At 43.7% G+C, this 71,442-nt stretch overlaps 3 protein-coding genes and 1 long non-coding RNA gene across 6 annotated transcripts; 1 reads left to right on the forward strand and 3 right to left on the reverse strand.

Moving 5' to 3' along the window:
• Nucleotides 1-2,302: 2,302 nt before the first annotated feature.
• CDK5RAP3 (CDK5 regulatory subunit associated protein 3) lies at nt 2,303-23,780 on the reverse strand. The gene is made up of 11 exons (XM_061588949.1): nt 23,655-23,780; nt 23,184-23,284; nt 21,380-21,428; nt 20,095-20,273; nt 16,745-16,881; nt 15,148-15,292; nt 11,790-11,871; nt 9,210-9,298; nt 6,132-6,337; nt 4,735-4,906; nt 2,303-2,611 (listed from the first exon to the last, which is right to left on the reverse strand). Exons 1-11 carry the CDS (start codon nt 23,695-23,697, stop codon nt 2,546-2,548), a joined length of 1,269 nt encoding a protein of 422 aa, XP_061444933.1. The 5' UTR covers nt 23,698-23,780; the 3' UTR covers nt 2,303-2,545.
• A 1,676-nt stretch (nt 23,781-25,456) lies between these two features.
• LOC133366163 (uncharacterized) lies at nt 25,457-47,155 on the reverse strand. Its single transcript, XR_009758361.1, has 3 exons — nt 46,952-47,155; nt 27,695-27,781; nt 25,457-25,647 (listed from the first exon to the last, which is right to left on the reverse strand). It is a non-coding gene; the product is annotated as an uncharacterized LOC133366163 (long non-coding RNA).
• On the forward strand, nt 37,257-52,890 carry PRR15L (proline rich 15 like). 2 transcript variants are annotated; one of them, XM_061588951.1, is made up of 2 exons: nt 37,257-37,312; nt 48,941-52,890. In XM_061588951.1, exon 2 carries the CDS (start codon nt 48,967-48,969, stop codon nt 49,285-49,287), a length of 321 nt encoding a protein of 106 aa, XP_061444935.1. In that variant the 5' UTR covers nt 37,257-37,312; nt 48,941-48,966; the 3' UTR covers nt 49,288-52,890. The 2 variants fall into 2 exon arrangements, with proteins under 2 accessions (XP_061444935.1, XP_061444934.1); XM_061588950.1 differs by having other exon boundaries at nt 37,266-37,513.
• Nucleotides 52,891-61,491: 8,601 nt separating this feature from the next.
• On the reverse strand, nt 61,492-70,305 carry PNPO (pyridoxamine 5'-phosphate oxidase). Of its 2 annotated transcripts, none has more exons than XM_061589841.1 (7): nt 70,091-70,305; nt 68,632-68,756; nt 68,404-68,503; nt 67,783-67,836; nt 66,049-66,177; nt 64,553-64,623; nt 61,492-63,911 (listed from the first exon to the last, which is right to left on the reverse strand). In XM_061589841.1, the coding sequence occupies exons 1-7, from the start codon at nt 70,223-70,225 to the stop codon at nt 63,893-63,895; spliced, it is 633 nt and encodes a 210-aa protein (XP_061445825.1). In that variant the 5' UTR covers nt 70,226-70,305; the 3' UTR covers nt 61,492-63,892. The 2 variants fall into 2 exon arrangements, with proteins under 2 accessions (XP_061445825.1, XP_061445824.1); XM_061589840.1 differs by having other exon boundaries at nt 61,492-64,002; nt 70,091-70,304.
• Between the last annotated feature and the right edge of the window lie 1,137 nt (nt 70,306-71,442).

Consider the following 71,442-nt stretch of genomic DNA (forward strand, 5'->3'; position numbering starts at 1 on the left):
AGTGAAACTTGCCTAGATTCTATACTTGCCCAGGTTCTAAAGTTAAGTCTGTACCATAATCTGGTTGCAAAGTCATGTCCTCTTTCTCAGAGAACCCTAATAATTGTTGTTTTATGATAGCAGAGCTAGGGATCTCTTCAGAGATCATACTTAGCCCTTTCACCAGATAAAATTCACAGGATGAGTGGGTGAGAATGCCCTAAGAGATTATAACTAAGCTAATAAACCTGGTGGAGAATCATGAAGGATTCCAGTAGGCATTTAAGGGATGAGATATTGCAGTAAGTGGCCCATGGATTTAGAGGGTGTGCGTGTCAATCAAGAGAGTGGATTTGGGAGAGGGGTGGAGAAAGAAACACTCCCTTTTGGCTGCTGGTGGCAGCAGTAATTCCATTGTAAGGTTTGGCTCAAAACCTCTCCCAACCCAGAAGCCACTTGGCTTTGATGGAAGAAGCCAGGATCTTGCAAAGATTTAAACGAATGGTCCAAGGGAGTAAAGCCCATTTGCTCTTTCTCTCCCTGCACACCCTCCCCCCAAGATGTCCACCTCTGCAACCACAAGAGGGTGAAAGCAAGGAAAGGAGGGGCAGGGGAGTCCCGCTTGACGTTAATTGATTGGAGCTCCTGTTGGTGCCTTATCTCTCTCCCCTTCTCTGCTGGGTAGCGTGTGTCCGCCAGAGTCCACGGGGTCGGTGATTAATAGGGCCCATCACTCACTGTCCAGGACGGCTGAAAGGCGGCGTGGGGGGGAGGGGCGGCCCTTCCCCCACCGCTGAGATAACAAGCAGCAGGAATAATGAACGCTGTCATTCCACTTTTCATTTTGATGGAAAGTCATTACGAGAGTCAACACCACCGACAAAGAGCAATGAATCAACTACTCTCCTATGAAATTAAAATCGAATCACCTCCCCCCATCCCAAACTGATCACCCTCTCTTTGCTCCCCCCCCAATAAGAGGAAAAGAAGGGGTGATATAGGCTCCTATGGTATCTTCTGCCAGGACAAGAGACAATGGGTGCAGATCCAAGGCCAGACAAGAAGCCACTCATTGGCCCCATTGCCCTCCTTGTCTTTCAGCCATCCCTTAGGGATGACTTGATTCAGTCACATGCTGGATGCCAGCTGTGGGTAGGTGGGTGGGAGGGAGGGAGGGAGGGAGGCAGGCAGGCAGGCACGGGTTTACTACATATCTGACTATGTTACTGTACCCTTGCGTTCAAACATTTGCTGGTGGGACCAAATGGAAATGGGATGTTTCAAAGACAAGCATTTGTCCTACTCCCCGTCTGGAAGAAAGTGATGTGAGTACTTCAGAGAAACATGCAGGGACAGAAGGAAGCTCCACAGGGATCTCTTGCCTCAAGGGCAAGAGCACACTCTGAATTCCAAAAACACACAGCATCTATTCGCACATTATGTATTTAGGTGTGCACCGAAGAATGTAAACTTTGTAGTGTGCAACAAACTCAGCACCCCAGAGAGTGAGTTGGGAACAGAGACAATACCTTGGCAGGGATGTGGTAATCTCTTTATCACAACTGGGGCTAGAGCCACACTACCACAGACCTAAAATGTGTGGTGGAAAATGGCCACCTGGAGGCAAATAGCCTGTATCATAGGAGTCTTTTCCCCAAGAAAGTTGGGGAATGAGTACATATCCTAAAGCAGGGGTGGGGAACCTTAGGCCCAGGGGACAAATGAAGCCCTCTATCTGGCCCTTGGGACTCTCCCCCTGCCACATTCCCTGCTGCCCCTGGTTTTGCATCCTCCTTGGGTGCTTTTGCCAGGTTAGAATGTACCCCTGAACACTGATACTACCTTTTGCTGCCCTGGGTAGAGAGGGGTGTCTAAGCGTGTATAGAAACAAGGCTACTGCGCAAAAGTAAAATTTACATTAATTGCTCCACTCACTCTTGTCTCTGGCTCCACCCACCATTGTCATGTGGCCCCTGGAAGGCTGCCCAGAAAGGAATGCGGCCCTCAAGCTGAAAAAGATTCCCAACCCCTATCTGAGAGAGAGGGGAGGCTTGTATCCCAGTGGTGCTGTTTCAGGGACAGAATGTGTAACCCAACAGCAGCAAGATTTCTGTTCTAATTGGAACATCTACCCCAAGGCCCACCAAAGAACCAAGACCTCAGTGTCACTCACAGAGGTCTCTATTATCAGATTAGTGAGAGCAGTGAGCTTCCTTGGGAGACACAAAAAGATTTCAGATGGGGCTTATACCCCAGAGAGACACCAAGGAGGAGCCATTTTGTACTTCCCTTGGCCAAAGACGATGGAAGATTAACACAGGAGTTAGGGTGGAGGCTTTTATTCAAACACCAAGTATCTGTTAATGAGAGTCAAAGCCCCATGCAGGATGGGGGCCAGGAAACCTTTCCACTAGCAACCCCACACTCCTGGTGCTTGGCCAGTTAGCATTCCTTCTCCTTGGTTCTTCTCCCTGACATCCCTTCTCTTTGGTTTTGGATGTGATTGATGCCTTGCCACTCCAATGCCACAAAGGATGTCCAAGGTGTACATGCATGCAGGGAGAAGTCAGAGGGAGGCACCCATCAGGTTCACAGGTCGGCCATTGTACCGTTTAGAGATGTCTGCTTCAATCTGAAAGACAGAATGCCCACAGTCAGGTGTCCCCTGAAGCCAAGCTGCAGACACCTCTACTTCAAGGAAACTGAGCTTTTGTAAGCTTTGACCGTCCCTTATGGGGAATGCCTTGTGGTTTTCTGGAGGCCCCTATAAAAGCTGCTTATCCTAATGGTGTATTTGCACACAGGGCCAACCAATGAGTTTAGTGCTTAAGGTGGAAAATCCAAATAGTATCCCAACTTCACTAAACAGCTTAGAACAATTCACAATGCCGCAGGAAGCTCTCCTATGGAAGCCACATTGCAATGTGCAGAAGCTGTTCAAGCGTTCCCTCCCCACAGCCTCCCTACTCCCACTCCTGCTGTCAGCTTTCACCATGGTTAGAGGTTATGTCTGGAGACCAGATCTGGAGGCTGGGTTCAAATCCTCGTTAAGCAAAAGAACAGGAAGAAGGGAGAACATGGGTTGGGGAGAGGGAGGGAAAGTGCAATACCCCAGATGGTTCTCAATCCTTGAATCGTGATTAAGGGGCAGACCAGGTTTCAAACTATACCAGACCCAGAAAAAAATCTGACCTATATAAAGTCAGGCCATTGGCCTACCTAGTTCCTACTACTGTGATTTACAATGTCTCCCAAAAGGCAGAGATCTTTGTGAGTCCTACCGTTTGAGGTCCTTTAACTGGCAATGCCAGGTACTGAACTTTGATCCTCTATATGAAAAACATATAGTCTACCACTGAGCTAAAAGTACCATATCATTGTTGTCATCATCATTATGCTCAGTGAACAACCAATGTTGATTGACTGTTGACGGGAGAAACCAGAAAACTCAAGAGCCAGGGAATGGAGTAGAGTGGCTAGAAACTTGAATGGGAGCACTCCGGTCTGCAAGATTTTGCTGCAGATAGCACAATAACACAGTTATGATCTGTATTAATTATGCAGTTAAATTAATTTTTAAAACTTTTTAAAATAATGGTGGACAATTTATTCTCCTACTAAACATGAGGAAAGGCAAAGCCTTGATTATTAGAAATCTTACTCAGTGCCCCAAGCACACTATACCCCAATTTTTCATTAACACTGAAAAATTGTAATAAGTTACTGATGGGCACAGGGGGTGGGATCAGCTTGTGAGATGTCACCAGATATTGGCCATATAGTTTCATATAGTTACATTCACAGTCACAACCCTGTGGCATCAGCACACTGGAAAAAACAGAAGCTGTCATTTGTGTATATCTTCAAACCTGCCAGCCCATCCTGCTTTGCTAAATATAAACATCTTTGGTATGTGCAGTGTGCTTATTTAACCAGTCTGGGAGTTACTGGTTTACATCTGTATTAGTCCATTTTCTACAAAACACATGCTTGTTGTCAGATGGAAGTTCTGGAACCAGAAGTCCTTAAAAATGAGCAACAATGTGGACTGTCCTTCAGCTGAAATTAGCTCCCAGGTTTTGACTGTACTATAACTAGACTATGTCATCCCATGGAACAATTAATGCAAAGAATATTTTTCCACTTTTAAAAAACATCAGGAGGTTAACACGTTAAGAAGCCGTAACCTCAAAGTTTTCTGATTCAAAGCAAAACAACAGTTTCCTAAGAAAAAGAAAAGGATCCTAGAATTACAGATTTTAGACATGTAGAATCACAGAGTTGGAGGGGGCCTTGCAGACCACTGTGTCCAACTCAATGCAGGAAATCCAGAGCTAGAGCAACCCTGACAACAGTTCCACCTTGAGCAACTCACCTCTCAGATGAAGACTGTTGAAATCGTTTATCTGCCTCTTAGCTCCATACTGACTGGATCACTAGTCCAACCTATCAGCCAGTTTACCTGTCTCCCAAGCTTCACCTCCTCCAGGCTTGACAGAAGCCTATTTGCAGATGTTTGCTGCAAACGTCAGGTGACATTTGCTCATGCTTCCCCCCCCCCAATGTGTTCCACTGTAGGTGTTACCCACCGGGAAGAAATATAATTGATGACAGCATTGGATCATACCATGACACCAAGTTCATTGTGTGTTGGAGCACATCTGAAAAATGAAACTGGTCTACAGACCTAGCCACAGCTGAACTTAGAGATGGAGATGGGACTCCCCCATCTCAGTGCCCTCCAACTGCACTTACCAGTTTCTGTAAATCTCTAGTTTTCTCCACAAGTATGTCAAGTTTTGGCTCCAGATTGGCCTGTTCTTCCAATGCCTCCTGCCGCTTCTGAACCATCAGCTCCTTCTTCAGGAGTAGCAGGTCAGCCTGTTTCAACCTCTGGCGGAGGAGCTCGGTCACACGGTCCACATACCTGAACCACAAGAGAATCCATGGAACACCTGTAAGCAAACTCTTGTCTGCTACAATCCTAAATGACTACACATACTGATCCCACTCAGAGATCCTAGCATCATAGGATTAGAAATGACCATCTGGTTCAACCTCCAACACCAAGCAAGCCCATCCATTACCCCCCATTAAAGCATTCAGTTTTATTTGTGGATGTTGTGTTTTCTTTTTGCAGAAGTAGACTTTTTTTGGGTAGGGGAGGGAAACTTCCATATGGCAGCTCAAGAAAAGGTCAGGAATGGTGTTAGAGGGGTCACATTCTGCAACTGTCTCTGTGGAGAAAGAAACAGATTTAAAAGCAAAGAAGAGCGGTAGGAGGCGCATGCAAGGTGGCATACTATCCCCAAGTTTAAGCAATTGATCAGTGTGACTCAGTTGACGAACAGGCTGATCTTAAAAAAAGTTTACACAAAAGTTTAGTCCCACTCAGCTGAATGGAACTTATTCCATTAAAGTATGTTTTCACCTTCAAAAAGTTGCCAGCCCTAATTATGGCATTTCTAGTTGGTGCTTTAGCCGATAACCAAAATTATAAGCATTTCAAGGATGTGCAAGAATTCTCACATAAACACAACATTTTCTGTTGTCTACAGCACAGCACACAGCAATAGAAATGGATTAAGAAAGACTGCTTGCGAATGCTGTTATGTATCTTGGATGCACTGAATTAGGACACTGATACTCACCCCCACAACAACACCACAACTTCTCAATGAAGGACTTTAAAAGACCATGAGAGTGGAGCATGTAGTTGTGCAGGACACAGAAACTAGAGTTATAGAACACTGGACTCTTCTTAGGATTCTTGTATGTTGTCTAAACAATGTCTAATTCCAGCTTGCAATGGTACTAGAAACTTGTGCCTTCCCTAAAGCAAATCCTAAGATCATCCAGAAATCTATATGCCAAATTCCAGATGCTACACAGCCTCCATACCACTGAAATTCCTGTTCCATGTTATCACTTCTTTCAATATTTTTCTCATCTCCCCTCTACTTCAACCCAATGATGATCAATCTTGGGCCCTGCACTATTAACAGGCATAATTACTATCAGGATTGGAGACAAGAAGAACTATGTCTGCTATATAGCCCACAAGGGGTAAGAAAAAGTAACTCGCATGTGCCCCCAAAGAGAGGATCTTACCCCAAAGGGCAGAGTTAGATATGAAGGAGACATCCACTAACCTCGGGGAAGCAAGGATCATGAAAAGATGTTGCATTCTCAAGCTGGTCAGCTGGCCAATAAGATCCTGGATGGCTGCTACCATGGCATCCAATTTCTCTTTGTTCTGGTCTTGCAGAATGGGCGGAGCTAGTTGGAACTGGCTCACTGATAGGATGTCTGCCTCTTCACTTGTCTCAGCAATGCGCTGGGAAAGGAAGATCTCCAGCTTTGGCGGGGGGGCAGGGGAGACACAAGAGAAGTAGGAAGTCAGAAAGCATAACCACCTGCCTTCCAATGAACTGTCTAACCTCAGGTTCAACGAAGAGGAAGGCAGTGAAGAAGTCACTGGATGGAAGGTCAGTGGATGGAAGTTCTCAGGGATTAATTTGAACCAGATCTTACTAGGCCTCAGCCCAAGACGCTCTTTTCAGTGCCAAGGCTCAGCTCTGGAACATGCACAGCAATAAAAGAAGGAAACAGAACTTTTGTACATATGCAGAAAATTACCATCCTCTTTAAAGGCTTGCTAGCCTCCATTCATTTTCCAGTTCCTAGGTTAAATGGCACGACACAAGTTTGAGCTCCAGAACTTCTCATTTTAGAAATAAGCCATTGGTGTTCTGAGAAACTTGGGTCTCGTTCCCCACTGTACCAGATAAGTCAGAGCTAAATGCAGGAGTACTGAGATACAGAAGATATGGCATGTTTTCAAAATCAAATGCGATCAGGTGTAGCTGTCTGGTACTGACCATAGGCCACAACAGATGCCTGAGAGTTATTTGGCAGATAAGAGTCAGGACCATGAGTAACTCCAAGCAAACAAATTACTGGACCAAACTATCGCTCCCAAGCTTTGCCCTCTTCCTGCAGAATGGAGAGCCTTGAAGGGGTGGTCCTGTAGCCTGCAGCCTAGCACTCCATCTCCTCTCTTCCAGTTCTGCCTTGCATATTGCCTGTGCTGGTGAGCAGGCTTTGGAGACGGTAAGGTCCCTGGTGTAAAAGTGGACAATTCTCCAGAAGGATCTGTCTCTGGGCATCCCAGTTCAAGGGACTTTGAACCAAGTGGCTCCTGGCTGACAAGCTTTGGCTCTGCATTGGGGTCTACATCTGGGTTCAGCAACTCTGTACTGGGCTTCCTGATACAGCAGTTTTCTTCTTTGTGACAAGAGTGCTGGCTACTGTTCAGGATCAGGATCATGACACCAACAGAGTGGCTCAGAGTATCAACTACAAGCCCAGGAAGTCAAATCTCGCTTCAGTCATGAATTCAATAAGTATCCTTAGCCTAGCCACTATCTCAGCCATGCCTGCCATCTGTGGGAGAAGGATAATAGGGACCTACTTTAACAGGACTCTTATAATGATTAGTGAGGTAATATACATGAAGCACTTTGAATACTTGAAACAAGCTATATAAATATAATTATCATCATCTTTTAATGTGGTTGAGTTATCTCTTAATGATTCCACCCTTTCATACCCCCAGTCAGGATGATTAAAGTTTCAGTTGTAACAGGGAGGATATATTTCCCCACCCCCAGTGTTTTCAGGGCAGCCTCACAAATTAGAATAATCTATATTTTTCCAAGTATGAAACTGGAAGCAACATTCACAAAAAATGGACTAAACTTCGTATTAACTGCTGAAGAGTGGTGGAGAAGACAGGCCTTTGAACTGACATTCCATACTATGTCTATGCACCTAGTGGCCATACTAGTAATAAGTATCAGTGAGATCCGATTTGTTTCCCTAGATTAATTAATTTGGACTTTAAGAGCCATGTTTTTGTGCATGTTCTCTTAAGGTCCAGTTTTTACCAATGCTGTGTCTGAGCCACACCACTTCAAACTGCTGGTGAAGGCTCAGACGACTGAATGCTCCTCTCTGTACAAAAATCCCCTCTACACAGAAAATTAGCTGTCAAGGGAAGCTTAGCCAAAACACAGGCTTTCCACATTAGTGGGAACTAGGCCTGCTTTCACCTCAAAGAAAATGTTTTTTTCAGAGACTGAAGCACAAAGAATTGAGCAAGAGGATTGTGATGTTCCTATATTAATGTATATATGGTAAGTGTTGTTGTTTTAGAAGATACATGGTAAGTGGAGTGAAAGAGGAGGGGGAGTGAATGGGCAGTAGAATGCGAGATGATTGGCTGAGTGTTTAAAATGGCTGAATGTATAAAAGGAAGAGTGAGAGTGGAATCGGGGGGGGGGAGAAGAGAACTGAGTGGGTTGCTTGGTGGGGTTTAGAGAGTTGTTTGCCAGGAGGGAGGTGGAGTTCGGATTAGTATTGAGTAAAACCATATGCTTATGTGCCTTAAGAAGAAATCTTGTTAATCTTGTTAGCTTTGTTATCTGTAATAAATACTTAATTTGGTTTACCAAAGGCCTGATCCTTGGCTGGGGTTTCACAGACCAGAAGGGAGGGTAAGGTAATGACCAAGGCTGAAGGGGAACTGTAACAAATGGTGGCAGCGGTGAAGAGAATAACAATACCAGTATTCAGAGTCTCTGGGAATACTAGTATTGGGACGTTACTGGTGGTTGCCTAGCAGGGGGATCTGTTGAGATCTGTGCTACAGCGGGGAGAGAAACCATAAGAGAGAGCGGTCCGGACTGGTGGAGTCCCTGATGGTGCCTAGAGACAGGCAGTAACCACGAGCAGGTAGGAACCTGACAGGGAGAGCCAGGGAAGGACGCATCACAAGGATCCCCCCCAGTTTTCCCCAAAACTCTGAAAGTGAAGTCCAAATGGGAATCAGCATCTTCATATCACATCCTTTATCCTGAAGAGAAGTGAGGCTTAACAAGTTGGAACTGGGGGCTCCCCAGATCCATGTCAATGGCACAGAGGCATATAGGCTGCTTCTTTTTTTTAAGGAGAGGAAAGGATCAGTGTAGAAAAAAAGGATTAACTGTGGTTTAAATCAGGAATGGGAAACCTATGGCCCTCCAGATGCTGTTAGACTACAGTTCCCATATGCCTGACTACTAGAGATGCTAGCTAGGACTGACAGGAGTTGGAGTCTAACAATATCTTCAAGGCCACATGTTCTCCTTCCCTGGTTTAAAACTAGCACTGCATACACTCCTGTTTACCTCCATAAGCTCATCAATGAATTGATTCCTGGTCTCTGGGGTCTCCAAAAGGGTGAGAGCATCAGGTCCTCGTGCGACTCCCTCTGCAGCTGGGTGCAGAGAACAGAGGGGGAATTAAAATAGATTTCATTTTAAAATAAATACTAAACGTACTGAAGTAACAACTCAGCCTGTCCTTCATCTTTCTACTCCCATCCTACAGAAAAGGAGTGGAAAGATCCCACTCAAAGGTTCTTGGCAATATTACAGTTTAATACCTCTTCACACCCTTAACAGGACTTGCAAATGGGAAATCTTGTTGAAGGATGGGATGTAGTAGTGGACCCAGAATTCTCAATTCTGAGAATTGCAGCTTTCATTTCAAAACAAAAAACAAGTTTCTAGCCCTTATAGCTACAAAAGCCAACTGGAAATTTGCGAAATGTCTGGTGTTATCTCAGAAACCATAACACACATGAGATGGGCTGGACTCAGATCACAGAGCTCTTTCAACAGCTAGGAAAAATAGGAAATTATGCAAACATTATACGCAGATCTGCTTAATTCTGCATCATTTATACAGGTCATAATTTATACAGATTCTCTTGGCACAAAAACTAGATTAAAATGCAAAATGTTGATTTATTGGTTCTTTTAAAAGAGGCAGTCCCCAGTTGTCATAGAGAAACTGACCCAGGAAGTGGTCCAATTCTTACATACCAATGTGGCAGCATATTACAGTAGGGCCCCGCTTTACAGCACTTCGCTAATGCAGCGGTCTCAATTAGGCGCAATTAGACTAAAGCCGCACTCATACGGCGCTTGTTCCGCTTTTACGGCAGTTTGGGGGCATTGCGCGCCATTCTATTCAATGAGTTCCGCTTTTTGGCGGTTTTCACTTTTCAGTGGGAGTCTGGAACGTAACCCGCCGTATGAGTGGGGCCCTACTGTATACAGGTGGAAGGATTTTTCTGTGTCTTAGAACAAGGCAACATACAAGCTAGTAGTTCTCAGTTCTTAGCCGTGACAACTCCCATGAGCTTGTAGGCACAGATCGCACACACACACAAAAACACACTGTAGCTCACAAAGTTGGTCACAGATGGTACCAACAAGTTATTGGTGGTCTCTTCCAACCTAAATAGCTCTCACTTCTGTGTTGCACATGTCAGGGGTGCAAATGAGAAATTCTGGGCCTGGAAGCACAGAATATGGAGATTTGTATCAGTCACCCAGGACCTACTAGAAGAGCTGGTGCAGTCTTTACCCTGATCCAGAGTAGTGACCTTGGGTCAAGCTCAACTTCCACACTTTGCTCTGGAGAAGTCAGTACCTTATCAAAAATTATTAACTTTCTGGCAATGTCCTTTATGATGACTGTCTAGATACTGCAGGAATCACTCTCCCCTCCCCCCCCTTCAACTTTCCCAACAACGACAGGCCGGACTGTTAAATCACAAGATAACTTCCTCTCTAGGCTACCGTTTCATGATGCAGACTGGCACACAGAATAAATCTACTTGTGAGGGGCATCTAGCCTTCTCCTACTATAGGATATCCCCCATTATGAGGGATTGCCTCAGATAAAACAGAAATCAAGACTGAATCCAGCAGCCTCCAACCATTTCCGTTTTTCAGAAATGTCAATTTCATGCTTGCAAAGGAAAATCGACTTATGAAAAGGGAAGCTGCTACAGATAGTTGTTTGAAGCCAGAAGTGTGAAGACAGCTTGCCTGGGAGTATGCTGGAACATGCACTTATCACTACTAATGTCCACAGTCAGAAACTACCAGGACAACGTTGGACAACTGGAAAAATAAATCAAACAAATACAGTGAGGAAGGAGTGTTGAGGGGAACACAGGCTGGTCTGTGGATGAGGATCCATTACAGGAGCAGAAAACACATATCCAACAGCACCCTCTTGTGTATGCTTCTTTCCCCAGTTCAGGCATCAGTTAGGCTGACTCAGAGAAACATGTTATATTTGCTGAGGTAACACCCCTGTTTAAGGGTAGAGGGAGCATTAGTGTGGGAAAACTGAAGGGAGGAATACTTAACCCCTCCCACAACTGCCAATTCTCACCTACAAACACCCCCACCAGCACCATTTCCCCCTCAGTCAGGCTTGCTTTCAGTTTCAGACACTAGTTGGGGAGAAAACACACAATTCACCATACATTTAAAGAACATTTAAACCCAGTGGCTTCCCCCAAAGGATCCTGGAAATGGTAGTTTGTTAAGAATGCTGGCAACTGTAGCTCTATGTGGAGCAAACTACAGTTTCCAGGATTCTTTGAGGGAAGCCATAGGCTTTAAATATATGGTGTCTATGCAGTCTTAATATGGGCTAGAGGGTATATCTAGATAAGAAATCGGTGGGTGGGAAAAAAGAGTTGAAAACTCTACCCACCTGCTGATTCTCACCTGCAAGTACTAATCCCAGCTCTGCATTTGACTCTACAAGAAAAATATGGGTTTGGGAGCTCTGCATTTTCTTCACAGTGTATTGTTCTGTCCTTGGCTCTATGCTTCACCCCTACTCTTTACCATATGTACATATTCACCTCCTGCCAGAATTAAGGAGCTAGAGGTGCTTACCTTCACTGCCAGCTTCCATCACCATGATCTGAGCTGTATCATCACTCCCATCTCCCCAGTCTATACCTGCAGCACTGCACTCCTGTAGAAAGGGAGAGTCATGCTACTTCAGTGAGTAATATCAGCAAAGATGCCTAAAGCCAGGACAGCTGTGATCACATCATATGACTAGATGTCAAACTAGCAGGCCCTGGAACCTTAGACTTGATATATTTATATATAGTTTCTTGTCCGTACATTTGCAAAAGAAAATCTTTAAAATATTATAACTGTGGGGTGGTGCTTGGGCCACAGCCTAAAGATTTGGTGTAAATAAAAGTGTTTCTACAATGCCCTGGGCACACAGAATTGAAGTTCACATTAGTGATGTCAGAATATAGGTGCAGACAGATATGGAAGACACCTACTTCAGCATCTGACTCCAGAGAAATCCCCCAGTCTATCTCCTCACTTGCTCCTTCAACTGAGATCCCATAATCAGCTGCTTCAGGGGCAGATGCTGATTCTCCTCCGTCTCCAAAGTCACCCCAGTCAATCTGCAACCGGAACAGCAAGCATGTCCTCAGTAAACAAGGTTTCATTGGATGATTTTGAAGGCATCACCTCTGCATCTACCCTGACTCAAGGTAATATTATGGGGTTTTTTCTCGAAAGTAGCAGTCGCTATAAGGTTTTTAATTCCTGTAATCCAGGGGTGGCTAACCTGTGGTCATCCAGATGTTGCTGGAATACAACCCCCATAATCTCTGGCCTCTGGCCATGTTGCCTGGGGCTGACGGGAGTTGGAGTCCAACAGGGCTGTAGTTCAGTAGTGGAGCACATGCTTTGCATGCAAAATGTCCCAGGCTCAGACCCTGGCATCTCCAGGTAGGGCTGGGAAAGACCTCTGTGGGAAACCCTGAAGAGGTGTTGCCAGTCTGTGTTGACAATACTGAACTACATGGGCCAACAGTATGACTCTGTATAAGACAGCTTCCTATGTTCCTAACAAAATCTTGAAGGTCACATGTTTGCCACCTCTGCTGCAACTTTTCAGACTGAACATTAGGAAGGACTTCCTGATGGTAGCCAGTGTTGCAGCCATGTTAATTTAGATCCTGAACTAAATGATCTTATACCCCCCGCCCTTAGACAATTGTGTGTATTATTTCAGCTGTGAAGCACACAATTAACATTTCTCTTCTCTCCCATCCCCAAACACCATTCAATCTTTTGCAACTGCTTCTACATACCTGATATGTTAGACTCAAAGAAAAATCAGTTTGCTAACCCAAATTTAAAAAATAATAATACATGGAGCATGTGCAGCTTCACATTTTAAAACTCACTTAAATCAGAGCACCATCATGACGACAGAAATAAAATTGAGTTTGCCTCTGCTGCCTTGATGCAAAATGCAGTTTGGTACAGAAAAGGATTTTTTTTTTTAAGGTAAAAATAATTTAAAAATGAGCATCTCTAATCATATACATATCTGACTGGCCGTCCTGACTGTAAAATATTTTTTTTTAATGGAAGGACGCTGCAGGAACCAGGGTCAGCCCCAGGTGGCCCCCAGCATGCCCATGCTGAGCCATATGCTGCTGCCTTCTTCATCTACCACTCTCTGGGTGGTCACTTGACTTTGACTTCAGCCCTGATGGTATGAACTATTGCAACAGTGGAACAGACTGCCTCAGAAGGTGATGAGACACTCCTTTGTCAGTGGATTTTAAGCAGAGACTGGATGGACACCTATCTGCGATGCTGAAGTGGTGGATTTCCTGAATCGTCAGGATGTTGGACTAGATGACCTCTGAGGTACCTTCCAACTGTTTGATTCTGTTTTTGTCTTCATGATCACACAGTGACACACAATCATGGATTCAGTCCCTTTTATGTGGTTATTTTTAGATAACAAATATACAAAATGTATTGTTGCTTTCATGTCTACCCTAGTAGCAACTAGAGACAAGGGGAGAGATGAGACTGCAGGGCCTCTCCATCAGTGCCGCTGAAAGGCTAGCAACTTTGGCTCCTCCTCCAAAGCTTTCCATTCCTATTGGTCACTACAAGAACTTTGTAATTAAGGATTAGTGCCTGAGCTTGGTCTTTTCCTATTCCCTCCCAGTCCCTTTTATTTGTGTGTTGTCTCTCTTATTAGATTGTGAACCTTCTCACTGGTATCTGGAAGCCTTTCTTAGCTGAAGAGCAGGATAAAAATGCTAATAATAATGCTTACTAATAAAAATAACCTAGTCATGTAGGCCCTTAATATTCTCATTTTGCAGATGGTGAAGGTGGGGGGAATGGAGACCAAGAGACAGCAACATTCCAAATACCATCGAGTGAGTTCACAGCTCAGATGGGATTGGAACTCAGGTGTCCCTGATATAATTCCAATCAACTGGTCCACAATGAGTTTGAACATTCAGTGATCTCAATTTGTCTCTCCACACATCAACCGACCAATATATTGAACTGAACCTAGCAGAATATAAATCTGTGCTCACAATTCTTGCGGTAGGCAAAACTAGCATAATTTTAAATAAGTGACCCTACAAAAACACATAGGCTTGGATTCTGAGGATTCTTCCGTTCTTGGAAAGGTCTCTGATCTGATGGAAGCTCCTATAAGTGGAGGTAGGGGGGAGGGGCCAATTTTGATCACTTCTTTCTGAGACCCTCAGGGCCATCACCCAAGCTGTTCTGGAGGGTTCTCATAGGAACACATAAGAATATAGGAATTTGCCTTATACCAGGTCAGACCATTAGTCATTCTAGCCCAGTATCACCTATGCTGAATAGTAGCAACTCTCCAGGATTTCAGACTGGAGTCCTTCCCAGCTCTACCTGGAGATGACAAGGATTGAACCTTGGTCCTTCTGCATGCAAAGCATGTGCTCCACCACTAAACTAAGGTCCTTTCTTTTCTGTGTGTGCCCATCCTCCACACACTTGAATTGTGTACCAAAGGTTGATGCATGTGCCTTATAGCAGGTAAGACCACTGGCCCATCTAGCTCAATATAGTCTACATTTGACTGGAAGTGGCTCTCCGGAGTTTCAGAAAGGGGTCTTTCTCAGACCTACCTAGAGATGCCAAGGATTGAACCTTCTGCATGCAAAGCATGTGATCAACTGGTTGCTGTTGAAAACAGAATGCTTATTTAAGTGAGATTTTGTCTGATCCAGCAAAGCAATTCTTATGTTCTTATGCTTAATCCCAAATGTACAGAATGCATCTTACAAACGCATACTAGTACTATATGTTTGTCATTGCTTGCATGAGACCTATGTTATTATTTTTTACCCATTAGCGTATATATACAATTCATTTACATTTCACTGCGCCCACTTTGACCACCAAATGGACATACCGCCTCCTCGTCTACCACTTCCTTCACTTCCTCCATCTTTGGCCGTTCTACTGCAGTTGGTTTCACCCCTCGCCTCCACTCGTAGATGGTGGTGTTGCCCTGGGCCTGCATGTGCCTCAGTAATGGGACCACCTGTTCTGTGGAGCTAGAATGCAAGGCAGGAAAACTGAGATTAGGGAGAAAATGCAGGGTATCAAAAAGACCATCCCTTGCTCAAACCCACTTTACTGACGGTACCTTGCTATGGTTGGTAAACCAGAGATAATCTGCTGTCTCTTGGGAATACAGCTATACTTAGAAACTGAAAGCACTTGTAAATAAAGCTGGCATGTTTTTTTTCACCAGTTTTACCCCAGGGTCTTTAGCAGTGTCTTCACATACATAGATCTAGCAGGGGAAGCTTTCTCTACCAGTTATCTCCTGCCAGAAAAAAAAGCTTCCCTTTCTCAATTTTTACAATTTTTAGGTTTATTTACAATACGTATTTTGGCATAATAATCATTCCGATTCCCCAGTGGGAGATGTAGTCCTATGAGGGGGCCAAGAGCATCCTCATCTCACTACTATACCCAGGATTCTCAGTGGAAAGCCATAATCATACAACTTGCATAAAACACATACATTTGAATTTTAGATATATTCTGCATGCCAGACTATTGTTGAAGACATAGAAGAGCAGAGCAAACAAAACAGGTGACAACCATACACAGGAAACACTTTTCATCTTAAACTGGTTAAAATGTACAGCCAACACATCAGGGATGGAGAATCCAGATGTTGTTGGACTCCAATTCCCATCAGCCCCAGGGCAGCATAGCCAATGGTCAGGAACGATGGGAATTGTAGACTCCTTTGGGTAAGACGTCTTACATATTTCTCAGCTCCTCAGAGCAGCCTTTCATATATCTGAAGGCTTTAATCAACTAACAGGTGGTCTAACTGTGGAGAGAGCAAAAGGATTGTGGCCTCTCTGCCACACAGTAAGCCAGACCACAATGTAGTCAGGGCTGGTTCATATGTGCAGGTGCATCACTTGGCTTTGAGGGCTGGCAGCTGAAAGCATAAACTGATTCTACTGAAAAAATTGCACGTGAGATGATGCGCCAGTGTTCTATTTGTGGTTCTAGTTCTATTTGTGGTTTAAATCCATGATGGCCTGATCATGAGATGATGTAGTTATTAGGGAAGGATCAAAACTCACTGTCAGGGCACAGGCTTTTCATACAGGTTCCCAGTTCAATCCCTGGCATTTCTAGCTGGCTGCTAGATAGACCTTAGCCTGAAACTCTGGAGAGCTGCTGCCAGTCAGTATAGACCAAGGATGGAGAAACTGTGGCCCTCCAGATGCTGATCATCCCTCATCACTGGACATGCTGTCTAGGACTTGTAGTCCAATAAGATGGAGAGGGCCCCAAGTTCTCCATCCCTGATACAGCTCCTGGGGACTGCACCCCCAGGATGTTTGGCATGCAAAGCCTGTGCTGTACTATTGAGATATGACCCCTGCCCCGTGGCATCAGCAGATCTTAAAGAAAGAGGAGGAACATGTGCAGGGGGAAAAAAGGGTTCTAGACCCATCTCAGTTACTAGCACCTACCTGTCACACACAAACTGCACACAAGCCTGGTATAGGTTGATGGCTTCCAACAGCCCCTTGGCTCCAGTCCCAATTTCATCAAGCTGTGATGGCAGGTCTTTCACCAAGGCCAGAAGCTCCTGGCGCACATCTACCCCCTGAAAAAATAGAGACGGGGGTTCATAAGAATAGTCAGTCACTGTTCAAGATGACTGTGCTATGACCAATTACTGCTGCTGTAAAGGACCTTCTGTATAATTTAAGCTCTAACTGAACTGTCACACATTATACTTTTGCATTCCACTGCTATTTACAGTGCCTTGTAAAAGTAATCAGACTCCTGACCAATGCTCTTATATTACTGAATTACAAATGGTGCATTTTAATGTTGTTCTGTATAATATTTTAGTCTTAAACACTGAAACTCAAAATCAATTATTGTAAGGTGACATTGGTTTTATGTTGGGAAATTGTTTGTAAGAAACATAAAGCACTGAAACGTGTTGCTTGCATAAGTATTCAACCCCCCACATTAATATTTGGTAGAGCCACCTTTTGCTGCAATAACAGCTTTAAGTCTTTTGGGGTAGGTATGTACCAGCTTTGCACACAGTGTTAGAGGAGTTTTGGCCCATTCTTCTTGGCAGATTCCCTCCATGTTGCTCAAGTTGGTTGGATGTTGCTTGTGGACCATAATTTTCAAAGAGCATCACATATTCTCAATGTAATTGAGATCAGGACTTTGACTGGGCCACTGTAGGACATTCATCTTTTTGTTCTTGAGCCACTTCAATGTTGCTTTGGCCTGGTGCTTGGGATCATTGTCCTGTTGAAAAGGGAATTTCCTCCCAAGCTTCAGTTTTTAGTGGACTGAAGCAGGTTTTCTACTTCCCTGTATATTGCTCCATCCATTCTTCCTTCAATTTTAACAAGATGCCCAGTCCCTGCTGATGAAAAGCATCCCCACATGATGCTGCCACTACCATACTTCACTGTAGGGATGGTGTGTCTTGAGGCAAGGGCAGTGTTAGGTTTGCACGACACATAGTGCTCTGAGATTTGGCCAAAAAGCTCTATCTTGGTCTCATCTGACCACAAAACCTTTTCCCACATCACAGCTGGGGCACTCTCCTTCTTTCTGGCAAACTCCAGACGTGCTTTCAAATGGTACCTTTTGAGTACCGGCTTCTTTCTTGACACCCTCCCATATAGGCCAGTGTTATGCAGAGCTCTTTATAGGTTGACTAGTGCACCATTACTCCACTCCCAGTCAGTGAACTCTGTAGCTCCTTCAAAGTGATTGTTGGCCTCTCTGTGGCTTCTCTCACAAGTCTCCTCCTTGTTCGAATGCTGTTCGAATGTTCGAATTTTGAGGGATGGCCTTTTCTTGGCAGTGCCTGGGTGGTGTGATGCACTTTCCACTTCTTCATTATTGATCCAACTGTGCCCACTGGGATATCCAAACACTTGGATATTATTTTGTACCCTTTTCCTAAACTATGCATTTGTATTACATTCTCTCGCTTCTGTAGAATGCTCTTTGGTCTTCATTTTCCTTCAGATCCACAGCCTGACCAATGATCCTTCAACAGTGGGGGTTTTATCCTGACAGTGTGACAGCAACTTTAATGGTTCAGAGGTGGAGGCCAATGGTAAGGTAATTGTGTCCTCAATAGGGCATTTTCTTTCATCTGTGTAAACTGGGAGCTTCCACAGCACAGGGGTTGAATACTTATGTAAGCAACATGTTTCAGTTTTTTATGTTGCTTACAAAAATTTCCCAACATAAAACCAATGTACAATAATTGATTTTGACTTTCAGTGTTTCAAAATAAAATATCATACAGAATGAAATTACAATGTACTGTACTGTTTGTAATTCAGTATTATGAGAGCATTAGTCAGGGGTCTGAGTACTTTTGCAAGGCACTGTAACTCCAATATTTGCATTCCTCCCCCGTCCCACTTTACACCCATTTGTATCTATATTTGACAACAGAGGAGCACACTCCATGCATGTGATGTAGTGAAATCTAGTCCACAAAAGCTTATACTTTCTTAGGCTGCAATCCAATACACACTTACCTGGGAGTAAGTCCCATTGAACCCAATGGAGCTGAGTAGACATGTACTGGATTGCAGCCCTAGTCTCTAAGGTGCCACAAGATTCTTTATTGTCCAAGATAAGATCTGCCCAAGCCCTCTGTAGATTTTGGAGCTTTCTCCTGAATCTGCCTCCACATTTCCAGATTTTTCTCCAAAACTTCTAGAAACATGCTTTTAAAAACAACATCTGGAAGTTCAGTCTCAATAATATGGATCAAGATTACATTGACAACCAACAGACTAAACAGTTAGGTGTAGAGAAGAGAATATGTTAGATATATTGAGCACAGTAATCTTGGGAGAAATTGAAGAACAGGACTATTAATCATCTGAGAGTCTGCACAAGCATATTTTTGCAAAACATAATTCTGTTTGGTGTGTTTTCCTAATTTTTTTTAACAGATTCATGAAACTTTTTTAAAAAACAAATTCCTAGCCCTCATGGTGACAAAATATTTGAAAACAGGCAATGTCTATAAGATGCTTCAGAAGTGGAGGGCTAAGTTTATATTCCTAGATATTACCTATGAATTCCCTCTCCTATGTCACTGCCCCACATGTACCGCCCCGTTCTAAGTGATTAATTGCTAAAAAAAATAGAGATAATCAGAAGTTCCTGTAAGTCATGCTCTGTAGCTTGAACGTTGTTCCCCTTAAACCTAGATGTGCAGGTGTCTAGCTATGGCCACCAAGTGGTCAGACAAAGGCACAGTCTTCTTTATAACCTTCCATTCTCTGCAAGGGCTCAGAATATACACTGAGATAAGGCCTGGTTCAGATTAAGCCCTGCCTTTCTCCTTCCATGAGATCTTTTCTAACACCTCTAGTTAAAACAGTTCAGTCACAATTGAATCTGAATAAATAAGGCAAACTGAGGAAAATATCCCAGATTCCCAGAACTATCATACCAGTACTGATTTCATTCAAATTATTCATTTTCAATGCAGTATTTGATGCTTCAACACACAGAATGAGAGTGGGGATATTCTGGCAGAATGCATGAACAGTGCTGGCTATCAGCAAGGCCAATTTAACCACAAACCACTGAGACTGCTGCCCAGGAAACTGCTTGGGACCACATGTCTGCAGTAGGTCCTCTGCTGAGCTGTGCACCTTGGCAAGGTATTCATCCATATTGGCCCCTGATGCTAGTCCTGATAACTACAGTCCAGGTTGCACGTTTGGGGCCCTAACCAGGACTGGCATTCGGTCATCAGCCTCAAAAGCGATTAGGCATGGGGGTGGAGTAGAGGAGCCCTCTGTACCGTAATTCCATACTGCTTGCAGGAGCTGTAGAAGCGCTCCCTTGTCTCGGTGGCTGTCAGCTGGCACTCCTCCTCCTTGCGGCTGTATTCCTGCTGCAGTTGCTGGCACTTACTGATCTGTTTTTTGAGGGAAGGGATCTCATAGTTGACATTCCGTACCAGGAGACTGGCCAGCTCCACTGAAGGAGAAAAGACGATAGGAATTGAATGTTCTGTGTACATTTCAGCTCACCTGGCTTACTCACATCCTATAGATGGCTACTAGTACATTGTAACGGACAAGCCATTTCTACAACATCAGGCTGTAACACAGCGAGTGAAGAGAAGCAGGGCCACCTTCAGCTCTGTTGAAAAGAAGCTCTGTAGGGCTCTTCCCTCCCTCAAATGTCACCTGACAGCAATCATTATATCAGGCTGTAGCAGAGGGGGGGGAAAGAAGGAAAGCAGGGCCACTCCATCGTCTGAGCTGAAGGACTGCAAGTTTGAATGCTCCCCCATATCAAATACCCCTTTGACTGTTGAGAGAGAAGGCTAGGGAAAATCCCTTTTCTCTGACAGGTCTGCCAGCTACAGGCAGGGAATTTCTCATGTCAGTAATGTAATCCTCTACCAGCATTCTGAAATAGTATAGTCTAGGGATCAATTAACATAACTAGTGTATGGAATTTCTTTTGCAAGGATGTGATCACTACTAGAATAGATGGAATGGACAAATTCACAGAGGCTAGGCTACCTACCAAAGCAGATAAAAACAGGACCGCCTATTCAGAGGCACTTCAACTCTGATGAGCAATTGCTGGGGGCAAACAAAAAGGAATTACTCTCTTCATTGTATTTGACTTGTGAGTTTCCACAGACAACTAGCTGGGACACTGTGGAAGACAGAGTGCTAGACTAAATGGATCCTTGGTCTGTTCCAAGCAAGCAGTTCTTATAAAACAGAGCAGGAGCAAATGTGGCCCTTCAGAGGTTGCTACACTACAACTTCCATCATCCCTGACTATTGGCCCTTATGGCTGAGGCTGATGGGACATGGAATTCAATAACATCTGGAGGGCACAGGTTTCCCATCCCTATTGTAAGGGGAAATGGCTACTAGTACTGGCTACTTTCCAGGCAGAGAGACTAAAATGGTTGCAACAATTTTAGGATATTTAGTGGTATGAAAGGTGCAAGTACAGAATTTATAGGGCCCTGGTTACGGAAAACTGCCCAGAGAAATGAGTCATCTCTATTGCACTACTATACCTATGGGTCTCTATGCCACACATAGGGGTTGTCTTACCCAAGTAAGTGTTATCCTTTTCATACTGCGATATAATTTCTTGCCAGTCCTGGGAAAGGGAGACAAAAGCAAAAGTGGATGAGAACACCAGAAAGACAAACAGTCTGCAGTTCAAAGTACAGGTATGTAGGCTGCGAGGGTCAGAATGAGCAAGTCACCCATTTTTCCTATGTACTCTAGTACAGATGTAAGGAACATTTGGCCCTCCAGTTGTTGCTGAACTCCCAACAGCCCCAGCAAACAAGGCCAAAGGCAAAGGATGATTGGAGTTGCAGTTCAGCAACATCTGGAGGGCAAAAGGTTCCCATACCTGCTCTAGTAGCTCATTGGTTTATCAGCTTATTTTGCTCTAAGTGGGCTGGAACTCAAAAGAAACTGGTTTCTTTCCTGCACAGTGTCCAAGTGACAGTCAAAAGTTTTAAGCTTGCCTAATTTGTGTGTTGGGAGAGCACAGTACACCAATCATCCCAATAGATATTTTTTCTGATATAACAGTTCCCTGTTCTATATTCTGAGAGCCAGAGTTACAAGGAATATCTGAACAGCCAGGTGTGTGATATTGCATCAGGCTGGAGTAGCCAACCGGGTGCCCACCAGATGTTGTTGGACTCCCAACTCTCTTCAGAACCCAGCAGCATGACCACAGTAGAGATGATGGGAGTTGTAGTCCAACAACATTTGGAGGGTACCACTAACCCTGGATCTAGGGTTGCCGTCATCTGTCTCACCAGAGATTCCCAGACTGGACAGACATGAAAGTATGTGGATTCTCTGCAAGCTGGCTCCGCAGAGATGGATTGCTGTTGGACCTGGCAGCAAAGGTATGTTAGAGGGGAAGAGAGAAGGAAGTCTCCACTGTGGAGATTCGAGAATGAGCAGAATTACAGTACTGAATGCAGGATCCCTTATCTATCAAGTGAATTTTATGGCTTGCAGAATGAGCTGCTGATAAGATGCGTATGAGGGAAAGCAGGCAAATTTCTGCAGATCAGGGGTGGGCAACCTCTTTCAGCCCAAGGGCTATATTCCCTCATGGGCAACCTTCTGGGGTGGCAGGCCAGTAGTGATAAGAGTCACAATCGAAAGACGTGACACTTGCCTTTGTACAATAGGCTACATTCCAGCCACACAAAAACCAGAGGTTTCCACACACAGCCATCTCCCCAATCCTTCATCCAGGCAAGCAAATGGCATTACCACAGTTTGATGGCACATTCCAGTCAGGCAAAAGCATTCAAGAGAGCTAAGCAGGACTGGGGAGGGTTGTGCCTTGGGTAGAGTTGTGAGGGCCAAACAGAGAGGCCTGCAAGGCTGTATTTGGAGCCCAGGCCTAAGGATCCCTGTGCTTGCTATGGATCTTCATTTGTGGTGTCCACTTCTAACACCAGGATTTTCAATCTCTCCCTAATTTGTGCTCTACTTCAAGATGATAATTTAACAAAACCCTGCACCCCACAAAATATGTTTCCACTTTACTGCCATAACTTTTAGCACAAGCCACAATGCTACAGGAAAAGGCACAACACTCTCCAGGGGTATTTACCAGTATAACCTGGGGAAACGTTCCTTGTTGACCTCCAAATATGGTGATCATGGGGACTTTGGCTATGGACCATACAAAAATAAAATAAACATCTCTATCTGCTGAGCTATTCCAAGGGCAATGTTATGGGGCACAATCCACACTGTACCACATCTTAGTGTGGTAGACCTTGGAAGAATGGTCCTTGGAAGAAAGGCTTGGACCATGCCCAGTGTGGAATTCACCTTACGTAGAATACTCTTCCTCTTCATGCTCACTCACCTTCATACGCTGAGAAGAGTAACGGCCAAAGATGTTTTTAGTGGAGGCTTCTGTCCTCTTAAGGATCTCCACAATCCGCAGGCAGTGAAAATAGTGAATATCTGGAATCAGGGGGAGGAGGACTTTAATTCTCTTATCAGTTATGTCTCTTTCTATGAATCTCATCTTCTTTTCTCCAAAAAGACTGGGAAAATCCCAGGCACTTGATGTGCTCAGTATCAAGACATCTGAATGGAGAAGGACCATAGCACAGTAATAGAGCATTTGCTTTACATCTAGAAAGTCCCAAATTCAATCCCTGGCATCTCCAGTTAGGGCTGGGAGTGTCCCTGTCTGAAACTCTGGAGAGCCACTGCCAGTCAGTGTAGACAATACTGAGCTAGAAGAATCAATGGTCTTACTCAGAATATGGAAGTTTCCTATATTCCTGTCATTTGAAATATTTTATGGCTAGCTGTCACAGACACTCACATGAACCAGAGAGAAGCTGCTTGATCTCTTCATTCTCTGGCATGTCTTGGATGGCCACGGCAATCTTCTCACGAACAGTTCGAACCTGGCCCTGCCATTTCAGGCTACAATGTCTCCTGTCCACTAGCCATTCTGTAGAAGGAAGGTAGCCACATTGAACACAAGAAGGGAAGACCACTTCCTATCCCAAGAGATCCACTCTACAATAAGTAGCAGTGTTTTAAAATAAAGATCCAGCCTTTTAAAAAGCAACACAGCAACCTTAAGTTGGAGGCGCCCTCTGGTTTTGCTCCTCTTGTCTATTTTATAAGAAAGATAAAGGCTGCATACACGCCATACATTCAAAGCACATGACATCCCCCAAAGAATCCTGGGAACATACCAAGCAGCTTGCTAGTCTGTATGTCAATTGGTAAATTCTGATAGTCCTGTTGGAATAGAAACAGTGAGAGAATTAGAAGTCCCAAGGAAGACTAAAGACCAATGAAATCACTTCTTTTATTAATTGGCTGAACCTCTACCTACATTATTTGAAGATAAATATTAAAACCACAGCCCAATAACACTAGTATGTTAAATGTCTATTAAAATACTAAAATATTATATTGAACTAAAATATACATATACCTGTGTAACCCTGGCTCCAACTTTGAAAGGACAGAAAAAAGACAACGGCTACTACATTACACATAGGAAGACTTGAATAATTCATAGAATACTTTTGGTAGATTTAAGAGATTGCAGTGGAACACAGGAAAGGATGTGTCACTTCAAGAATGTCATGCCCAACTAGTTTTAGGGCTTGACTGGTCAAAGCCAGTCCCCTCCTAATTATACATAATTGGAGATGCTTCAGACTTTAGCAGATGTATTCATAGTGTTCATGTGGTGGACAACATCTGGAAACACATTCCTTGAACCACACATTGGACATGCTCTGGGGAGCCATAATTGCCCATGTATCCACAGAAGATTTACAGATATGCGTCTCTCCTGCAAACATTACCATGTTTACTGACTGTGAACATAGCAACACATTTGCAGCACTAAGTGTGAAGTTGCCCTTTAAAAGGTGCAGTTTTGACTGATAAAGCTTTAATCAGTTTGGGTCCAGAAACTTTTAGGATGCGAAGGATATTATTTGAAGTAAACAGATATACCAGAAAGAAATTGCCAACTTCCTCTTTTACAGACAAGGAAGTATTGTTGCATTATGGAGGGAAAATAAATTGGGGTGCAGAATGGACTAATACATTATTACAAGGTAAATGAGGTTAAAAAAGAACTAAGAAAGGTTTTGAGATTTTGAAACGTTTCCCTCGCTAATAAAATCTTTTAAATTTAGTAGAAGGGCTCAATTTGAGGCAGGGCTCAACTTTGGAGTCTTTGAAGTATAAATTTAAAATAAATTAATATCACCAAACACACACAGAATCTGGCAGTCTGCACATACCCAGAGGCACTCTTCTTTTGCCTCTTCCTTTCTCCCAAGCGCTAAGTAATTACACCCAGGCTCCTTACATGCCCGGGATGAGGAGAAACAATGTTCAGAGAAGAGGTTCTGTCTTTCATTTTGGAGATTGAGCACTGGGGTGTTGTGTGTGTGTCTGGAAAAAGGAATTTCCTAGGGAGTAAGAAGGCGGGTATGCTCTAGCCTAGAAAGGAACCACAGGAGGATCCTAGCAATCACGGAAGGCGTTGGTTGCTTAGCAACGAAGGGGTGCATCCTCCCACCAACTCCCCTTTAATTATTAAATGGTCTTTCCCACCTGCATGGCGTCTACCGCGTCTGTCATAAAACAACTTGCTCCTCTTCACAACTCCGCCCTTCTGCACCAACAGCCAATCGACATAGACGCAGGAGCAGGCTCTTCCGCCGCAGCCAGTCAAGGATGCACGTTCAGCCGACCTGTGCCCACCCATTCTGCGAAATCAAATGAGGAAGCTGCAAAAGGCCACGCATCTTTCTTTCTGATTGGCCGGTGGGAATTTACTAAGAAGAAAGAAGAACGGGATAGAACGTGTCAGTGACAAGCTACTTGCCGGCAGGTGGCGCTCAAAAGCTGCCGGTTGTCCCTTTTTCGGAGGTACAGCTTTCTGCAAACCTGTATTAGTATTGACGACTGAAACTACGTGTGCATGTAGGTTGAATGGCCAACTAGATCCCTTCAGCTAAGGGCAAGATCAGGCTTGAAAGAACTGCGTGCGGGGGAAGATTTAAGCCAAGCCATCAAATCAGTGCTATTGTTTCCCTTTTTCTAGCATTGCTCCTGAACATAGCAGGCGGAAACTCTGAAGTTGAAGCTTGTTTCCTTGCATTAAGATAGTAATGATGGGGAAAGACTGTTGGATTGCTTCATGTTTTAAGCCCTTAAAGACACAGAAGTTGAATGGTCCACGGCTGCCTAGAGTCATTGTGACATCAAACCAGAATGGCCATTTGCTACCAAATAACACCTGGGAAGTTTCCCCCAAGCCTGCTGCTATCTCCCTCTTTCGTAGGGTGCTGTCATTTGTCTGCATAAGCAATGGCGCTCACAACAACCTGTCAGAAACAGAGCAAAATATTAAACACCTGGGAACTGGGAACATGCTGCTATAAAGTTACAAGATGATAACACTGTCTCTGAGCATGTGCACAGTCTCATTAGTGAGTAACTGCAGACAACTCTCACAGATCTGGGACTAGGAAGCAGGCTTCCAGACAGAATTCACTCCCAGGCCCTTTCTTTTGCAAAATTATCCATTTATCTGCCTCTACATCAGAGTCATATCAGGATGAACATTACAAAAGGCCACATACAATTGCTCCCCAAGGCACAATCACCCAGCAATCCTCACGTTTATATACACATATAAGATATGCATTCACACAAAATTTTGCATAAGCTAATTATTTAGAAAAAAAATCCAATTTTGAAAATTTTCAATGTTTGGTTTGAAATTTGACTAAGTGATGTTGGCTATAAACACACTAGTCGCCGGAGTAAAGCATTTCCATTAGCCACACCTGGAGGAGGAATGGGTTGATCTGCCAACCAGTTGTGAAATCTCTTTGAAGCAATTTTTTAAAAATGCACTTGCGCTGCTCCCACCAGGTTTTACGGTCTTTCGGGGGGGGGGGGGAATCTTGCAGCTTTTGAGTGAATTTCTTGGCAGTAACATTAAGCAACAACTTTCTAGTTAGTTGATTTATTTGTTTAAAGTTAAACCACAGGCCATAAGAAAATGTATGCAAAATACAAAGGGCGCACTGGATCACATGAACTGTCACTGTGCCATACAAAAGTTTCCATTATAAACAGTGATTGCATATATTAGAGTTAAAATGATCTAAGCAGTACTAAGTGTATTTTAGCAAACCAAATTATCTTGCAATCTCACCGCTGCTTCCATATCGGATGATCACCTTGGCAAAACATGGACGTTTTTTGAATATATTAATACCTTAACTTCTGGAGGGCAACTGCAAATAATGCTGTCTTACAAGTAATATACAAGTGAAACGTTCAACAAAGGTTCAGGATGCTTTCCAACCACTCCATTCCATTGCTCCTCCCCAGTTTTCCATTTTCTCCTGTCCCCCCCCCAAGCTTGGAAAAGTTACTTTTTAAAACTACAACTCCCATCAGCCCCAGCCAGCATGGCCACTAGAGTGGGCTGATGAGAGTTGTAGTTCAAAAAATTAACTTTTCCAAGCTCTGTCCCCCCTCCCCCGTCAGTCAGCATTCCCAGTGAGCATGCTCAGTTCTCATTGGGCTGGTTCCCCTCACCCCATAAAGTTTTTTGTACTTTTGCAAGATATCAGCAAGTTTCCCCCAAGCCTGCTGCTATCTCCCTCTTTCGTAGGGTGCTGTCATTTGTCTGCATAAGCAATGGCGCTCACAACAACCTGTCAGAAACAGAGCAAAATATTAATCTAAAAGAATATAGCAGACTTTTTCAAAACTGGACATTATGGTATGCATATTAGAACTTGCCAAATCCATTATATGTACTCATTGGCTTAAATCCAAAATAAAATTTAATTTAAGTCTCACTTATTTCAATGGAACGTAAGTGCATCTACAATTCTCTAGACCAGGAGCGGTTTTGTAAGATCCAGGCAGCATCCCTAATTAGGAATCCTGAAACAAAATTCAGACAGGGAAAATATAAATCAGTACTTGAATTGGGGGTGGGGAACAGAAGGCGTTTGGACCCCACACCTATTGTGACAGCCCTCTTAGGTACTATTTTAGATTACTACAGAGAGGTGTACTTTTGCTAAAATCGGGGGGGATCAGAGGACCATTGGATTTCATTAGACATACCACATCTCCCTCCCCTCCATAATTCGAGCATTGATATAAATTTGAATCTTTGCAGGCAGATTCATGTTAGAAGGCCCCAACTGCATTATACATTTTAAACAGTATCATACCACTTTTAACAGTCATAGTTTCCCCTAAAGAATCCTGGGAACTGTAGTTTGTTAGGGTGCTGAGAGTTGTTAGGAGACCCCACTCCCCTTGCAGAGATACAATTTCCAGAGTTCCCTAGGAAGGGGGACTAACTGCTAAACCACTCTTGGAATAGTAGCTGTCTGAAGGGAATATACTCATCCCAATTCCTTTCAGTTCTACATAGGATGTGGTCCTCCATCCGTTGGGAAGATCTGCTGTTCTAGCACAATGCAGGAAGGGTGCTTCCAGATCACCTGTTTATTGGGCTTACATCCTGATTTGCTTGCAGGGAGATTAGAGACAGTTGGCTATTTAATGAGCATTTATTCCAATTTGTTTGTGGAGAGGACATTGTGTCATAGTGTCCAGTATGTTTTCTTGTCACTTTCCTTTTTACAAAAAGTCTGATCTAACTTTGGGGGAAATGAGGTTGTTGCACAAGACCTCCCAATAAACTGTAACTGTGCAACCTGAATTTGCTAGAAGGTGATTGACTCCAACCCAAAAATAGAGAGAGTCTGGATCATCTGGAGAGAAAAATAGAATTCTCCCTATATTGGAATGGGAATGTGTGCTGAGAGGGAGAGGAAACAAGTCCGTCCCCCCCTCCAAACAAAGACTAAGTCATTGAAAGAAGGAAAGAGGCAAGGAACCGGTCTGGCAAGTGGCTGAGCCAAAGTCTAGTTTGACTAATCTTTCAGAAGGAAATAATAGATTCAAAAGGACAATAGTCCAAGCAGCAAAAACCAGAGGCCTTAACTCTTTAGTGACAAAGAGCAGCAGAGGAACAGATGCTGGAGAAGGTTTTCCTTTCCACTTATGACAACTTAGCCCAAGAAGATCTACCAGTAAGGACCAAACCAAGGGAAGGTGAGATTTAAGGGCTGTTTTACATTTATATCCTAGCTTTCTTCCAAGGTACCCAGAGTAGTATACATGCATCTCCCTGTCCCTATTTTATCCTCACAACAACCTTGTGAGGTAGATTAGGGTAAGATATAGTGACTGGCCCAAAGTCACCCCAGGGAGTTTTATGGCTGAGTAGGGATTTGAACCAAGCTCTGCCCAAATCCTAGTCTGGGGATCACCAACCTGTCTCCTGTGGGTACCGTGGTACCTCTGAAGGCCTTCAGTAACAACCCCCCCAGTCAGGCAGCCCAGAATCTGAGTTTTCAAGGGGGAGGAAGTAATTGTCTATCCCTTCTAGACAGAAAATTATGGAGCAAAATGTGCAAGTACCATTCTAAGTGATTTCTGTGAAATGAGCCAGACTGCCTGCTCCTGCTTGTCAGTGTTTTTAGCCAATAAGTGAAAGAGCTGTGACTGATAAGTGAGTTGTTTGGACACCAGGAAATAGGAATTCCTGGGGTCCTAAAGAGCTGCTATTTTGCTCTTGCTTTTAGTGCACTTTTCCTACTTCTTCTTCTTTAGTCCTTTGAATCTCCATAGTTTGCCCTTTATTTTTCCCTAACAACTAGGATGCATCTTTCCTGTGGTGGGTTCAGCTGAGATCAGTTAGTGCCTAGAAATTATTTTCTGCAAATTCTGCTACACAATAAGTGTGGGTGAATGTTAAAGAATCCCCTTCCCCAAAAAACGCAAATGTGAAAACTTTGCAAAGAGGCTTAGGCATGTCTTCTGCTTTGCAGAAACTAAAGATCAGGAACTCGTTAAAAATTCACTGCAGAGTTAACTTACAGTATAATCATATATGTGTCTACTCAGAAGTAAGTCTTTGTATTTAATGAGGGCTCTTGTGCCTTTAACAGATGTATGGTAGGCATATATTCAACAGATCAAGCCTTTTCTAGTATGGAAATACAATTACTGGAAAGACTTCACCATGACTACTCCCTAATTTTGTGTTACACTATGCTCCCATGACAGCTACTTTGTGACTGGTGCCCCCTGGATTCTCTCAATGTTTGAAATGTGCCTAGGGCTTGGGTCCCTGGGCACTAGCCTGCCTGGACCTGCACCGCCGTTCACCCCAACACCCCCTCCCAATACAGGCAATGTGGGGCTTACATTGGCTCACCCACCTCACTTACCACCCTCACACTGAGCATGTCTGCCATCACTCAAGATGGCAGCAGGGGCATCAACCCCTTAGGGACAGCCCTGCCACCATCTTGGGTGATGGCAGGCATTACACGTGCATCATGCAGGGCACTAATGTGACAGGTAGGTGAGTCAGGTGCAGCCCTGTAGCCAGCCTTCCTTGTTAGGTGGGGCAGCCACATTTCTAGGTGGGGCATTTGGGGGGGGAAAGGCATATAGCATCTGCCAATCCCCCACCTCATTGGTGGAGGGGATGCAAGGGCCAGACCAGGAGATGAGAAAGGCAGTGACCTTCCCCATCACTCCTCCATCCAGAGAGTGAAGTAACCTACATGAATAAAGCTTAATCTATTGAATTGTCTCACCCTTTTTTGACTTTGACTATAGCAAAGTACCCTTTCACCTGTGGTCTGTCCCTGTGTTCTGATTTGCAAGCTAGCCAAATGTGGGCTGGATTGAACAACTATCAGGTGGATCCACAGCTGGCTACAGAATCAATGGTTCCTTCTCAAAGTCGGGGGCAGCATCGAGTGGGTACCACAGGGCTCAGTCCTGGTTCCCATTACTTTCCAACATTTATATTAATGACTTAGAAGAGGAGGTGTAGGGAATGCTGATCAAATTTGCAGATGATACAAAATTGGGAGGCATAGATCATACCCTGGAGAACAGAAACAACATTTAAAGTGATCTTGATAGGCTGGAGAATTGGGCTGTAAAGAACAGAATGAAATTTAACAGGGATAAGTGCAAATTTCTACATCTAGGAATAAGAAACCAAATGTACAGTTATAAGATGGGAGATACTTGGCTCAGCAATACTACATGTGAGAAGGATCTTGGAATTGTGGTTGATCACAAGCTGAACATGAGCCAACAGTGTGATGTGTCTGCAAAAAAGGCAAATGCTATTTTAGGCTGCATTAATAGAAGTATAGTTTCCAAATAATATGAAGTACTAGTTCTTGTCTATTCAGCTCTGGTTAGGCGTACTCTTGAGTACTGCATACAGTTCTGGACACTGCACCTTAAGAAGGATGCAGTCAAACTGGAACAGGTTCAGAGGAGGGCAACGTATGATCAGGAGACTGGAAACAAAGCCCCATGAGGAGAGACTGAAAGAACTTAGCATGTTTAGCCATGAGAAGTGAACACTAAGGGGAGATATGATAGCACTCTTTAAGTACGGAAAGGTTGTCTCAATCATCCAAGAGCGCAGGACACAGAATAATGGACTCAACTTACAGGAAACCAGATTTCAGCGAAACATCAGGAAAAACATCCTAACTCTTAGAGTGGTATGACAATAGAACCAGTTACCTAGGTAGGTGGTGGGTTCTCCAACACTGGAGGCATTGAAGAGGCAGCTGGACAGCCACCTGTCAGGTATGCTTTAAGTTGGATTCCTGCATTGAGCAGCAGGTTGGACTCGTTGGCCTTATAGGCCCCTTCCAACTCTACCATTCTATGATTCTTCATTAATTGAACTACTTTAGTACTACTTTAGTAAAGACAGTGATCTCCTGGGTTGGCTTTTCATGCTGCATTGGGTATCTCAGTTTTAGATTCCACCTGAAAAACAAACTTGTCCATACTACAAATTTAGGGAAGGGCAGAGAGAAAATAAATACTATAGGGTGTGTTTGTTAACTCCTCCTTGAGAGTCCCTCCTACTAGTCTTATTCTTGGCCTTATGATTTTCCTTTCTGTTGGACAATGAAAATAAACATTTAACTGGCTGCTATATAAAGGATGAACTAAACAATTGGAAACTAATTGTAGAAAGCAACTGGATTTTTTTTACTGGTTGTTGGGTTGCTTTTTCTATCCAGAAACACTAAAAAGGCCTCATGCAGAGCTGCACATATTAGGAAAATCAGAAATTATGCCCGAGTTACAGCTTAGATGTCCGGCCAGCCAGCCAGCCAGCTAACTATAGCATACATAGCAATATTTGTATTCCTCCGTGGCGCAGAGTGGTAAGCGGCGGTAACGCAGCTGAAGCTCTGCTCATGGCCAGAGTTCGATTCCAACGAAAGGAGGAAGTCGAATCTCCGGTAAAAGGGGTTGAGGTCCACTCAGCCTTCCATCCATCCGTGGTCGGTAAAATGAGTACTCGGCATATGCTGGGGGGTAAAGAAAGGCTGGGGAAGGAACTGGCAATCCCACCCCATATATATGGTCTGCCTAGTAAACGTCACAAGACACCACCCTAAGAGTCGGAAACGACTTGCACTACAAGTGCGGGGACACCTTTACCCTTAGCACTGTTTTTATCCTTTGCCATCAAGTAATCAAGAAAAAGAAGGAAAAAAGCCACTATGATTGTGAGTATAGTAAGCACTTTAAAAGAGTAAAGGGTAGCCATTTTTTCAGATCACTTTAAGTTCTCTTTATTTTACCTTTTAGCAATAAGCAATCAGTCCTGCTCTACTCATTATAACAGCACAGAATAAACAAACTCTTACTTCTTACTGCAGGCAAACAAACATACTTCTTTATTGCTGGCTGGGTAGACAGCACAACTCAAACTGAAACTGAGAAGCAAAGGAAAGTCCAAGGGGTGGAATCTAACTCTAGCCCATAATGCAGGTCTACTATTAAGGGTCATGTGATTGTAGAGATTGTTTTTTTCAGGATCACTTAAGAAATTAAAGGGTGATTGCGATCATTAAAAATACACCCTCAGTCAGGGAAAGTCTTGAGTGAGCAGACTTTTGGGTGCCCTTCCAGATGAGGCTTTTGTTGTGCACTTGCCCTGCCTTATTCACTGAATTTTTCAGAGGGCCCTATTCTTAAATTGCTCCTGTTCTTAAAACAAACTGCCATTCTTTAAATGGAGGTTATGTCATGTCATAAATTAAAAGGAATACAATTTATTTTAAAAATCTGGGGGGGGGAAGCACAGATCTAGGACGGGCAGTGCCCACATTCCCTATCTCTGGCTATAGGCCTGAGCAGGCAGGCTTGCTTAAGTCCATGCCACCTGTAGGTGGGGGGTCTGGGAGCTCCAACTCCGCAATCTGCAGCAGCATCAGGCCACATGACCTGATGCTGCTGTGGATCACAGAACAGGCTCCACCCTCCCACCTTAAGGAGAGGCCCCTCAGAGTGAGGCCCTGGGCTTCCGCTCAAAGAAATATATTTTTATTTCAGCAACCCTGCCCAGATCTGTGATTTTGTTACGTAAACTTGTTTTTAAATTCTATTGATTTTATCGATATTTTTTTATAATGTTAAGGTGCTTCCAGACAACATGTTTATTGACGATTCATCCTGATTTTTTTTGCAGGGAGGTTAGATGACATTGTGTCAAAGCAAACGTTATCCCACACTTTCCAGTGCATTTTCTGGGCACTTTCCTTATTGCAAAATGCCCAGTCTTTGGGGGAAGTGGGTTTGTTGCACAAGACCTCCTAACCAATTAATTGTACAACCTGAATTTGCCAGTATATGATTGAATCCCACCCAAAAATAGTGACCCTGGAAGCACTCTTATTATATTTACTTTTTTTAAAGGGTTTTAAAAATATTTTGATAAAAATATACTATTCTATGCATATTGAAGACTATATAAATAATAATTAAAGAGTATTCAAGTTTTGAAAATAATATGTTATTGTAGGTGGAGGTGGGCAGGCCTGTTGTCCTACAAAAAAACTCTTCAGCTTGCACTGCCTACTATTACAGATGCACAGGGATGAACTGGGGGTCTGGCAGTCTGCCATCCAGAAGTTCCTTTTGTGGGGGAGGCAGTCTGGAGGTGTGGTTTAGAAAGCAATGTAGTAACATGGTGATGTTATCCCTCTGGTGTTATAGATGCTATCACCTGCTGCAGTGCCCCGCAGTCTTTTACATAGGCAAATCAGGTTAGTCTCTCTTTAAGGAAAGGGATGGACACAAATCTGGTATTAAAATGGGAAGGGCAGAAATAGCAGTGACAAACATTCTGCCTTTAAGGTCACTATGCTTGGGCCAAATTCACACATATAGGTGGATCGCTCCATTTCCATAACACCAAACAGTGCATTAACGTGTGTAAATCCATTATTTGAGGTCACACTCCACAGATAACATTTCATCTTGTCTGTCACCATAAACTATAATGACTGTTTTAAATGCAGACTGTTAACACACACTTAGCTGTGAATAATGTAGTGTTGAGACATGGACTACTGCACATGTGTGATTCAGGCTGCAGCTTCAGAGGACAAGTGGGGTATGGTGGTTAGAGTGTTGGGGTTGATGTGGGAAGCCCAGGTTCAAATCTCTGCTCAGCTTCTTGGATTGGCTGTGCAGCACAATCCTAAGAAAGTTATTTCAGAAGTGAGTTTAGGATTGCAGCCATACAGCCAATTTACATGGATGTAAGAAGTCTCAATATTTATTATTTATTTATTATTTCAATTTATATACCGCCCTTAGCGAAATAGCTCTCAGGGCGGTGAACAAACAAAATAAAATACAATATATCATAATAAAAATACAAAAACATATACAAACAAACAACGAAAAGCACAGCAAAAACAAAATAAATACTACAAAAATTAAAATACAGATTAAAAGATTTAAAAAGTTAAGACGATTAAAATGCCTGGGAGCATAAAAAGGTCTTTACCTGGCGCCGAAAAGATGGAAGTGTAGGCGCCAGGCGTACCTCTTCGGGGAGGCTGTTCCACAACTCAGGGGCCACCACAGAAAAGGCCCTAGATCTCGTAACCACCCTCCGGGCTTCCCGATGGGTTGGTACCCGGGGGAGGGCCTTAGATTCTGAACGAAGTGAATGGGTAGGTTCATAGCGAGAGAGGCGTTCCACAAGGTATTGAGGTCCCACGCCGTGTAAGGCTTTATAGGTCAAAACCAGCACCTTGAATCTCGCCCGGAAGCAAATAGGAAGCCAGTGCAGACGCGCCAGGACAGGTGTTATATGCGAAGACCAACTGGTCCTCGTCAATAATCTGGCAGCTGCGTTCTGCACCAGCTGAAGCTTCCGAACTGTCTTCAAGGGCAGCCCTACGTAGAGCGCATTACAGTAATCCAATCTTGAAGTTACCAGAGCATGGACAACGGAGGCGAGGTCGTCCCTGTCCAGATAGGGGCGTAGTTGGGCTACCAGACGAAGATGGTAAAACGCATTCCGTGCCACCAAGGCCACTTGGGCCTCGAGAGACAAGGAAGAGTCGAGAAGAACCCCCAAACTACGTACCTGTTCTTTCAGGGGGAGTGTAACCCCATCCAGAACAGGGTAAGCATCCACCATCTGAGCAGGGAAGGCGTTCACCAACAATGTCTCAGTCTTGTCTGGATTGAGTCTCAGTTTATTAGCTCTCATCCAGTCCATTATCGCGGTCAGGCAACGGTTCAGCACATCAACAGACTCACCTGAGGAAGATGAAAAGGAGAAATAGAGCTGCGTGTCATCAGCGTACTGATGGCAACGCACTCCAAAACTCCTGATGACCGCACCCAGCGGCTGCATGTAGATGTTGAAAAGCATGGGGGACAAGACCGATCCCTGGGGGACTCCACAATGGAGAGTCCAGGGTGTCGAGTGATGTTCCCCAAGCACTACCTTCTGGTGACGATCCGCAAAGTAGGAGCGGAACCACTGCCAAGCAGTGCCCCCGACACCCAACTCCGCGAGTCTCCCCAGAAGGATACCATGGTCGATGGTATCAAACGCCACTGAGAGATCAAGGAGAATCAACAGAGTCACACTCCCCCTGTCCCTCTCCCGACAAAGGTCATCATACAGGGCGACCAAGGCTGTTTCGGTGCCAAAACCGGGCCTGAAACCGGATTGAAACGGATCTAGATAATCGGTTTCATCCAAGAGCGCCTGGAGTTGGCTGGCAACCACCAATGAACTCAATGGGAATGCTTTCTAGTAAATATTTGTAGTATTAGGCTGCCTGGCAAACTGCCGTCTTCTTGCCTAACCTACCTCACAGGATTGTTATAAAGATTGTTGTGGAAATTATATATTATATTATAAACATTATATGTTCACATATGTGCCACCTTAACCTCCTGGGGGAAAGTGGGGAGGAAATAAGTGATTAATAATATAATGCATAACAAGTAGCTGCAATGAGGAGTTGCAACACTAACACTGATTAAGCACTGGTTCACACATGTACATTTGTCACTTGATGACTGCAACATCAGGTGATGTACAAAGATGTGTGAATGAAGTAGCACTGGTTAGACCCCCACATACAGAATATTCATAGCATTCAATGCGTCTGAGATGCAATGTTTTTAAGTAATGTTCATTCACAATCTGGCTGCCAGTAATCAAGTGATAAGATATGAAGTGATATACATGCACTGGTGAAACAGCCCTAATCAATTTGACACGGTGTCATGAATAACAAGGGATGGAGAACCTGTGGCTCTCTAGATTTTCTTTGACTCCATCAACTCCAGCCAGCATGACCAACGGTCAAGGATAATGGGACTTATAATTCAACAACATCTGGAAAACTGCAGACTCTCCAACCATGTGAATGAAAATGCTCTTGGAAGTTTCCCTTGATGCAAAAGGCAATTGTCCTCCATTTAGTATTTACATGTTGATGCTCCAGCCAACACACAAATTTGATTATGGTGCATCCCTGCTTTACACCCCAGTTAACAGGATATATTTGCAAACCCAGTGCTTTAAGTTTCATCTTGTTAACTGGGTTTGCATTCCAGAGGATCTCAGCCTCTGTATATGTATGTGTAATATATATATTGCCTCTGGCCTTCTCAGTCAACAACAGGCACCTGAGGAAGTAGGGTGTTTATCTATGAAAGTCTTGCCCCAATAAACTAATAATCTCTAAAGTGCCATAGGACTCATCCTTCCCTGCCCCCACTCCCTTTTCTTTACAACAGGCTATCATGATTGCCATTCTGGAATCTAATCCCCTCTGAATCTAAAGGCTCAGATGCCCCCCTCTTCTCCTCAGGTGACATCAAATGGAGCAGTAGCAAAATGTCTTAGCTTAGATTTCTCTCATCATGAATATTCAGAACTCACTCGGCTCAGCCTCTGTTAGCTCCTGTTTACTTTAGGCAGGAGTGGCTCAGTCTCCGGTTAACCTTGACATACAGAGAGAGAGAGAGAGAGAGAGAGAGAGAGAGAGAGGGGAGCAGCACAAACAGGTATGTTGCACCTCGGCACACCTGAGCTGTGATATGAGAGCCACTTTTTTACTGGCTGGAGGAGCCAAACCTGCTTGTTTTGCCACAGAGACCCACCTCACTGTCAGGCCCCCATCCCATTACTTCTTTATGTTGGTCTTTCCCTATAACGGCTGAACATACTATCCTGTGAGGACGAAGTTGTGAAGTCCAAGAGAGCAGGTATGTTGGTAATGGCATTGGGGGGGGAGAGGGGGGGAAACTTGAACCACTCACTGGAACGTTGTGCCTCAGTGCCTCCACAAATGTTTAATTGATCACCACAACAGATGGAAAGTCTAAAACAAGGGTACTACAATAGATAGAGGTTCTTGTCTTTGCTAGCTCCCGAACTTTATTGGGTTGTCTTGGATGATGAGTTGTGGTCTTTCAGACTAATCTACCACGCAAGGTTGTTGTGAGGATAGAATGAGATAAGGACAACCTGGAACTTGCCATTGAGATAAGACAGGAAAACAAAATATGTGAGAAGAACTCATCTGCCAATGGCCTTATATATACATATATAATTTTATTTTTGTACACATGTATAATTAAACACTAATCACTTCACCCATAATTTATACATAAAAAGGAATCACCTGCCTATGATTTAATTAATTTCCCTCCAAAAAACCAAAAAAAAGCAAAACTCTATACCACATATAATTTCTATCTATCTTAATCTACATACACTGGATGTTTACTCCTTTCCCCATGTTATCTGTTTTCATACTAATTTTAAGATAACATAAATTCTTTCTCTGCTCTTTTACATTTTAACTTTTGTCTGATATATTTAATAGCTTGGACCTACTTATTTCAACTCATTTTAAATATATAATTCATAGTATCTTTTAGAAAACGGTCGCTGTCTACCTTGCTAGGTTGTTGTGAGGCTAGACTGAGTTAAGGACAACCTGTAACTTAAAGGCAAGTTACAGGTGGGAAAACAAAATAAGTGACAAGCAACTCATATACTAGTGCCTTTTTTATATATATCTCACAGCAGCAAACCTGGGTTGATCCCTGAAAGTACACTAGACAGGTAGGTACAGCTGATCCTGACTCCCCAATATGCATATCAAATGTGTTTGTGTACACAAGTTCCCCCACTTGTTCACACTTTTATGCTTTTCAATATACTTAAAATACCTTAGGGATTCACCTTTAAAATGAAAGGTGGGAATTGGCCCCAAGATCCTTTCCATGCAGGGTGTTTTTTTCAGTTTGTGAGTTCACATCATAGTTATTTCTGATCTGTTGTACAGGATCCAGATGTCTTCCCTCATGGTAGTGCTTCTGTGGCAGACATAGCACATTTCCTGAGAATTCACAGTGCTATCTTTTGTACTAGGGGAAATGCATTTTACCAACAAATCATGCATCCCTTGCTATTGGAATGATTGTGTGAGCACCACAGGCTCCGATCAGATGTTACCTGTGCTGAGAATGGCGAAGAGCGCTTTAGCTGCTCCTCCCCAGCCCAAAATGCTTGTACCAATTTGTCACTGTTAACACACACAAACACAGACGGAATTTTGTGTTATTTTATTTTTATTTATGCAATGCTTTTGAAACTGAGCATGCTTTCTCCTATACCTCTCTGTCACAGGAGTCCATGTAGGAGAAAAAGGAGGGTCTGCTTTCTTCTGGCTGGAACTTTATGTCTCCACCAGCTGCCTCCTGTACTGCTATACAGTAAAGGTTTATTGCCATACAGCAGTTTATTTTGGACACCGTGATGCTGATACATCATGCATGTTTTTCACAACAACGTTGTCCTCATCAAAATGCCATCCCACATTTTACACTCACCCCCCTCCCAGTTTAATCCAGGGTTTTTTATGTATTGGATTTTCCATGGAAACAGTAAATCCAGATTAAATGAAAAAAATGTATGGGGGTTTATTTATTTATTACTACATTTATGTCCCATCTTTCCTCCAAAGAGCTCAAGATGGAGTGTATGGTTCTTCCCCCTCCATTTTATCCTTACAACAACCCTGGGAGATAGGTTAGGCTAAAAGACCGTGACTGGCCCAAAATTACCCAGTGAGCTTCATGGCTGAATGGGGATTTGAACTGTGGTCTCCTGGATCCTAGACCAACACTCTAAGCACTACACCACACTGGCTGAGCCTGGCTCTTGTCATTGAGGAAGGCATTCTGATGCAGGTGAAGCTGTGGAAGACTTGCATGCCTGAGCACAAGTCCACAATAAACTGGCCTGTGAGAGTGCCCAAAGGATAGGGATGGATGGAAAGATCTATCAGTTTCAGTTTTCTCTAGTTCTCATTTTTAAATTCAGTTCTCCACATTTCTTCAGCAATTTGTGATTTTTTTTTTAATCCTCATGAAAATTCTCCAGCATTTTAGGGCATATTTCTCCTAATAAACACATTTTTGCTGGCGGTTTTTGATGAATGCATGCATTTTTGCAAGCAATTTCTCATATAATGCATTTTTGTATGTTATTTTCACTCATATATTCATTTTTATGCACACTTCTAACATATACATTTTGTAAACAATGACGAACTGCATTGCAAAAGTTGAATACGTGCAAATTTTGAAGGATGGCTATGTTTTGATTCTCATATTGTTTCAGAAAGTGCAAATTTGATAGATTTGGCTTGAAATGTAAACTGAATATAATTTCTCCCCCATCCCTACCAAAGGGTATGTCTACATGGAACATTCAGTTCCAAAACTGAATAATTCCAAAAAATGTCATACCTTCCCCAACCAAGGAATCCTAGGAACTATTTCTGCAAAAATACTAGGGCCCATAAATAGCAAATTCATGGCATATGGCAACCATAACACTACAATTTGAATAGTTGAGGGAGGGGGTCAGCTAAATCCATTTTAAACAAGTTTCAAACCAGGTTGAAATTTGTAATGTATATGTGCCTAAAGGCAGGTGATATGGGCATATGAGCAAAAGAAGTATCCATCTTCATTATCCCCTTCCACTCACTCTCACACAGTTTCTGACAGAGCAGAGGGGAAGGGTAGGTTTGACACTCTAGCCCAGCCTTCCCCAGCCTGATGCTTTCTAAATGCTGTTTGACTTCAGATCCCAGAAGCACTCAGCATGGCTTATGGTCAAGGATGATAGAAGCTGTAGTCCAGCAACATCTGGAGGGTACCAAGTTGAAAAAGCGTGCTCTAGCCCATTTCTCTTCTTCAAAGGGACCTACGCCAGTAAATGTAGTTTCTCAGCAGAGATAGTAGGTTGTATTCAGCTAAGTCATACTCAGAGTAAACCCACTGAAACTGATGTGCCTAAGTAAGTCATGTCTATTCACTTCAGTGGGTTTACTCTGGTAGAACTAGCATTACCACCAATAAACTCTGGAGGTACATCTGCATGGGAATGTCTAAGGTTGGCATGTCAGCCAGGAAGTATTTCCCTGAATATCTTAGATATAGTTGAGGAAGGCTTTATGCCAAGTAATATTTCTTAGTGGAACATGTGGATGTTGGTGGGAGTTTGAGAAGGTAGAAAGTGTTTTCCTTGCATCAAAATCTGGAAGCCATCTGCGCTGGTGGATCAGTGTGGAGAGCACACTGGAGGGCATCGTTGGCTGAAGAGATTGCAGCTGCATACACACCATATATTTAAAGCACATGACTTCCACCAAAGAATCCTAGGAACTGTAATTTGTTATGGGCACTAAGAATTGTAGCTCTGTGAGGGGTAAACTATAGTGTATATGCAGCCTGCCTGTGGACAGAATGAAGGTCAAACATGCTGCGATGGCACATCCATCAGAGCTGTATCCCTTCAACAGCCCAGACTCCCTTCAAGAAAGAATGAGGTAGCAGTCACATTACAAACAGCAAGCAGCACTGGGTACTCCTTTAAGGAATTATTCAGAAGCCCTGTGCTTGATTTCTAAACCTAAATAAAGCTTTAGAATCTCTTTGGGGGTTTCAAACAAAAGATGGACAGCCATCCACTTCTGCAGATAGATACTTTAAATATAGGATATTTGGACTACATCATTGGCTTTCACCTTATTAGATTTAGAAGCTTTCTGCAATCATTTCCATATGAATATGTCTACCAAGGATGAGCTGCATGTTTGATGTGGAAATGTGCCACAGATAATTTTGGGAGGTGATTTAGTTCTAAGGCACACATTCAGTAGGCTTGCAGACAGTCACTATTTTCAAGTGGGATTCTATCACATACTGGCAAATCCAGGTTGCACAATTATAGTTGATAGGGAGGCCTTGCACAACAGACCCTGTTACCCAAAAGATTGGACTTTCTACAATAAAGAGTCTGGAAAATGCTCTGGAAAGTGTGGGATAACACTTGCTTTTACCCAACACCATTAACTTCCTTGCAAACAAATTAGAATGAATGCCCATTAAATAGCCAACATTGTCTCATCTCCCTGCAGACAAATCAGAATGAATGCTTGATAAACAAGCTGTCTGGAAGCACTTCAGTTCGCAGAGGGTGGTGGCCAGGATCATGGAGCCCCACAATTGCTCCATGTGAACTGAGAGCAAACCCTAGATTACTTAAGGTTACTGATGCTTCAGCCCTTGCAGCCCTTCAAAGACAGGACTGTCCTCTATAAAATAGGACACGTGCCTCCCTTATAGTTTGGTGGCAATCAAACAAACAGGGCAAACCCTACCATTAGAAACAGTGAGGCAGCCACTGCACGCTGTGGACCCTGGTGTGTGTGAGAGTGCAGTGGTGGCTGCTTCTCTCTCTGTTCCTCACTATCCCCCTTACTTCACTTCAGGCAGCAATATGTCTTGTGCTGGCCCTGCAAACAGGCATTTTTTGGGGAGGTACAACATTCACAAGACCTCCACGTATGTATGAGTGCGTATGCGCATGTTTGCATATGCACACATACACATACATAGGGATGGGTGAATATATATGTTTTGGTTTCTTATTTTTCCAGTTTTAAGTTCAGTTCTCTACATTTCCAAATCAGTTTGTATTTGCAAACAACAAAGAAGCCCTAATAAAAATTAAGCAGTGCTTTACTGCAAATTTCTCCTAATATACATATTTTGTATCTCATTTTCCCTAATACATACATTTTTGCAAAGCAATTCCCACCAATACAATGCATTTTTGAATATAATTTTCACTAATATACAACAAAGGCTCTTACCACATATGGAGCGAGAAATGCCAGTTGTCCAAGCTGGATTTAGAAAGGGAAGAGGTACAAGATATCATATTGCAAACATACATTGGATAATGGGACGGACCAAGGAATTTCAGAAGAAAATCACCCTGTGCTTTACATATTACAGCAAAGCCTTTGATTGTGTAGATCATGAAAAACTATGGAATGCTTTAAAAGAAATGGGGGTGCCGCAGCATCTGATTGTCCTGATGTGCAACCTATAATCTGGACAACAGGCTACTGTAAGGACAGAATATGGAGAAACCGATTGGTTCCCCGTTGGAAAAGGTGTGAGACGGGTGTATTTTATCACCCTATTTGTTTAATCTATAAGCAGAACATATCATACGGAAAGCGGGATTGGACCAAGATGAAGGAGGTGTGAAAATTGGAGGGAGAAATATCAATTATTTAAGATATGCAGACAATACCATTGGCAGAAACTAATAATGATTTGAAACGAATGCTGATGAAAGTTAAAGAGGAAAGCACAAAAAGCAGGACTACAGCTGAATGTCAAGAAGACTAAAGTAATGACAACAGAAGATTTACCATATGTAACTTTAAAGCTGACAATGAGGACATTGAATTTGTCAAGGATTATCAATACCTTGGCACAGTCATTAACCGAAATGGAGACAATAGTCAAGGAATTAGAAGAAGGCTACGACTGGGAAGGACAGCTATGAGAGAACTAGAAAAGATCCTCAAATGCAAAGATGTATAACTGAACACTAAAGTCAGGATCATTCAGACCATGGTATTCTCGATCTCTATGTATGGATGTGCAAGCTGGACAGTGAAAAAAGACAGTAAGAGAAAAATCAACTTATTTGAAATGTGGTGTTGGAGGAGAGCTTTGTGGACACCATGGCCCGTGAAAAAGACAAATAATTGGGTGTTAGAACAAATTAAACCAGAACTATCACTAGAAGCTAAAATGATGAAACTGAGGTTATCATACTTTGAACACATAATGAGAAGACATGATTCACTAGAAAGGACAATAATGCTGGGAAAAACAGAAGGGAGTAGAAAAAGAGGAAGGCCAAACAAGAGATGGATTGATTCCATAAAGGAAGCCACAGACCTGAATTTACAAGATCTGAACAGGGTGCTTTATAACAGATGCTATTGGAAGTTGCTGATTCATAGGGTCACCATAAGTCGAAATAAACTTGAAGGCACATAACAACAAATATATGCATTTACATGCACATCTTACCCTAGTATATGCATTTTTGTATACATTACCTGTTTGGAGGACTGCCTTGCAAAATACCGAGAAGTGAGAATTTTGAATGGTGATGTTTTGATTCACATCTTGATTTGGAAAGTGCAGATTAGGTGAGTTTGCCTTTAAATGTGAACTGAATCAAATTTCTCCTCCATCTCTACACACACACACATATATTATATTATATGTGTGTGTATGTTTTTGTATGATACACATGCATCCCCCCCATATATTACCCAATCCTCTCTGAAGGGCTCAAAACAGGTTATACTCTACCCTTGAGCTCATTTTATCCCCATAGCAGAAAGGTAAGGTTTGGGGGCTGACTCAAAGCTGGCCCTATTATTAGGCAAAGTGAGGCATCCCCTCAGGTAGCTGATTTTAGGTGATTTGAAAAGGCAGCAAATTATTAATTTCATTTATTATTATATTATTTTTACTGCCAGTGATGGAGAGAAGTCCTTGTGAGATTTGCTGCCTTGTGTACCAAGATAATTCAACTAGCCTTGAGTATGCTATACCTTGATATATAGGTATAGATATCAATATATAAGTATAGATATCTATTTTGGAGTTGAGGATGGATGTAGAGGCACCATTTGTTACTCTGCTTCAGGCAACATAATGTCTTTGGTCAACTTAGCTACTGAGTCCTGTACATTAAATGTATGGTGTGTAAGCAGGCTATGCCACAGTCTAGAGTCACCACTGTGTCAAACATACCCTTTTTTCTTTTTCTTTCTAGAGAAAGAAGGCAATAGATGGAGGGAGAGGGGAAAAAACAGAGAAAGAGAGGATGGGGGAAAGTGGGTCATATGCTGCAGGTAGGGAATTTAAGATAAAGGTCAAACCTAGGGTAGGAGAGGTTGAAGACTAGTTAGAGCACATGCTTTGCAAGCAAAAGGTCCCAGGGCCAATCCTCAGCATCTCTCATTTTTAAATGGTTAGATGGACAAAGAGCCTAGCCTGGCAAAAGGCAATAAAGCTTTGCGTGATCATGCAGCTTAAGTGGCATAGAAGTTGAGGTCCTAGAACATGAGTGGAGAACCTGCAGCCTTCCAGATGTTGTTCAACTGGATACTGCAGACCAGGGGTTGGCAAACATTAGGCTTGTGGGGTCTACTTTGTTGTATACTAGGGCCCAGAGGTCCACCAAATGAAACAAAATAGTTGCTCAATCAGGCAGGCAGGCATCAAGACTTAAGGAATAGGGTGCCTCTGAGCATATCCTCAGCCCAGAAATGTTATCAGTGCCAGAAGCAAGTTCATACATCCTTTCACAGAAAAATCTAGTTCTGATTTCCCCCCAAATTTTCTTTCAAGCTATTTTTGTGTGCGTGGGAAGAGTGCTTTAGTTATTGCTGTTGTTAGACAATTGGGAATTAGAAGCCCTTACTGATTTACTACAAGTCATCCAAATATGTACCAGTAGATCCCAACCAAACCAACCCCCTCCTTAGGCATATCACATTATTTTGGCCTCACCTGCCTTGATGTAATACAGACATAATACTGGCCTTTCTTACAGGGATGTTGTAATGTGAAGCATTTAGGAAGCATGCCAGATACATTCTTAGGCTCTATTGAGGTATCTAATCTGTATCTATATCCATTATAAGCAGTTCCCCAATGTTCCATCTCTGTGCTGATCAAAAAAAGCTGGCTCAGGTTTTAGTCATTTCCACTGGGGCACAGTAAATAAGCTGCAATATGGAACACAGTTGAGAGGGAACAACATTTGCTGCTTGGCCTAGACATTTGGCTCACTAGGGACAGGGTGCAGATTTAGATTCCATCCCAGTGGTAAGGTGGCCACTTACACAACGGCCAAAAAAGAGGACAAAAGAAGGTACGGATGTGCATTTTTAATGTTTTTTACTGTATGTTTTGTTTTGCTTTTACCTGTTGTAAACCGTTTTGATGTATTTAAATGAAATAGTGGTATACAAATATATTTAAAAATAAATAAACGTGCATATGCTAGGTGGGGTGGAGCCACTATACTAGCTTCTCAGCAGGTAGGTCACTATTGCTTACCAGAAGGGGGAGGGGGGGGAGTTTGGCACATTTCAAATGCATCAGCTGAGCCAATGAGGTGCTCCTGTTGGTGTGTTTGCAATTGCATGACACTGACCACCACCACTCTCCTGGTAAGCAACAGCAGCTCACCTGGTAGGAAATTAGCTCACCCAGCAAGCCGCTTCCAATGCTAATTTATATGTACATATGCAAATGTAGTTATAATTTAAATGGAAATACAATACGTCTCACTGTAGCCAGGGAGGACTGTGACCAGATGACCAGCTCCATGCCTGCTCAGCCTGTTGGTGCTGCTGATCAGCAACTGCAAGACTCATCCCTGCTTGCCCTCCCTTCTTTGTCTTCAAACCAGATTGGGACTGAATAAACAGAGGACACCTTCAAACAGGGGACTGGCCTCTTGTAGCCCTTCAAATAGAGCAGGAGTGGGGAACCTGCGGCCCTCCAGCTACTGTTGAACTACAACTCCCATCAGCCCCAGCAAGCATGGCCAATTATCAGGGATGATAGGAGTTGTAGTTCAGTAACATCTGGAGGGCCACAGGTTCCTCCCTACCTAAAATAGAGGTCTGTCATCTGTAAGTGGCACATGGCCATCCTATCCAATGGTGTCCCCCAAGTGTAATCCTGTATTCTTCCCACATAAGTGTGTGGCTGGCTGCTGTTCACTCATGAGAGGAAAAGTAAAGGGCTGTATTTAGGACACACTGCAGTCTTAACAAGATGCACCCTGCACCTTCTATTGCAGAGGGCCACAGCATGCAGTGCAACCTGTCTCCCTATCCAGAGTGTACAAAGTTGCATTGCCTGGAGGGCTCTTTGCACTTTACAGGCCTCCATTTGCTGGTCCGCTTGCATGCATGCAGTGTACACATATGCACACACACAGAGTGCTTATCAAAATCACATACATTGTGCTAGTTATTATACCATTCCACAAACTTTATGGAGCCATGGGGGACTTGAGCCTACCCCAAACTAACACTTAAGCATCAGTGTATTATGTTTTTAAATTCTTTATAATAGGATTTTCAGTTCCATTCCATGCTTAACATTTCAGAGTACTATGAACACAGGCGCATAAAACAAAACAAATACTAGAGCTGTACAAATCAGCAAGCATACACTCTCTCCCACAATCACTTCTACATTCTTAGAGACAGCATGTACCTTTGTTCAGTGTAATGTGTGAACAAGCCTTGAAGAAACACATCCATACGATCACACGCTTTCACAAGCCTCCCCCTCCACTGTGGATAGTTCTTTTCAGTTCCTGATTGCAGAACAGCTTTGCTTACAAACAGATTGAAGGTTAGCTCAGAGAGTGAGCAGCAACGCCTTCAACAAACATGCTCTCATATCCTGATGGAAGCTGCTTTAGTTCAAGACAGAGACTGGCTAAGGGGGGGGGGAAACAACACCCTGCCGTGATTTGTAGGACAAGGGTGGCCTCTCTGTTGAGGCAAGATGATGTGACCTGTGGCCAACTCTGGAACTGTCCTTTGCTCACACACACTTCAGGCCCAACCAAATGACCACATGGGTAGTGCAAGGACAAGTTGCTTTTGCTTAGCAGTGAGGGAGGCCATGTGCCCTTCTTTGCAGAGGACAGTGCTCTGTTTGAAGGGCTTTCTGGTCTTAGTCCAGTCGCCTGTGTAAAGATCAAGAACCCTAACAAAGGGGAGCAGAGCAGGGGCCTTGAGCAAGGGCACACGGGTCACCTGGTCAGTCTTCTCCGCCATGGCAAAATATATTGTTTTTCTATTCAAATTACAGTAAAGCAACTTACAATAATAAAATACTAAAACTAATTGTAACAAACCAATTACCACCACCCCCCAAAAAATCAGTACAGATAAAAGCCAGGTCTAACAAAGCCTGCCACACTAAAAGAGGCTATCAGTACCTGAAGCCCTTCCAATTAAATGCCAAAGCCTGGGTAAAAAGAAGGGGTATTGCCTGGTGCCTAAAAATAGATAACAATGGTGCCAGCATGTCTCTCTGGGGACAGCATTCCACAAGCAGGGAGCCACCACTGAGAAGGTCCACTATATGCTTATATAAACTAACACAATGCAAATCATATGCAGATTTTTGCCTTTTTCTTTAGTGACGGGTTTCCTCCTTTTTGGTGATGTGCCCACCATACTGAGCTCACAGACCCAGACTTTTCCCCACAATGTTCAAGGCCTTGAGGGTTCAAACATTTTGCCTTGTGATTTCTAGGAACAGAAATTGGGATTTATATATATATATTCTCAGCAGGGGCATCACAAGATTTGGAATTTTAAGCACAGAATCTGCACCACTGATCAGTCTGAGGAGAAAGAACCAGCCGAAGCCACACAAACCCAGGGCTCCTCCAGAAAACCTGTTCATTGAGCATTTGTCCTGGTTTACTTACATGGAGATTAAATTATATCCAGTCTTTACTGAGCATTCGTTCTGATTTGTTTCCAGGACAGATATATAATGATCAGCATTCATCCTGATTTGCTTGTGGGCATTTATACATCTTTCCCTTAATTGTTCATTCATTTCACACTTTTCAATACATTTCCCCATCATGCTCCTATGAGGAGGCACACTTACTGTTGCGCTGGTTCCAGTGCTTCTCCACCACTCTTTTCTGGAAACAGGGGAACATGATCCAGCTCTGCCCCTTTTTACTCTAAAGGATCAGCTCAAGTGTCCTTTATTGTTGTTGTTGTTGTTGTTGTTGTTGTTATTCTTCAGCTTCAGACAGATTTCACAACTGATTAGTATATCAACTCATTTGCCTTTCAGGAGTGGCCAATAGAAAAGCTTTGCAGTAGGCTCAGGCAGAGACAGTTATTGGCCCAACACTTTGCTGTGGACAGTCCTGAAGGATCTGAAGTCAGTAGTGGGGAAGGGAGGTGTGTCCAGCCGAAGGCAGAGTCGCTTCAAAACGCAGCCAGAAAAACTGTTTTCACACCTTTTGAAGCGACTAGCCTGGCCACAGCCTAGAAGTACACTTAAAAAAAAAAAAAGTGGATTCATTGCACTAGGGTGACAGAATACTTTACTTGTGTGAACTTAAATTCTCCAGTATACATTACTTGAATCTCTCTGGCAAAATGCTGACAGTTTGGAGGCACCCGTGGTAATAACATATCTGCTTCCCCCCTCACTTTCAAGGGTGACGATTCCTTTCTGTCGGCACCATGGCGGAAAACAATAGCTGGTGGAAGCTGACTTTCCTCCGGAAAAAAAAATCCACCCCCAAGGTATTGTATGAGAGCCCAGATATCTATGCTGTTGCCAACAATGAGAACCAACAGGAGGGAGTGCTAGCAGATGGGGGCAGCGGTGCTACCAACGAGCGTGAATTCAATGCCCGGCTAGAGAAGATTGTGGACAAGAGCACCAAAGGGAAACATGTCAAAGTCTCCCATTCAGGGCGCTTCAAGGAAAAGAAGAAAGTAAGGGCCACGTTATCGGAAAATCCCAACTTTTTTGCTGACAGCGAGCGGGATGAGAAATAAGGGGCGTATGAAGGAGAGATTCCTTTCACGTGCCCTCATTTGAGGATGTTTCTCTGCTCCAAGAGAAGCGTAAGACACATCCATTTCATTCTATTTGCAAATGAAGTTAACGACGGACCATCTGGGCTTCCAGGAATGGCTCCTGATTTCATGTGACAAGAGAAGGTTCAGAAGAAGATGAACTTTATTAATGTTATTAGTTTTTTTTTTTAATTTAAGGAATAAATGCAATATTTTAAATGCAAGCTTGCTGGGTAATCAGCGGTGGAGAAACTTGATGCCAGAGGGACAGCAGCGTGTGTGACACAAGGCTCATAGTCAGAATTGCTTATTCAGTTACCCCTGGATACCAGTTAGCAACCCTGACATCCCAGTGGTGCCATCAGGGCAGGACTTTGTCCAGCCTCCAGTTCTCAGAAGAATGAACATGAGGGCCCCCCAAATTTAGCAGAGCTAGATTGCCATACTTTGAAGTATGTGAATGCACATTTAAAATTACCTAGCTGGACAGCTGTGTCATCCTCATAATCAGGGTAAGTGGAGTACTGATGTCTTTGCCACCCAGGGCCAGCATTGCCACCTGGCACCCTTGGGCAACAGTCCAGTCTGACCCACCAGTGCTGATGCCTGCCTTGGCCCTCCTGCCCACATGTTCTCTTGACTGCAGGTTTATCTGGCAGCGGTGGCTGGGTTTGAGAAGGTGCTTCCCACTGAACACTTCCCACAATGCTCCAGAATGCTCAGTGTAGCATAACCTTTGACTGGGGATCATCAACCTCTTTCTACCAGTAGGCACTTTTTGAATTTGAAGGCGGTGCCAGTTACAAAATGGGTCCTGTCACGGGCATAACATAAAATGGCTGCTGTTGGGGTGTGGTATAACACAATATGGCTGCCACATCTAAAAGACAGAAGAAAAGACAGGACCACAAAATGGTGTAGGCATGCCTGCCACATCAGTTCCTCCCCAATCAAAGAGGAAAAAGTCACCTATATCAGCCACCGCTGTGCTCACTCACAGAGAGAAGTTCTCAGCACTCCTCTGTGTTCCGTTCTGGCATCCAATGAAATGTGGGCATGTTCAGTGTAGGAGAGGCTGAGTCAGTGCAAACTGGAACTGAGCAGGAACTGTCTCTTGTGCACTGTGTAATTTTTGAAAATTTATTTTACTGAGATCTCTCATGGGCATGACAGAAGGTATTGGTCGCCGTGTTAGTAACCCCTGGCTGGCCCATTGTGGGAAATGTAAATGGTGGATGGCCTCCGAGTTTAAGCTATTGGAACAATGTAAAATTGTGACTGGGAGGGCCAGGGGGTGTTCGAAACTGAAAGCAGCCTTGCCGCCCCTTGGTGCAATGCTTACTGCTAAAGTTGGAGAGTCTAATCTGTTAGCGATTCTGAGTACTGAACCAGGTTCTGGTGCGGGCTTACATAACTATGACCTACCAAGCTAAACAGCCCCACAGACGTCCAAGTATATGATTAACACCCCACCCACTTTTCACTCCCAGGACTGTAGCAAAAATGGATTAATCGACCTCCTTATGGACCACCATATAAGGCTGGAGAGCTGTGTTTTCAGTGTGATGGGCCACAGTTTGTGCAGGCCTTGTCCCATGGCGTTCTGGACTACATAATCCAGAATAAAAAGGTGTAAATTGTGGACATGTCTTTGTTAGAAGCCTTACTGTGCCCTGTAGGATGATATATCCAGCTACAAACCAATGCATAACAGAAGCCCCACATGAAAATGTTTCCTTTATACCGATTCCATCTAGTTTGATTGCAAAACCGGCCCCTTTCTCTCACTCCCATCTGCTTCACTTTTTCTCCTCATCCTGGTGGGCAGCATTAGGGATTCTTATAAAGAAAAGCAGAAGGGTGTGTTGGTTTAGCATGGAGTGGCACCCCCAATAACATGTCCCTTGGGATGTGTTTTGTTTATGCTCAAGATATGACTGTTCTGTTTGTGGGTCAAAATAAATTTCTCTCCAGCTCAGACAGTAATTCTTATAGCAGTGCTGGGAAACCTCAGACTTGGGTGCCAAATGTCACCTTCTCCCGCCTCTTCCTCTTGACCTTTGGACTCTTCCCAAGCCACACCCCTCTGTCCAGGCCACACCTATCACTGGTCCTGCTTTGCACCCTTCCTGGGTACTTTTGCCTGTCTGGGTTGTGTCTCCGGTTACTAATAACACCTCTTGTTTGCCTCGATGAAGGATGAAGAAAGGTCTGTGTATCTGTGTAGAAGCCTCTGACTTTTGTGTTGCTGGAATGTAGCCTACTGTACAAAATGGCCCACCCACTTTTGCCTCTGGCCCCATCCACCCAGAAGGTTCCCCAGGAGGGAATGCAGCCCTCAGGCTGAAAAAGGTTTCCTGTCCCTGCCCTCTAGGGAGTGAAAGCTGGTGGCTCTGATATCAGCAGGTCAGTGAATCCGCTCCAGGTTTTAGTCTGAACTTCCAAGGAGCTGTCCGAGGTGAGCACCTCAGACAGCTCTTTGAAAGTCCAGACTAAACCCTGGAACAGATTCCCTGCCTCACTGACATGAGAGCCACCAGCCTGCACCGCTTCTGGGCTTTCCCTCTAATGTGTAGCTTTGTTATCTAGCTTGAGTAATCAATAACTGTCTGGTCCTTATTTTATTATTTTATTTATCTACCTGATTGATATATACCAATTGTTTGGGCACAATTGCCTCTTCTAGGTAGTGTACAAAATTTCATAATGTATGTTAATTATAAAACAAAACAAACATCCAGTTAAAACCACATTGCACTCCTTCAAATTGAACAGTAGCAGGTAAAGCATCAGCAACAATCAATATAAGCAGAAGCAATTAATAAAAAGCAGACTGAAATAAAACACAGGCTTCTTTCTTAAAAGTTTCCAAAGATGGTGTCACAAGACCCAGGGGAGAGAATTCCTAAGCGTGGAGCTACTGGCAAAAAGGTCCTGTCTCTAGTACCTATTAGCCTAATATCTCTTGTGAATCTTTTATGAATCTCCTTCAAGTCACTTATCAGCCACTTCTCTGTCCATATATGTATGTGCCCCATGTGGGTGGGGAAATACACCATTTGGTTCCTGTTTATTCCTGATGTCCCAGTTCAAGGTTCCTTGCCCAAAGTGTCACCCAAATGTTAGCAAACATCATTTTAAATTCCAACCATTAACTTGGGTCCACTAAAGTGGAGGAAAGGACGTCTAAAAATGATTGCTACACACATTGAATTCAAGGTTGTTCTTTTCCCACATTCAGTTCCATTCCCTCCAGTCTGTCCCTGCCAACTCTGCATGGTAGGTCAGGGGAATGTTTGCAGTGAAGAACTGTACTAATAACTCACCTATCAAGCTCATTTTATACTCATAAAAACCTACAGTTTTGTTGAACTTTGCACATCAGTTTTATTGAACTTTGTCAGTTTGTCTTCCTAACCGGCAAAAATTGCCCTTTGCACAATTTTTCCCTACTGTTATCCCATACAGATTGGGTTACAAAAGAAACTTTACTTGGCCTTCACACACACACCCACTCAGCCCACCCAAATTCAAGGGGAGCTCCCACCCACCCAAATCCCCCCTTAACCTTATTTATGTAAAGTCTCAGATGCAAAAGACCAAATTCAGATTACTTTATCTTTCCCACCCACCCTCCAGGGTTGGCAAAGCTGCTGGGCTTTTGTGAAAACTTTTTTTTTTAATTATGTTTAGACAGTGAAAAAATTAAGACCCTATCTGTACTGCATATTTAAAGCAGTAACAAATCTTGGGAACGGTAGTTTGTTAAGAGTACTCAGAGTTGTTGGGAGACTCCTATTCCACTCACAGAGCTACAATTCCCCGAGTAGTTTAACAACTAATCCCTCTTCCCAGAGAATTCTGGGAACTGCAGGTCTGTGAGGGGAACAGGGGTCTCCCAACAACTCTCAGCACCCTTCACAAACTACAGTTCCCAGGATTCTTTGGGGAAAGCCACAATTACTTAAAGTGGTGTGATATTGCGTTAAAGATATAGCAGATGGTGCCAAAGTGTCAAACTAGACTGAATGAATGAATGTTTATTTCGGTCCATGACCAGCAAGTGTCAAACTAGACATTACTTGCGAGACCATGATAGCCCCTTCCAAGGTTATTTTCTTCAAAAAGCAGGGTACCCTAATTTGGATTGGAGCCATAGAGAAAGGGGATGCCATTCCTTTTTTCTCTTGTGCTCCCCCCCCCATTGCAATTAGCTGCGGAGGGGAAACATAAAGACACAATCTTGGCAACAATGTGTTTTGGCCTCTGTAGGTAATAGCTGTGGGGGGGGGGGAGGAGGAATGTTTGGATTGGGATGTGGTGATGGTGGGGGAAGATAGAGTTAGACCCACCACTTCTGCTAGAGCCCTGAATCAAACTTTGGATTGTAAAACTAAAGGATTGGCTACAATAGCTCCTTTACACTGAAGTCTAAAATCTTTCAAATGGTATATATATATAGTGGGAGGGGAGTTAAAAGGGAAGGGATAATACATATACAGAGACAACCTCCAGGTTTCCCCTTCCAAGCTCTTTAAAATAAGAGGTAAACCAATGATCTAGGGATGTTTCCAGACTATGCTATTTTCTGGTGGGATTCAATCACACGCCCGCAAATTCAGGCTGCACAATTAAAGTTGATTGGGAGGTCTTGCGCAACAAACCCTCTTCCCCAAGAGACTGGAAAATGCACTGGTGGAAAAAGTGAAGTGCAAAAAAAAAAAGTGAAGGGAAAATGTACTGGTGGAAAGTGTGAGATAACACTTGCATGACACAACATCAGTCACCTCCAGGTGACCTGTTTATTTAGCATTTATCCTGATTTGTTTGTGGGAAATATTAGATGACATTAACTATTTAATGAGTATTAATGTTGCATCAAGCATTATCCCACACTTTCCCATCCATTTTCCAGTCAGGCCAATCTTTTGGGGAAGTGGGCTTGTTGCACAAGAGCTCCAAATCAGCTTTAACTGTGCAACTTGAATTTGCTGGTACATGATTGAATTCCACCCGAAAATACTGACAATCTGGAAACGCCTGCAGTCTAAACTCCTTGCAAGCAAATAATAATTAATGCTTAATAAAGAGGTCTCTGGAAGAGGCCTGAGCTTGTTTAGACACCTGTTGCATTTATGATGGGATAACCAGGATTTGACCCAACAACATTTTGTACACAAGCCACAAGGCTGTGTAGGTTGTCTGTTGCAGGCCCACAATCCTTCCACTGCAAGGAGGGAGACTCCAGCAACTAGTGCTGGCCTTTCTTGGCCTCAATTTGGCTTGCAGGTACCAATCACTAATCTTTCATATGCAACCAAATGATAGCTAAATCCAAACTGACGTATATCGCGTGAACATGGCTTAAGAAGCAGGGGAAATCAACAGCCCAACTTAAGGGCAGAAAATATATGTGGAAAGGGAATAAAAAAGAATTTGATATTTAAAAAATTAAGAAGTATCTTTTTAAAAGACAGTTTGTAAATGCTTTTTGTTAATAAATAATTGAAGAAAAGTAGGTAAAAAGGTTAATAAAGATTCCTTTTACTCAAACGCTGATGGATGGTTCTTCTGGCTGGGCTTCATGTATACTAGATCTGCCCCAGAGCCTGGCTAAATGCTGTGGCTCATCCTGGAATACGTTAATTATAATAATGAGATTGTCCCTGAGCACAAACAGAGTATCTCCCCAGTAAGTAGTTGCATGCAGCCATAGGCCATGACAGGGTTGTGATGTGATGATAAAATGAGAATGAAACTCTATTTAAGGGAAGGACTGGTTTTAAATTATTAACTAAAGACCTACAGCTAGGTTTTCTCCACCTAATTTGAAGCTATATGTTAACTTGACTTTTCCTCCCCACCACCTTTCCCATCATCAACACACTATCCTTAAGAAATGCCCCCCTTCCTCTTTATCCTACCGCAACAGGCCTTTGATATTGTTTAATGGTGGCTGCATTGTTTTTCACCATTCTATGATGCAACCTTCTCGCTCGGCCTTAAATTAATTTGTGACTATTCTATGACATCACAGCAGTGGACTCAGTGGCAGAGGGTGAGAGATGTTACCATGGACAGCCTATCAGACTTTACAAAATACATCCCTTGATCTCCCACTGCTATCAAGAGGATCATAGGTGGACTTATCCTGGGGACAAAAGAACTTCTTGTGTTGTTTTGATAAAGGCCAAGGCAGCTGCAGGAAATACAATCCCCTTTGGGCAAATTTGGGTAGGGTGCATGGGCTGAGAATTCAGCACAAAGCACAAGTTCATACAATATAGCTTCTCTTTACACTGAAATGTCCCTGTTTAATTTCTATTTAGTTTCAAAGCTGACCACACCCAGCTATGTTTGTATGTGTGTTTTAAAAATGATTCTTTATGAAGCTATTCCTGCTTTAGAGGCTACAAAAGGGTTTATTCACTTGCATCCATTCCAGATTCATCCCTATCCCCCCCCACCTACTTTTATTTCCTCTTCTGTATTGGTGGTTCCCAGCAGAAAGACATCTTGGCCATCAGTGATATAAATGGGAAAGCTGGAAAGAAGAGTGTGTGGATGCTGTTCCCTCAGTAGCCCTGGCATGACAACAGGAACTATGCTGCTTGGGGGTACAAGGTACAACTGACTCCCCTAGCCCCCAATATCCAAAGTGGCCACCCAGAAATGAAGGGTACTCCACTCATGTTCAGAGACGCACACCCATCTTTGTTGGTACTGTACATATATCAGGAAGGAACTACTGTATGTCTATTGGAAACAAGTGCCGTAGCTTGGTTCAAACAAAGGCTTAGTGGATATACTTTGGAGTGTAGATTTTCCCTGGGGTGTGTCGTAATGCTTGGGAAACCTTCTTAGCTGACTATCCAGTAACTACTGCAAAATAAGAAACAACTCCTATGCCAGCCTTCCCCAATCTGGTGTCTTCCTCTCCCACCTGATGTTTTGGACTACAACTCCCATCATCCCTTCTCATTGGCCATGCTGACTGATCTGAGGCTATTGGTAGATGTACAAATCATCTGGACAGCACCAGGCTGGGAAAGGTTGGCGTATATGCCTACACATTGGTACAACCTAAGCATTCTTTAGGGAAGGGTTTCTTCAAACTTTTGTGACCTCAGATGCAACCAAAAACATAAACTACCTGCCAGGATACCTCCATCCAGTCCAATACCAACCATCTGTTTGCCAGCAGAATAAGATGGTAAGATATTGAGGTTGAAGAATCACTTTTGAAGGCTTCCCGACCAAAACATTAAAAACAAAAACTCTTCAAACAGAAAGATAGCATAGCAAGAAGGCAAATGCACCCCTTTGCCTGTTGTGCTAATTTTCTGTTTGCAGAATGTTTTAAAGCAGGGGCAATCACCTACCTGCAATCTTAAATGGGTTCAGACTATTCTATCACTTCTCTACCACTTCATTTTGCTGGCGTGTCCAGACTAGACCTGAATATTCAAACGTTTTTGTGCTTTGATGACTTTGCATCCTGCTATTGCATGCAAGGATTTGTGCACCAGGGCAATGCTGAAGATACATGTGCACCCTTGTATCCCTCAGCCCTGTTACTAGCACTTTATTGCCTGGCAAAAGTGCTTGGCTGGGTGCTGCTCAAGCAAGAGATTATCCTGCTGTACAGATCTGAGGTATTAATTCCTGCATTTGCTACTTATACAGTTCCTATTCTCTGGTCACATCCATACCATTAAAAACACACTTAGGCCACATTAACACTATACATTTGTTCCACTTTCATTCCAGTGTAAACAGTCATGGCTTCTCCCAAAGAATCCTAGAAAGTGTAGTTTGTGAAGGGTACTAAATTTTGCTAGGAGACACCTATTCCCCTCACAGAGCTAGAATTGTCGGAGTTCTTCGAGAAGAGGGACTGACTGTTAAACCACTCTGACAATTGTAGCTCTGTGAGGAGAATATGAGACTCCTAACAACTCTCAGCACCCTTCACAAACTACACTTCCCAAGATACTTTGGGAGAGGCCATGACTGTTAAAGTGGAATAATAGTGGAATAAACATATGGTGTGAATGTGGACACACTACTTTAAACAGTCATGAATTCCCCCCAAAAATCCTTCAAACTGTCATTTGTTTTGAGTGCTGAGAGTTGTTCGGCCACCTTGCAGAGAGCTACAATTCTAGGCACCCTCCCCAAAGGACAGTTCCCAGATTCTTTGAGGGAAGCCATGGCTTTTAAAGTGGTATAAGAATGCTTTAAAGGTTTGGTGGGGACTTGAACTTTGTCTCATAGAGATAGGACCCCTTGCCTCTGTCTGTCTTCCAGAAGCAGCAGAGTATTCCCAGGCTCCCAGCACTTACCATCCCTATTCTCCCAGCCCAATGGGCCAGATCCAGCCTACGGTGCCTTCCAACCTGGCCTGCAGCCTCTCCTCTTTTCTGCTATTCCTCATCCTGATTTGACCCTCCTCTGACAGCAGCACACTGTGTTTTCATGCTGGGTGGAGAGAAGGAAATGCCCTGAGCAGTGTGGAAGCCAAGTGAGTTGCTGGAGGAGGGGTGACATCTTCCATGCTGGACAGAGAGAAAGAGGTCTCCCATCCTCCAAGTCCAGCATAGAATTGCTTCAGTGGGGAATCCCTATAGTGGCAACCCCCACGTTCAGAGGCTTTGCTCACTACCATCCACAGACAAAACAGCAGATAGAAAAAGCTCTCTTCATCTCAGCTTCAAACCACCTGCAATCTCTCCAAAATTTAAAATCGGGTATAGTCACAACTTCGGCCTAATGATCTGTTTGAATATAGGCATGAGAACCTTATGCAAATCCTGGTGAAGAATTAAAATCCCCCACTAGTCACTCTCCTCTTACTGTGAGAGGCCCAACACTTTATGTTAGAGCCAATTTGCCTCTTTGCAAATATCACACTGTGCAGATTGAAAGAGAGGCCAAAAAGCCTACATTTCTGCTCCAGGAATCACAATTAAGAGGCCTCCTTGAATACAGAAGGGCAAAGGATAATCTCTGCATTGCACTACAGTGTACCAAGTACTTTTACAGTTTCCCCCTCATTACACCCTCAGCCCAACTCTGAGGTTAGTCCCAAACTTGTCTGGCTGAGCAGGAATCTGAAGTGGAGTCGCCTACAAATCCAATGCAACACAGCCTTGAGCATCTCCTTGGCATGATAGTCCAGAGCAAGTTAGATACCATCAGATTAAAGCATAAAATATCCTGTCAAATCTCTGGGTAGCCAGACACAAGATTATTGTCTCTCCATCTGCCACCATTAAACAACAAATGCGTGGAAACTGAGAGCACTCGGCAGCCACTTAATTCAGATAATCAAATCTGAAGAGGCTAAATTGCAATCTAGTCTAACCCTCTGCCCAAATTGCAAGGCATCCATTACTACCACCAATCAAATCCATGCACGCTAGACCAGGAGTTCTTAACCTGTGGTCCATGGACCTAAGGAGTCCATGGAAAGGCTTCAGGGGATCTGTAAACCAGGCACAAAAATATATATAAATCAATGTCCAATGCAATAAGAAATTTTTTGTTTATATTTGGGGTTCCTCATGAAATTCAAACTTCATGTAATTTAGTAGGACATATGCCCGCACAAATGGGCAATTGTTGCAGCACAGTTGTATCACCATGCTTAGCCAGAAATATGCCTAAGTGTCTTTGGAATGCCTTAGTCGCTTAAGATTGCATTACATTACATTTATGTTCCACCTTTCCTGCAAGGAGCCCAAGTTGGCATACATGATTCTCCCCCTTCTTTCTGTCCTGAAGGTTAGGCTGAAAGAAACTGTCTGAAGGTCACCTAGTGATCTTCCTGGCTGAGTAGGGATTTGAACCCAGGTCACCCAGGCCCTAGTCCAACACTCTTAACTACTATACTACATTGGCTCTCTTAAGATGTCCCATTAAGTTTTAGTACGAAAATGTCATATTCTTCATATGCAAGCTTTCAAGTTTCTAAAATATGATCAGCTAGGGCTCAGTTTTACTAGAACACACACCTTCCAGCTTGGAACCTCTTGCTAATCCCCAGTGCATGAGGGATTTGTGTGTGTGCATATGTGTGTGCTGGTTTTCATTGCTTTGCACATGATCAGGGACACTATTGTCTTGCTTAGTGCTTTGTCTGCAGGATTTGCTTCTGATCTTCAGACATGGAAATGACGACATGAAGCCACAGGCTAAAAACAAGGAAAGTGAGTGTTCAGGAACATTCCAGGGTGTTTCCAGAGGTATGGCAGAGGACTCTCCCAGCATTTAGGGAAGCCCATCATCAAAAGTGAACTGCCTAGGAGATCCTGAACTTCGATTAGCAAGCAAAGGAACAAAGACTGCGGAGGCAAATGTGTGCCGGGAGCCAAGAGGACAAAAGGTTATCAGGGCTGCAGTTTCACTGGGATGCAACCCAAGAGCTAACAGAGAGTAAACCGATACTTGGGCTGAACACCAGAAAAGGGTCAATTCTGGCTCCTCCTGGTGGAAAGCAGATATACAGCATGCTCCCAGGAGTGGGAGGGGAAACAAGGTAAAACCAGAATAGAAATCCGGTCTTTCTTCTTTTCACCGACAATGCATTATATAATAAGGATGCAAGCAGTCACAGCGGCTTCGCTTACGGAGTACCCCCCTTCCACTGGGCTCTTATCAGCTGTAAGCCCAAATCTTGGCTAGCAGTCCTCTAAGAGTTTCTTTGGGCAGTTTTTGAAGTTGCCAAGATTAACAGCTTGGTTTTAGTCTGGGGGCATTTCAGTGTATAACTTTCAGTAGCTGTAGGACGTTCCCAGCTATAATTCTTTCCTTGCAGAGCACTTATGACTTGCCATCATGTGATGGGCACCGTCTTGGCTGGCTTAAAAAGAGAATTAGGCAAATGCATGAAGGCTATCAATGGCTACTAGCCACAATGGCTATGTTCTACCTCCATGGTCAGAGGGAGTATGCCTCTGAATGCTAGTTGCTGGGAATCACAAGAGGGAATGGTGCTGTTGTACTCACATCCTGCTTGTGGACTTCCTATAGGAATCTGGTTGGCAGCTGGAAGAACAGGATGCTGGTCTAGATGGACCTTTGGCCTGTTCCAGCAGTGCTTTTTTTTAATTACCTGCACAATGTTTAGGAACTATAAATCTTGTGAAGGTGATAAGAGAGATTGTGAGCCCTCCAAACAAACTACAATTTCCAGGATTCTTTGGAACATACCAGGATAGACCATTTGTCCATCTAGCCCAGTTCTTACTATTCTGGCCCCATCTGCACTATACAAATAAACCACTATTATATCATTTTAAACCGTCATGGCTCCTCCCTAAAGAATCCTCAGAACTGTCATTTGTTAAGGGTGCTGGGAGTTGTTCGGAATCCCCCTATTCCCCTCACAGAGCTACAATTCCCAGGGTGGTATAACAATCAATCCTACTCCCAGGGAACTCCGGGAATTGTAGGGGAATAGGGGTCTCCTAACAACTGTCAGCATCTTTAACAAACTACAGTTCCCAGGATTCTTTGGGGGAAGCCATGACAGTTGAAAGTGGAATAATACTGCTTTAAACTTATAGTGGAGATGGAGCCTCAGGCCATCCAGCTTTCCCAGATCTCAGGCAAAGGTCTTTTCCCATCATTTGCTGATCCTTCTGATTGAGACGCCAGAGACTGAACCCCAGGCCTTCTGCCTTCAAGGAATGTGCTCTGTCACTGAATTACAGTCTCTCCCTAGGGAAAAGCCAAGACAGTTAAAACTAGTGTAAAACCTGCCATATGTCTTCAGTATTAGTATAGGCAAAGGGGCGTTTCTGATCCCATAATACAGGATGGGGAACCTGTGGCCCTCCAAATGCTGAACTCCAGCTCCCATCAGGACTAATCAGCAAGGCCAATGATTAGGGATGACAGTAGTTGGAGTCCAACAACAGCTGGAGATCCAAAGTTCCCCACCCTTGCTATAATGTAAAGACCAAAACAGAAAACGGATTGTTTACACCAGCTACAATAGTTGAATTTGTGACTGTGGTGCAGCTGATTAAATCCACAAGAGCACTTCCAGAGGTAGGAGAGAAGACATACTCCTGCGCTGAGATGTTTGAGAAAATGGAGTAACACTGCCCTTTGGAAAGAAAGAAAAGTAAAGAAAATCAGGACAAAAGTTAATATTAAACCACACTCACCTTCAGCTATCATTCACCAGGCTGGACTTTTATTGTCCAAATGTACATATTGTCACAGACTCAAAACATGGTACATAGCACCACATAGATGTTGGATTGGCCAGAGTAACATCAGAAATTACTAGGACAGTCTACAGCACTTTAACATCTTTTACAGAGAACATTAGCACAGCATACCACATGCACATCAAGAAAGCATACCTCTGACCCCCTAGGATGAGTTACGTATGTACTATTGCACTTCCAGTTTTGCCTATGGATGAACCACAAAAGCACAAAGAATGGTTGCCACATTAGATAACATCTCAAGACAGCAACAAGGGGCTACATTCATGGAATAGGACATTCCTGCCTCCCCTTTCCCTCTACACCCCCAAAAATGTTATGGATGGGAAGGCCTTGGGAGCAATGTAGAAGGGCTGCCATCGGAGGGGGCTGGCAAAAATCACCTCCCCCTTTAAATGAATGATCAACTTTGAATCCAAACTCTCGTACTGTATGTCCATGGGACTGTCAGGTAAACAGAGAATCTGATATCCAGGTCAGATTTCAGCATCCCGAGAATCTCAAGGTTTTTTTTTTTTTTAAAGTCCTTTGCTTTTATAGCTTGAAAATTTGAAAAGCAGGTGGGGAAGTGCTCAAGGAAATCAAAAGCAAAAATGACTTTATGTCTGCTCGCATCCTGATTTTCTAGCAACACAGGAAGCTGCCTTAAACAAAGTCAGATCATTGATCCATCTTGCCAAATACTGTCCACGCCAACTGGCAGCAGCTCTCCACAATTTCAGCCAAATGCTTGAACCTTCTGCATGCAAAGCATATGCTACTACTACTAAGCTACACCCCTTACCCTATAAGCTCCTGAGTTTATACAAGTGTCTAATGTTGAGTTAAATACTGGTCTATCCTTCTCTCACTTTCCATCACTCCCCATCTTTGCCCCAGAATCTACATGCTTCCCAATGCTGTTTTAGGGGGCTGGACCTGCAAGGTCCCTTTCAACTCTTATGATTCAATCCATCTTGATTGCTGAAGTATGCCAAATGGCAATATATGCCAATATGCTTAATTTGCCTTTTTGGTGGTTATGGAATTTGGATCCACTTCATGAAGAATACAAGGCTGTTCTGATCCCAATTTACTGTTAGCTTAAATGGAACTAAGCCTATTTGTTCCATTCCAATACAGAACAACGCAGGTGTCTCTGCTAACTACAATGTTAAGCCTGGCTGAAAGAGTCACCCCCACCTCAAGACCCTGGAAGGTAAAGTAATGGAAAGATGTTGAGAATTCTGTTTCACTATAAACTCCCAAGGTTCCATGTTTTGGGAGACATGAAAGTTAAAAATGTTTGAATCATTTAAAAATGTGTAGTGTGGTCATGTCCTGAACACAAATACTGTTATTTCCTGGGTCCAAACATATGGAGCAGGCAGAGAGAGAAGGGTATACTTTAACAGGGCTCAGAGATCCAGGAGGGCCTGACCCAGGCTGCAATCCAATTATCATGAGGAAAAACACTAAGGCTAATAAAGTGTAGATGCTGCTTGAGGAAACCTATGAAAACTTAGTTCCCTATATCTTATGTACCTGTTCAGATTTTGTGAGATTACTAGAGCCAATCAGAAGCAACATTAGAGCAGAACTAGCAGCATCCTGAACAGTGACTTGCTGGCTCAAGCCCTCCACTAGACCAGAGAGAGTGCAAGTGTGCAGTTAAACTAGGACATGTAGTTTGAGAGACAGCTAAATCTGTGGTTCTCTGTATGACATGCTTTCTCAAGAATGACCAATCCCAGAATTCTTAGTGCATAGACAGGAGGGAGGGATTTCTGGTGGAACAGACAAACATCATAATAATCAGGGACAGTAATCCCAGGGGTAGTAGGATCCAGTGGTTTTAGTGGGATTTACAGGCCCAGAATAATTGTGACATAATCTGATTTCAAAATGACAACAGAAACTTTTCTTTCACAGCTCCTGAGACTGTATGGATAGGATTATGGTGCTTGTAAGAGGCGGTCCATGGTACAAGACTGAACTGAGCCAAAAAAAAGATGCTTGGGCCCTGGCTATTTCATCCCGTCTTTCTTCCAATGGGCTTTGGCTGGTTTACACAGATATTCCCCCACTTTATCTTCACAATTACCTTGTAAGGTAACTTAGGCTGAGAGATAGTGACTGGTCAAAGAGCATCCATAGGTCAATAGGGATATAAATCCAGATCTTCCCAGCCCACATCTTTGTCCACCAGTTATTTGCATGCTCTGTCTGAGAGGTAAGCGGGGAACATAGATTTTGGCACTGATATTCCAAGAATGGTGCAAAAAGAGGGTGAATTCTGCAAGCTTCTCAAGGAGAGAGTCTCTCGTAGAGCCAGTTGCCTTCTCCTCTGTGGGTCATGGGCTTCAAGACGACGCTGCTGTCCTGGAGGTACCGGAAAACAATGCGGTCATGCAAACGGTTTGTTTGGCCCTGCCAGAACTCTATGACTTCTGGCTTCAGGATGTAGCCTCCCCTGGGGGGGGGGGGAGAGAGAGAAGAAAGAAAAAGCCTTAAGAAAAAAAAGCAACAATTTACCAGTTGGTAGTGAGGCTCCGTGAGCCTTGGCTGACCCTTCACAGGATACAGAGGGGTGTGTGAATGGGTGTAGAACCCAGCCTACTATATACAAAGGAAAAAAATCACAGTAGTTGCTCTGCCCACTTTTGCCCCTGGCCCTGCCCACCACTGACATGTGGCCCCTGGAAGGTTGAGCAGAACAGAATGGGGCCCTTGGACTAAAAAGTGTTCCTCAACCATGTCTTATAGACTTGGAATCCAGGGAGGTCTTCTGGGTGGTGCTCTCAGTGGAATGGCTATTTTACTCTGTTCTGTTGTGACACGGTGATCCTTGTCACAGCCTACGTTCTTCAACTTCCTTCAGCTTGAGTTAACTCAAATGGCCTAATCCATCACTGTACAAAATTCTGAAACCAACTTCATGGATCTATCGCTGACCATCAGTTAAGAGATGAGGGACAATATAGAAAACCCAGTGGCCAAATGCATACTGAGGGCCAACTCACCAATAAGCTGGCTTAGGCACCTTTGTTGCTCGGTACACCTCTTCTAGCTCTGCATTCTTCTTTCTTAAATACTATCAAAAGACAAAAAGGGCTGTGAAGTTTTGGGCAGGCAATTCTACAAAGGCAAGTACTAGGAAGCTTGGTACCATCTCCAAGCTGCTAACAGCACATGAGGATGTAAACGGGCTTATGGACAATTTGCATTTTGGGAGGATGGCCAACAGGCATGTCATTTGTTGAAAATGCCAGCTTTGGATGGAAGGGATGCCAAGTTTTATCCCTATGGACTAGATAAAGATTTTTCAGTGGGTGGTGTTATGGTCAGTCTATTGATTTATACCAGGTGTGAAGACACAGTGACCCTCCAAATGTTGCTGAACTACAACTCACATCAGCCGCAACAAGCATGGCCAATGGCCAGAGATTATGGGAGTTGTAGTTCAGCAACATCTGGAGGGCCAGAGGTTTCCCACATCTGATTTATGTAGAAGATTTAAATCCCACTTTCAATTGAATGATCCTTAAGGCAACTTGCAGTTGTAATAATATACCTCAGGAGTCCCCAATATTTTTGGGCCCAGGGGCATATTTGGAAATCTAAGGAACTGTTGTGGGCATCACAAAATACCCATTTCACAGAAAAAAAGCTTCTTCTTCTTGAGTGTTAAGAAGTCAAGCTCAACTTACCAAAAGTCAATACAGACTGGCTATCTACTAGAGCAGGAGTGGGAAACCTTTCTAGCCTAGTGAGCCAGATTGTTACCTCCCCCTTCCCTCATGGGCCAAATTTGGCAGGTGAGTGGCTCCTCCTACTTGTCAATCATCTAATATCAGGTGACTTTTTTGCCTGCAGGGGTTTTCAGAAGCCCCTCTCAAATAACTATTTTGCACAACATTTTGAAAGGGGCTTTGGGGCACCGCTAACCAGCAGCGCCTACAAACACTCTTTCGGCCAAGCCCAAGACATCAGATGTATGGACGGTGGGTGTGGCTTGGCTGAAATGGTCTGCTGGGTCCAAAGGGGAAGGCTGGGAGGCCTAAATAGGCCCACAGGCTGGAGGCTTCCCACTCTTGTACTAGAGGAGGGGTTCCCAAACTGTGGTCTGTAAATCACCAGTGGTCCACAAGCTTCGTTTAGGTGAGTCTGTGGCATGTCCACATAAAATATTAATTTTAATTGTATTTTTATTGCTTCTTTTATTTCTTGTACTGTATTACTATTTCCATTCTATGGAATGCAAGATGCCTAAGTTGAGGAGAAGCTTTCAACTCTTGCACAAAACCATGTTCTTTAACGACAAGCTTTCCATCTAGCAAATCTTTTATTTTTAAGACGCTTTGATACCCACTTACTGAATTTTTTGTTACTGCATCTGAAAACGTGTAGCTACCCCCTTAAGTTTATCATGAAAGGAAGAAATATGTTTGCCTTCCCCCTCCCACGCTACACAAATGTGTGGCCAAGAAAGGGGAGTCACAACACTGAAGGTCCTCACCTCTCTGTCTGCGATCACTGTGCTTTGATGACTCACAACAGCCCCAATCTGGCTGCTCTTTGGGCGTGAGTGGAAGTACTTCTCAGATTCCTGCTCAGGAAGCCTCTCTACAGAGCCCTCAATCCGGACCTGCAAGCAATTCAGTTCAGAGCATGCAAGAGACAAGACCAGAGTGAGGATGTACTAGTAAGAGGGCTTTGCTATGCAGTTCAAATCATCACCCACCCCAAGCTCTCCAAATATGGTAGGATTAAGAGGGAAAGTGGGGGGGGGGACAATATGAAACTGCACTTTTAAAACTTCAATGACTACTACAACTATTCTGATTTTGTTTCTTTTGTGCCCAGAAAACACCCTGCTCCTTCCATACATTGGTTCTCCCTCCATGGGATTTTGCACACCTTCCAACTCCTCCACAGACAAACATACTCTCTTCTTTCTTAAATCCACTCAATGAATAAGCTAATAACATCCTCATTTCAAACCTTCCCAACCCATTCCCCACAGATACCATCTCTTGTCCATAAAACAAAGGATGAGGAACGGAAAGTACTTTTCTCCCATCCTAAACATCTGCAGGCCTGTCGGCAAGATGCCTTATCCCACGTAGCATGCAGCTTCTTTCCTTGCAGCAGTGCACCGTTAGGGCTGACGGAAGGAGGAACAGAAAAGGCAAACCACAGACTCTGTGGCCACTCTGTAGCAGGGCTGGGGAACCTTTTTTCAGCCCAAGGGCCACAGTTCCTTCTGGATAACCTTTTGGGACCCGCATGCCAGAGGTGGCCTGGGCCAGAGACAAAAATGGACACAGCAATGAATGCAAATTTTGCCTTTGTATAGTATACTAGTTTCTATACACGGTTCTGTGTCCTTCATCCAGGTAAGCAAAGAGGCATGATCAGAGTTCAAGGACATATTCCAGCAAGGAAAAACACTCAAGGGTGTGAAGCAGGAGCAGTAGGACGTGTGGCTGGTAAAGATGTGGGACCTGGGGAGAGTCCTGTGGGCCAGACAGAGAAGTTTGGAGGGCTACATTTGCCCCTGGGTCTGAAGCACTCCACCCCTGCTCTGTGGCATGGAGAGATGACCATAGAGAAAGAAAGCACAAGACTACTGGTCTCTCCAAGAGCCTTTCCCATGGGCTCATTATGCCTTGCTCTCAGTGCTGGCACCTTCTGGAGCTGGCAGAGAGAACAGAGAGAAAACGGGGTGACTGAAAGAGAAAGACACACACTGGTGAGTGGCACTTCCTGGTTCCAAAATACAGGCTTGCTACTTAGAGTTCCTTCAGCCAACCCAGAAAGGATAACTACAACACTGCCTCCATGCTGTTCCAAATGGATTATTTCACTTTTGCTAGATACATCAAGATCCGAAGCAAGCTCAAATACCGACACCTCAATCCCTTCCATACCTGAGATCAGAGCTTCACAGAATGGGCAAGAGGGAAACAGCCAAGTTCTCTGGCTGCAGCAGGATTACACTTTTGTCCATCTGCTAAGCCTTGGCCACATGCAGCAAAGACTACGGGCATATGAACAGCAACTGGAAAATTGAAAGGAGCAGCCACAGTAAAGTTCCCCGAAGATCCTCTTACCTGCTCACCCCCTATATCACACCGCCTAGAGATTTTTGAAATACTAAGTGGTATATAAATGCTTTTAAATAAAATAAGCAAATTTCCAGTTTGACTATGGGACCTTTTCTTCAGTACGCGCAGAGAAAATAGTTTACCTGGCGATTGAGGGGCTCCCAGTAGAAGACCATCGAAGCAAATGGGTTTGAATCCTGTGAATGGTAACGGAAATGGCAAAACAACATTAAGGAAAAGCTACTACGCCCACTGACAAAGAGAGATTCCTGAATTCTCTAAGCTGGAGGAGCAAGGCTGGGTTGGGTGGATGCCAAGAGTGAGATCGGGAAGGAAGCTGTTGGACTGAGTTTTTTCTCTTTGCGCTCTTCTCTCGAGTGTCTACCTCTCTCTCTGTGTTCCCTGCAGCTTGAGATGTCTGCTTACAGCAGGAAGGGGAACTTGCAGTTGCTGCTGACACTGCTGAGGGGACATCTGTTGTTGAGCTGGTAAAGACTCATAAGCCATAGATGGCTTCTGTGGGACTCTCAATGCTACCTCAGGACCTAGCATTGTCCTTTGTGTATGTTCACATGGCAAAATGGAAGCAGAATTATGCAAAATAATATTTCCTAATTTGCATAATTGATGCTGTCCACAAAATGGATATTTCATAAAGGATTGTTGTTTCCTTTTTGTAAAAAAAAAGCCTTGTTTCAAGTAGTCAGCTCCATAGTAAATAAGAGCCAGTTTACAACAATCTTTTTTCATAATGTAGAACTCACCAGTTCTCTTCCTTTCCGGCTCTCATGGTTAGTGAAGAAGCAAAAGCCTTCTTGGCTAAACCCCTTCAAAAGCAACATTCGAGCAGAAGGCCTTCCATCCCTGGGAAGGGAAAAACACAGCTGGTAGATAGGCAAGTATCTCTTCTCTCTCTCTCTCCTGCACCCCCCCAATATCTCCCAAAATCCATAAAGCAGCAAGAATGCAAGTCATCAGGCAAGAAGTCTTACCTAGTACAGGTGGCCAAGCACATGGCGTTGACTTCCCCAATGGATGGGCACCTCATAGCCTCTTCAAACCATACAGAGAACTGCTTAATAGGGTTAAGGGAGGCCAGATGTTTCTCCTCAAAGGCCTGGGGAGGGCAGCAAAAAGCACTCTCACAGAAAGAACCCACATTATTAGCAGGCAGCAACATAGTTTGATGCCAGCTTTCCTTCCCTTTCAGTCACCCATCCCCCCATTTCTCTCTCCAAAATGTGGCTAATGTGCCACATCCACCTCTCGCTGCTTCTCCCTCACTGTTTTTGTTCTTGTATGTTCTCCATTCCTTTCCATTCTCCTTCCCTTCTTTTTAGATTTCCTAATTGCTCCATGGGCCACCATGTCATCATCTGATTCTTAACTTGACCCTCTCCTCCAAACCTTCCCCTATCCATCAATTCAGCCCTCAGACATTTCAGACCCATACTGCTAGTGCTTAATCTGAAGTAAAAACTCGCAACTTTGGCTTTTAATATTTGCTCTAGATACCCTGAGTGGTCTCCAGCCTAAATGAGTCACACTCAGGTCTCACTGAAATCAGTGTGAAGTCGCGCCTTATTTAAGTGCCAATTATTTCAATGGAATCCTAAATGCAATTAATGTAGATTGGATATAATCCCCTTGTTCACAGCTTCAAACATTCAGGTAACCATGTCTGCAGCTGGCTCTGACTACTCACTGGACAGGAAGGCACTCTATATGTGCTCAGAAACTTCACCTTTACTATTATGCTATGACAGGGGCAGGGAACCCTTGGCCCTCCAGATGTTGCTGAACTACAACTTTCACCATTCCTGACCACGGTTGCAGGGGCTGATGCAAGTTGTAGTTTAGCAACATCTGGAGGGCCAATGATTGCTCACCCTGCACCACAATTTATTGCAGAGCTGAAAGCAAACTCTAAGCCCTGTCTTGAGTAATGCCATGCACTCTGCACAAGTTCAGAAGTGCTCCACCCTTTAAGACAGTGGTTCCCAAACTTCCCCCCCCCCGGACCACTTGAAAATTGCTGAAGGACTTGGCAGACCACTTATTTATTTTTCTGCCTGTTGTAGCAATTGCAGTGGGCGCGCTAGACGCTGTATGCTTTTAAATTATGTTTTTATTGCTTCTTTATTTCTTATATATTGTATTACAGTTCAAATTCCACAGAATCCAAACTCTAATACAATAAAATACAATACATAAGAAATCAAAGAAGCAATAAAAAGGCAATTAAAAATCAACACGAATATTTAAGGCGATGGATGTGCCGTCTCCCTTCTTCAACCACAAATCCACAGACACCCCACAGACCACCTAAGTGAAGCTTGTGGACCACTAATGGCCCGCGGACCACAGTTTGGGAACCTCTACTTTAAGAATTTCCCCTCCATGGTCACTGCTGTGGAAAACAGGTTCTGGGGTTTAATCCTACTCACTCACCTCTTCGTCCCCCTTGTAGTTCTTCCGAAGGGACCCCAAATCCATGGCGTGAGAGGATTTTTCCGCTTGGCCCGCACCACGAAAGCCAAGAGGACCCAGCATACGCAACTTCAGACGCCCCACGCAACTCAACATCAAATATCACTTTTGCCCCATATAGTACGCATGCGCGGAAAATACAGGCGAGGGAACCCGCTTCAGGCTTCTCTTTTCCGCTATCTCGGAGGCCGGGAAGTAGAAAACGAACTCCCACGCGTCCAATCAGAGACATAGCAAAAGTCCTCCTCCTTTGTCGATCATAGCAAATCAAAAGAGCAAAACTACAAAGCTACGAATCAGAAGGTAGAAGGGGGTCCCCCATAAACCAATGGAAATCGACTTTCCTGGAGTGTTGTAAACGACGCTGAAGTTGGTTCCTAGTTCCCAGTTCCTTATTTGCTTGAAAGTTCAAAACGCTAAAAAAAGAAGAAAAGTTGACAGCTACAGCAACTTCAAGCCAAACTTAACATGCCTCTGAACCCCAAAATATATGTTAGGGTACCCTGTATGATATATCACTGTGATCGGGGGACTCTCCCCATCAAGAATAACAATACATTTATGCAATCAAAATAATCAGGCTTCTGATATCATAAATACATAATGATGTAATAAAATCATAAAAAATAAGTAACTGGGGGTGCCCACCTCAAAATCTGCTCTGGGCCAGGACAAATCATACACCCCAGGAAAGAGGAGGGTGTCCTCTACGAGATGACACTGCATCCCATCCAGCCCAGAGCTTCTGCTGGGCACCGGGCACGAATGAGGGCATCTATGCAAAACCAAATCAGAGAAAAACATGCAGGAAAAAATAAGGAACTGGGCCAGAACAAATCATACACCCCAGGAAAGGGGAGGGTGTCCTCTATGAGATGCCACTGTGTCCCGCCTGGCCCAGAGCTTTTGCTAGGCGCAGGGCACAGATGAGGGCAGCTATGCAAAACCAAAGCAGAGAAAAACATACTGGAAAAAATAAGGAACTGAGGGTGCCCCCCCCAAAAAATCTGCTCTGGGCCAGGACAAATCATACACCCCAGGAAAGGGAAGGGTGTCCTCTATGAGATGCCACTGCGTCCTGCCTGGCCCAGAGGTTTTGCTACATGCAGGACATGGATGAGGATATCTATGCAAAACCAATGCAGCAAAAAACATACAGGAAAAAATAAGGAACTGGGGGTGCCCACCCCAAAATCTGCTCTGGGCCAGGACAAATCATTCACCCCAGGAAATGGGAGGGTGTCCTCTATAACATACCAGTGTGTCCTGCCTGGCCCAGAGGTTGTGCAGGGCACAGATGGAGGCATATACGC

Source organism: Rhineura floridana, chromosome 11, assembly GCF_030035675.1.
Source record: "Rhineura floridana isolate rRhiFlo1 chromosome 11, rRhiFlo1.hap2, whole genome shotgun sequence".
Classification (NCBI taxonomy): Eukaryota; Metazoa; Chordata; class Lepidosauria; order Squamata; family Rhineuridae; genus Rhineura; species Rhineura floridana.

What these genes read in the sequence shown, in the direction of transcription:
- CDK5RAP3 (XM_061588949.1), bottom strand. Translation starts at nt 23,697, where the DNA reads ATGCCAGAGAATGAAGAGATCAAGCAGCTTCTCTCTGGTTCAT. An exon ending in GCAAGCAGTATGGAATTACG is followed by an intron (nt 16,882 to 20,094) that starts GTACAGAGGGCT and finishes CTATTTTTTCAG; the next exon opens with GGGGTAGATGTGCGCCAGGA. An exon ending in AAGTGGTAGACGAGGAGGCG is followed by an intron (nt 11,872 to 15,147) that starts GTATGTCCATTT and finishes CCCTTTCTACAG; the next exon opens with GAGTGCAGTGCTGCAGGTAT.
- PRR15L (XM_061588951.1), top strand. Translation starts at nt 48,967, where the DNA reads ATGGCGGAAAACAATAGCTGGTGGAAGCTGACTTTCCTCCGGAAAAAA.
- PNPO (XM_061589840.1), bottom strand. Translation starts at nt 70,225, where the DNA reads ATGTTGAGTTGCGTGGGGCGTCTGAAGTTGCGTATGCTGGGTCCTCTT. An exon ending in ACTACAAGGGGGACGAAGAG is followed by an intron (nt 68,757 to 70,090) that starts GTGAGTGAGTAG and finishes TGCCCTCCCCAG; the next exon opens with GCCTTTGAGGAGAAACATCT. An exon ending in TGCTTGGCCACCTGTACTAG is followed by an intron (nt 68,504 to 68,631) that starts GTAAGACTTCTT and finishes TTCCCTTCCCAG; the next exon opens with GGATGGAAGGCCTTCTGCTC.